The sequence below is a fragment of the Centroberyx affinis genome, unplaced genomic scaffold (assembly GCF_046629955.1).
Source record: "Centroberyx affinis isolate AG114_WGS23_722 - 3 ecotype Tasmania unplaced genomic scaffold, CSIRO-AGI_Caff_v1 ptg000759l_1, whole genome shotgun sequence".
Lineage (NCBI taxonomy): Eukaryota > Metazoa > Chordata > Actinopteri > Beryciformes > Berycidae > Centroberyx > Centroberyx affinis.
The window spans coordinates 98,552-163,194 of NW_027279371.1; the positions used below are offsets into that span (position 1 = coordinate 98,552).

At 38.5% G+C, this 64,643-nt stretch overlaps 5 protein-coding genes across 6 annotated transcripts; 4 read left to right on the forward strand and 1 right to left on the reverse strand.

Annotated features, from left to right (window-relative positions):
• Positions 1-1,017: 1,017 nt before the first annotated feature.
• On the reverse strand, positions 1,018-8,490 carry ubqln4 (ubiquilin 4). The gene is made up of 11 exons (XM_071520034.1): positions 8,344-8,490; positions 7,565-7,716; positions 7,238-7,464; positions 5,899-6,170; positions 4,961-5,119; positions 4,597-4,822; positions 3,904-4,043; positions 3,666-3,749; positions 3,041-3,156; positions 2,219-2,393; positions 1,018-1,187 (listed from the first exon to the last, which is right to left on the reverse strand). Exons 1-11 carry the CDS (start codon positions 8,488-8,490, stop codon positions 1,035-1,037), a joined length of 1,851 nt encoding a protein of 616 aa, XP_071376135.1. The 3' UTR covers positions 1,018-1,034.
• Positions 8,491-11,995: 3,505 nt separating this feature from the next.
• LOC139644598 (1-phosphatidylinositol phosphodiesterase-like) lies at positions 11,996-13,017 on the forward strand. Its single transcript, XM_071520028.1, has 2 exons — positions 11,996-12,048; positions 12,171-13,017. The coding sequence occupies exons 1-2, from the start codon at positions 11,996-11,998 to the stop codon at positions 13,015-13,017; spliced, it is 900 nt and encodes a 299-aa protein (XP_071376129.1).
• A 1,988-nt stretch (positions 13,018-15,005) lies between these two features.
• On the forward strand, positions 15,006-22,172 carry LOC139644606 (transmembrane protein 176A-like). Its single transcript, XM_071520038.1, has 7 exons — positions 15,006-15,103; positions 16,983-17,177; positions 18,270-18,389; positions 19,281-19,337; positions 19,665-19,892; positions 20,300-20,422; positions 20,972-22,172. The coding sequence occupies exons 2-7, from the start codon at positions 17,001-17,003 to the stop codon at positions 21,035-21,037; spliced, it is 771 nt and encodes a 256-aa protein (XP_071376139.1). The 5' UTR covers positions 15,006-15,103; positions 16,983-17,000; the 3' UTR covers positions 21,038-22,172.
• A 6,385-nt stretch (positions 22,173-28,557) lies between these two features.
• On the forward strand, positions 28,558-34,206 carry LOC139644599 (membrane-spanning 4-domains subfamily A member 15-like). Its single transcript, XM_071520029.1, has 7 exons — positions 28,558-28,659; positions 30,004-30,197; positions 30,341-30,451; positions 31,163-31,219; positions 31,382-31,636; positions 31,946-32,065; positions 33,426-34,206. Exons 2-7 carry the CDS (start codon positions 30,027-30,029, stop codon positions 33,492-33,494), a joined length of 783 nt encoding a protein of 260 aa, XP_071376130.1. The 5' UTR covers positions 28,558-28,659; positions 30,004-30,026; the 3' UTR covers positions 33,495-34,206.
• A 5,069-nt stretch (positions 34,207-39,275) lies between these two features.
• LOC139644600 (membrane-spanning 4-domains subfamily A member 18-like) lies at positions 39,276-46,636 on the forward strand. 2 transcript variants are annotated; one of them, XM_071520030.1, is made up of 6 exons: positions 39,276-39,383; positions 40,898-41,097; positions 41,675-41,776; positions 42,756-42,812; positions 45,427-45,621; positions 46,047-46,636. In XM_071520030.1, exons 2-6 carry the CDS (start codon positions 40,918-40,920, stop codon positions 46,128-46,130), a joined length of 618 nt encoding a protein of 205 aa, XP_071376131.1. In that variant the 5' UTR covers positions 39,276-39,383; positions 40,898-40,917; the 3' UTR covers positions 46,131-46,636. The 2 variants fall into 2 exon arrangements, with proteins under 2 accessions (XP_071376131.1, XP_071376132.1); XM_071520031.1 differs by having other exon boundaries at positions 42,756-42,773.
• Positions 46,637-64,643: the final 18,007 nt, after the last annotated feature.

The following is a 64,643-nucleotide window of genomic DNA, read 5'->3' on the forward strand; positions in this document are numbered from 1 at the left end:
TTTAAAAACATTTCACTGATATCTTTTCACATTTTCTATTCAGTAATCAAGAGCCTCAACCGCAGGATCATTAGAACAACAGAGTGTTGATAATATATTTATATATATATATATACTTATTGCAGGGTTGATGGACTACCTTGCTAGTCTTCCAACCTGAAAACCTTCACTTTCTCCTCCCCCCAAAAAACATCTTAGGCAGCTGTGATGACTATACAAACAAGCTTCCAACAGCCTTGTGTATTGTCAAGTTTTTGGAAGAAAAAAAACAAACAAAAACAAAAAAATAAACACTGTCAAAAACTTGTCAAAGAAGAGTGTGAGATGAAGAAATGTAAGGGAAGAGACAGTGGATAATTTCTACAGCTTTTGCAATAAATACTAGTCAATCAGGCAGGATTAAGGACAGAGGAGAGAAAAAAAATGATGTAAAAACAAGCAGGTTCTCCAGACAGAAAGCAGAGTGAGAGAGTCTTCCAACCAACGGCAACAACACTCTGGTTCAAAACGTTACTTCTGAAATCTCTAAATCACCACCTACATACAATCTGTTAAAAATATGGGTTAATTCCTTGGTACCCTCATGCAGAAGTCCAGTGAACGAGCGCTCGTCATTTCAGGAAATCATCTGCGGTTGCGTTGGCAGGAGGGACGCGGCGGCGGCGGTGGCGGTGTTAGTTGTGGCGTCATTTCACAGCGATATTGTCATTCCACGGCGTTAGCACAGGACCATTTCTGTTAGCGGCTGAAATCGGCAGCACCCTCCCCCAACCTCTCCCACTGTGATTTCCCAACCTCCCCGTTCATCTTTCCTATGATTCACAGATCAGCTCAAGAGATTAGAAGTAATTGGAATTCCATCGAGTCCATCTGAGGGTCGCGGGCAGACTCGCATGTGACCGAGGGCCGTGTTCATATATTTTTTTTAATCTCCCATCCCGGCCCTCGACCCTACCGGTCTTCCACCTTCACCCCCCCCCCGCCCCCCTCCCCCCTCCCCCCAGAGTCCCTCTTCCCCCTCTGGGCTGGGTGAGTTAGGAGGGCTGGGAGCCCAGCAGTCTCTCGATGGCAGCGTTGATATCTCCTCCTGTAGCGATGAGTGCCTGCAGGTTGGCCTCGCGGTTGATGAAGCCCATGGCGCTGAGCTGGTCTAGCTGCTGCTGGAAACGAACCTCCGGGGTCTGAGGCTGTGACGGAGGAGATGAGGCACAAAGTCAGATACTGGATATTGAAATAGTGCTGGATATCTTTGGAAGTTTTGGAGATTCTGATCCCGGTTGCAATACCACTTGTTAAACTAGACTTTTCTCCATGCCTTTTTTTTAACATTTCACCAAACAAACATTTGACATACATTTGCTTTTCTAAATATAATCAGACAAGACATCATCAATATTGGTGGCCAACGTTTCAGCAGCACATGTTATGTTATGTCAAAATAAATCTATGCATCACATCTTGAGTGTGTGGTGACTTTTCTGTTTGAAAATTTGTTAGCGTACCAACACTTCGCCCGAGCCACCAATACCTATTATATCATCTCTCTATTGAGACGCAGAATTTGAAACTGTCGGTCATTCTGGAGAGGGATTGACATTTTGAATTTTAGTTTTATTTTTCTTTACCGGGCACTTGTTAAAATGTGGGGAAATGTATTGGTGTAATGTCAGATATTGGCAACTAATACATACACCAATCCAACACATTGTCATATTAGTGCAGTTTCCACAACCAGTATTTGTCACTGTCTGTTTGACTTTCAAAGTTTTGAACAGCTGTCCACGGTCTTGTGTTGGCCAACTACTATCCTAATTGGTTATTTGGGTTAGAGATACCGGCAACCAAGGTTTATGACAAACACTTTCTCTATTATTTTTGCTTCACCAGGCAAGTGCCAAAATGCGTGGAAATGCATTTGGATTTCAACTTACTGTAAAATGGCTTGTTAATGCTGTTAACTTTACGCATTCAAAACAATCGGTGTTGCAAGCCACTATCACCTTTCAGCTAGCGTTACCCATTGGTTTCAAAGAAAAACGCTAGCAATGCTAACAAGTTGTTTAAGGAGGTAGCTGAGAGACAAATGCTTTAATTGCCAGACGGAAATGTGACAAATTGCTAGTTAACAACAAGTCAAACCTTGGTTATTGAGAACCTATTGCTATGGTTCTGAGAAATAGGAAAGAAGACAAAGTTAGTGCAGGTAGATGAAACATACTGATGGCCCTCCGCCTGCAAACATCTGTAACATCTGCTGCATGAGCTGTTGCTGTTGCTGAGAGGGACTGGTAGCTGAGGTGGGACTGGATCCTGGTGCTGAGGCAGGAGGGTTTTCTGGAGGAACACTGCCCCCTGTGGTGGGAGGAACAACTGGAAGACCTCCAGGAATCAAGCTAGGGGGACAGGAGAGAAATTTGTCAAAACAAAACACACTCTAGATACATTTCACAGGGTTTCTACAGATTTTTATGAATCACATTGTGTGATTTTCAAATGACTAGTCCATGATAAAATAGTGCAATTTCCATTAGAGATATTTGTCATTATCAACTATCAATTGGAATAAGAATATTTATTATTTGGGTTATTATTTCCAAAAATAACTAGATCTACTTGCATCCAAGCTGGACATCAAAGCTACACTAGGCAAGGTGGCACGTTGACGGCTCCAAGCGGTACAGAGAGGTAAGTAACTGTTCAAAAAAGTTTAACTTCTCTACACAGAAATCATGTAATGTGACCTCAGTAAATGGCACACCGCACACTCCTATTTACCAACCCGGCTGGTCTGTGATTGCTTTATACCAAAGGATAACAAAGGGACGAGAGAAGAAAATATCTGACGTTGGTCAGTCCAGCTTTCTCTGGATGGAGTGCACTGCTGTTTAGGAGACATTTACTTTTCAGGTCTTCAATGACTGTAGGAACCCCGATTAGAGTAATTTCACTTCCAAGCGGGTCCACCCAGACTGAGACAATAATGCAGGCTAACGTATTTGACTTGGAGCAGAGAGGTGAGCAGTGTGGCTGATGTCCGTACCCTGGCATGAGCCCCGGGGCCTCAGTCTGTAAGGTCTGCAGGCCCTGCTGGATCTGGATGAGGGCCTGCATCGCTCTGGGGTTCGTCATAACAGTCAGAGCTTCAGGATTCTGCATCTGCTCAATGACAGACGACACAGGTCAAATCAAATTAAAACTCCGCTTTCATTCAAGAGAAACATATCGACTTACACATCTTAAACAAATTACTTCTGTATAGAAAACAGTTTAACACAGGCTTTTATGTAATTTGTTTTACCCACTATATTCACATAGTTGCCCATTTTATTCTTCTGTAATCCTGCTTTTTATTCAATTTAACTGTCCTGCATTTTCATTGCTTATCTTTTTAGCTTTTTTTAAATTTATCTTATTGTCTGTAAAGCACTTTGGAACTCTTGTGAAAATTGCTATATAACGTTTCTTATTTCTTATCACATTATTATTATCATTAGTAGTAGGAGTAATATCAGTGTCATTAACTTCATTATCCTTACAATTCATCAGTATCAATTGATATCAATATCAATGTCTGTTATTTATGGACAAGCTCATTTTAAATCACTAATATAATTAATGACATTGCACCACTGGAATGAATCAAAGTTCAGTGTGAGAAACCTAACCTGCTGGAGAAAGAAAGGAAGCTGATTTCTCATCTGCTCCTGTAACTGGGGGTTACCAGCGAAGAGAGGGTTGTTCAACAAAGCCTGAGAAAGATTAAGTAACATGTGACCCAAATTCTCAAAACCACAACATTCAAATGAATGAAACCATTGCCCTCCCTAAACCCCACTACCCCACCCAAGAACATATTGCTCTTTATCAGCCCTTAAAAAAACCCCACACGAACGCTGTGCAGACCTGTGACGCCATGTCTGGATTTTGTGCCATCGACTGCATCATGTTGCGCATGTATGGTGCTGACATCATGTTCTGCATCAGCTGTGGATTCTCTGTGAGTTGCTGCATCATGCTCTGCATACCAGGGCTGCTGAAGACACCTGGGCAGAGGACAGTGAGCAGTATGTGAAAAAACAAATAAAAAAAGAAATACAATTTTGTTTCCTTTTTAGTATTATCTAAAGTATATCTTCCATTGGTTTATTATTTAACAGGTGAGCATTCTTAAGCTGACAAGGCTATTTTGACGGCGTCTTGAAATTTAACGTCTTTCCAGTTGAAACCGGATGTTGGGGTGGGACATTACATGGGGGGGGGGGGGGACTCTTCAAATGTGGGCAGGTTTGAGTGTTTAAAACTCTGTGATGGTATTATTGGTTGGAATTATATACACCTACTGGTACACCATGAAGTAAGCACTAAACATATGTTGTTTTCTAGGCAGGAAAAATAATGGGATTGTGATATAGAAATACAAGAATAATGTAATTTTTGGGGGTATTTATTGTTAAACAGATGTATGTTGTGACATGGAGAATAAGCTAATAAGCTGAACAAGTCGTTTTTTATTTCATTGTGACTTAAGACACCAGGGCCAGTCAGGGCCTTTTAAGCACATGTGGTTACCTCTTCAGAGGATCTGTAACTATTTACCGTTGCCAAGGCCCATGGCATTGATGCCCAGGGGGTTGGAGACGCTGGGGGCAGCGCCCCCTGCGGAGGTGGAAGTTGTGGAACTGGCCGTTCCCCGATTCTCCGACGCCGATGTCGCCGGGGGTCCCCAGGGGTTCGGTAGAGGCTCTCTATTCTCCGTTCTGGACGGCTGCACTCCAGAGTTGTCTGCGTTGCTCCCCAAGGCAGAGAAAGGGTTGTTTCCAAACTATGACAGATTGAAATAATCACGATTTATAAGAATAGCCTTGATCAAAAGGCCTTTCTGCTTCAAATTTTGCCTTACGGACTGATTCACTAGAAAGCATTTAAGCCCAGACAAAAATAACAGGCAGTTACAGCCCACCTGCTCCCTAGCAGCACTGAACATAGGCTCCTGGATGTCTGTGTACATCCTCCGTAGAGCATTATAACCTCCAGGGATGCTCTCAAGGTTGCTAAGCGCCCGGTCCTGGTTACGCATCATCTCTTGCATCATTGCTGGGTTCCTTGCCAACTCCATGGTCTGTTGACGCAAAAGTGGATTCAGATAACAACAACAACAACAGTTCTGTGGTAGCCTAGAGGTTAAAGACGCAGGCTTCTGACTGGATGGCCATCAGTTTGAATCCCCACACTTGTAGGGAAATTCTGGGCAGCTCCCACTCCCAGGTGTGAATCTTTACAACTACAGTATATGAACATAAGTAAATCTTCCCTGAATAAATACATGTTTAAAAAAAAAAGAATCTGTAGTCGGGAACTCTGGGTTATCCTTTGCTTACTCTTAATGGGATAGGTACCATGTTTTGAATACTGTATGTCATTGTATGTCTAACATGACTATTGCTCATTTTCCTTTACTTTCCTAAATATTTCTTCAACTGGTCCTTCAAGTTACACCTCGGATCATTATGTGCATGTCTTGTAGGATATACTCTCTAAGAAAATATGACACTAAACAGCACAAGCAGAACAGAATATGTAACCATCATCAAAAATTTACAAGCAGCCAATAGTCAGGAGAACAAGGGTCCAAATCACAGCAGAACAGATGAAACAAATATTCCTGTATCCCTAGACTGGTCATGTGTAATAGAAAAGTGCTAGGTAAAGAAATAAGACTCAGGCAGAAATGGTAAAAGACAGGGGGACTGGGCAGACAAGTACAGGAGGAAAGTACCAGGAAGGACGGAGGTGATTTAGAGAGACGACAAAACAAGCAAAGCGAGGGGGACCTCTCTCTACATCACAGACTCCCTAATAATAATAATCATCATCTCTAACATGAAGCTCTGCTCTCACCTGTCTCATGAGCTCAGGGTTGTTCAGCATGTGGGAAATCTCGGGGTTGCGCTCCATGAGCTGCTGCATCTGAGGATTGCCCACAAACATCTGCCTCATCAGGTCTGGGTTGGACATCATGTTCTGGACCAGCGGGTTCTCCATGATCTGTGACAGCATTTCCGGGTTGGACATCAGCTGCCTCTGCATCTGCTGCTGCAGCTCCATGAAGTTGGACGAACCCATACCAAGGCCTGAAAGGCCGGACAAGCCGGACAGGTCGCTGAGCCCACCTGAGGGGGAGGGGCAACACGGGAGATTAGTTACTGGCAGGTGTGTGTGTACTGAGGAGGGCCTGGCCTAAGGGTTAGGAAATGGCTTTTTGTGGGATTGTGCTATGCCATCTACCTACAGAATAAAAAAAGACACAGTAGGGGAGACGAGGGAGAAAAGGATCTGATGGGATCCAATCCAAAGCTAAAGGGTGTGCATTTGAATTCAGATTTCAGGTTGGGGTTTTAACTACTAAACCATCACAGGCCACAAGTTTTTGTATGTGGCTCGTATTTATGCTGCGTTCATGTTAGGGCTGGGCGATATTGACAAAATCACAATCACAATATTTTAGACAGAAGACCTCGATATCTTTAATGTGACAATATTTTGGGGATGAGTATTTGTGCTTTCATAAGATATTTACACACGAGGAAATTTACGATAATCAAAATCACGGATGATATCTAGTCTCATATAACAATATTGATATTATACTATGTATTGCCCAGTTCACGGTGTATTGGAAGAAAGGTAAAAACAGAATGACATCTCGTTGCCACAACTTGGAAGCTTTCATGCGCTTAATTCATTGGAACACCCACATCCAAAATAATTTTTACTCCGTAAACCGTAAACTAACTGCACTACCGGTATTTGTGTGAAATTAACATAATTTTGATCTTTATTACCTCGGACTGCTGACACCACCAGATTCACTGCCACATTTACCATCTGTGTTGACACACTTATGCAATTCCTGACGCTAACTGGGAGATATTGGAGCCCACAAAAAATTCCCCATGTTCTGCTTGTAATTACCACTTGGAGGCTGATTTTTCACTGTCTGCAGCTCATTTAATGGTAAATCCAATATGACGTGAACGTGGCATTAGTTGAACTTCTTGGGCCACTCACTCAGTACGGATTTGCCATTAGGGATTTCCATTCATCGTTTCCCAATTATTCATTCAAGAATGATATGTTGGGTAACCGGAAAACATATACTCTTGCATAAATCTATGTAATACTGATTGTAATCATGAAGAAATGCCTCATTACAGTGTGAAAAGCAGTAAATTCTTACTCAGCATGTTAACAGGCTGTGCTGGTGTCGGACCTGTGCCACTTCCTGTGCTGGCTGCTGCAGGGGGGTTGGTGTTGGTGTTGGTGTTGGTGTTGGTGTTGGTGTTGGGGTTGGTGGTGGGGTTGGGGTTGGTGTTGGGGTTGGTGTTGGGGTTGGTGTTACTGCTGCTGGCTTGAGGTGTAGCAGAACTGGAGCTTGACGTCTGAGATGAACTGCCACCTGCGGATCTGAAGAGACAAAGCGAAAGCACATCAAACAAAACCGTAACAGGCATGGGCCTTTTTACTTAACCTAAAGATTTATTTTTGTATCATGGTATAGACTTACTTTGGAGCAGTCTTGATAACAAGGTGAACAGTGAGCCCGTCTTTGATGCCATGCTGGTTTAGAGTATCTCCATCCTTCAGGATCTTCCCAGCAAATATCAACACCAGCTGCTCCTGCTTGGCCTTGAACCTCTTGGATATCTCTTGTTTAAACTGGACGAATGGCATAAGGGGGGTTGGTGAAGCAAGTTGCACAGTAGTTAAAGGCAGCAAAAAGGCAACCATATGGTTTAGTGGGTCTCTATCATATTGTTAGCTAATGTTGGTCAAGAACCAGTGGTAATACCCCGCCCCCTCATCGAGATACGTCTAGCAATGGCTGACCTGTTCCTCAGGTTGAACGTTAGACAGGTAGATAACCCGTCGCTATCATTTTTGAACGAACTGAAGATTACAAACATACACTTCAATGTGGCTTTAAGACAGCATTAACCACCAAACAACTTCATTTCAGTGTTATCTTAACTTAGCTAACAAATTTGGATGTCGCAATGTCCCACAGCTATGACGTTAGCTCTGATGTGCTACCTTATCTTTAGTGTTTGCAATCTAACGTTAACCGATCGTTGATAGTGCACAAACCTGACTACCCATCGATAAATACGTCAAGGTAAACGACCACCCTATGTGACAACAAAGTAGCTTTCTGATTTGAAGTTATTTTCCAGACTGCCCGCAGACGTTAGTAGGTTTAGCACTGGCTAACGCGAGCCGAGCTAACCAGCGTTGACTCATAGCATGACTTGCATTGCCAGATGTAAAAACGGTTAGTTCGCATACCTGGGCGACAGAAGAATCCTCCGAAATCGCAATCTCCTCTTTATCTTTCGGGGTTTTGACAGTGACCACGATCATAGTCCCTCCATCAGCAACATTTTTATCTACGTTGGCATCCACAGTAGGGTCTGTACCGCTGTTCTCCGCCATCTTTACTACTCCTTATGCTGCCTTCAACAACTCCTCGTAAACTCCCACTTCCGAGATAGGAAATTGAAATTACGACTTGTCAAGCGTTCAGTGCCTTTAGCTGGTAACAGTAATATAATCGACCTCGTAACTCCAATAGTTTTTCTCGGCTGCTGTTTTATTTTAGAAATCAACCGGCACAGAACTACTAGCTACAAACGTTTATCACATCTTAGAAACTGATGCACCATACAAAACTCAGCGTTTTCCCCGTCTTTTACCACCTCGATAATTTGGGCTCAGCACGTCTTTATATTTCCGACAGCACGTGAAGGCATCATTAGCATCATCCGAACCGACAAGATTTGCAAAGCTGAGATCAAAGCAGCAACTGTTACCGAGAATCACAACAGTGAAGCCTAGTGGCGTTATTACAGAATTACAGTTACTCGATTATAACTACGTGGTAATGATGTATTTTCTGTTTATATGACTATATCATAGCAAATCCGTTACTTTTAGGATTACAGTTGCATTTTTGTAGTAAGTATTTGGCATGCTGTGTTCCCTGTTTATTGCAGTAGGGTACTAGGCTATTTTATAGGCTACTTTTGGTCTTTCAGATGGGAAGACAATGTAGGCTACGCACAAATGTGAGAATCCACAAACTGGGAAAGAGGTTCAAGCATAGACTAGCTACTTTCTGGACACAGTATTGACCTGGAGGGTTTAATAAATCCTATGAATTTTGGGAAGGGTGTATCGTAATATTCCCATCTTTGTTAATGTGTCTGAAGGTAAAGCTTGTTTCAATAGGCTACAGTCTTGGTTTCACTACCAAACCTCAGGGTCGGATCACACCGTTAGACATCACTATTGCTCAACCCTTTACAGCATGAATTATGATTTTTTTTTTTTTAAATGGCTTTACACTTAAAAAGTTCCTGTTCACAAGATAACAAGAACACAGTGTCATGGATGCGACGCAGCCCACACAGCTCAACAGTTTTGCAGAGAGGAGGCGAGTGAATGATGCTGGTTCAGTGTCTGTATAGTGCCATGCCTCCAAACGGCCACTAGGGGTCAGATAGGCTAACAATAGTGAGGGAGGGAGGGAGGGACTGGGTTACTTTACAGGTCCATGAGTTGCTTCGCATCTAAAAAGAAGTTTATTGTCATTACATAACTGTCTTAGAAGTTAATTTATCCTATAAGGTTTAGTTTTGCACAACAATGGTGCCACCCTTATCTGTGTGACGTTTAACAATGTCCTTATCAGCCATCAACTCTTTAAAAACCTTTTACATGAAGAATGCTATGAATAATCAGACTGAGGAATGCGTCAGAATGAGTCTAGCAGAATTCATAAAAGGTTTTCTAATCATAAAGTACTTTAATTGCGCTTAGTATGTAAACAATTCATCAGAGACCTTTTGGTGGCTTGTGTAACGTGATGTCTTCGACCTTTGTGCAGATAGCAAAGAGAGATTTGACAATGTTAAGTTTGTCATTGAGGAATTTAGAAATATTTGTGATGAGGATCTGTGTCTTAAGGAGGTAAAAGCATTAACAGACTCAAAAATAATAAATCTCCGGGTAATGATGTATTGATTAATGCATTCTATAAAATGTTTCAGGTTGAGCTCAGCCTTACTGGCAGTATAAATGAGCCAATAATTAAATGTGAATTACCTCCCTCCCTATGCAATGTATTACACTGATACCTAAACCAAATAAAGATATATTATCATTAGGTATTTGGAGGCCCAACCTTGTTAAACAATGATGTAAATTTGTTTGCATTAATATTTGCAAATAGATTAAAGTGGCTCTTAATAGCATAATTCATCTGTCACATGCTAGTTTTATGAAGGGCTGACATATTTGTAACAACATTAGATTAATTCTTGACCTTAAAGATTACATTGACTTTGTGGATCAGACTTCAAATGACATTGCAATTAATTGAAATGCTTTTTTGACATGTAAAAACAGAATAAAAGTTAACCCTCATTTTCACTAGTAGCAACGAGATTACTGATATCAGTTGCTGAATTAAAGATATGTGTAAATCAATTTTGACTAGTTGAATTGTAACTGCTACATGTCAACATGTCTTAATAACTAGTAAGAATTGTTTTACAGATATCTTAAATTGTCATTCTAACTAGTTGTAAATACATTTTTACTGGCTACAAAATAATTTTAACTAGTTGAAAGTACGTTTTTACTAGTAAGCCTCAGTGATTAAATGTTAAAACAGAGTGCCATAATGAGGGTGGCTTGATCTTATTTTTTGATGGAGCATATTATTATATTCAAGATTTTGAAATATTTTAAATTTGGGTCATAGAGACTTTATACTCTGGATGAAACAGTTAAATTTGCAAACAGCAACTCATCAAGGTTCTTGTCTTGGGAGAGGTTATCAGACAGGGATGCCTGATATCCCCATTTCTATTTGTGCTTGTAACCCAGGTTTTTCTGTACATGTGTATTTGGAAACAATCCTTGATAAAGTCTTGACCTTGTCTAGATTTTGGAGGCAAAGAAAGAAGCTCTAAACATGAAATACAGCATGCTACTTACTTATTTTAAAAAGTAACAGTAATACTTTCAAAAGTAATGTCTCAAAGTTAGAATCCTGATAATATTTCTTACAGGATTGCTATAGCTCTTTTTTGCATGGGATAAGTGCATTTTCCCCTTTAAACATGTTTCTCAATAGCGTATTTTAACAAAATATTTCAGAAAATGTTTATCGTTTCCAGCCAACTTGGATACATGTAATTCATTACTATTGCCCAATCTTTGCCTGTTATCACTCTATCTATGATAAAGTTTTGGTCAGTCAGAACCTATTGGCAAACTTAAAAATGTCACTAAATCTATGGGGAAGCTGATACACTTTGATCCTTCGGCTCTTATTGTACGGTCTAGTGGATTACTGCCAAATGCTGTATTTATCATTTCTTGTTGCACTGGTGTGGCTACATTCAAGATAATTTCTGTTTTCTATCAGCAAAGCAATAAAGAAATCAAATCCAATCTGGCCTAATTTCTTTTCACAAGGACTTTCTCAAGGGATCCACCTTCTCAAATACTCTGGAAGCAAACAGCACAATCTGAAATACAAACACGCTCTACTGACCTGAATTAACCACAAACAAAAAGTCGATATCATATGATTGATATTATTGGTCCACACCTATAATATTGCAGATAACCAAGCAATATAAGTTATGGATTTTGTTGAGTTCACTACTCAGACAGTTCCCCAATCCTGACCGCTGCAGTGTGTGAGCTGTGAAATCTTCCGAACTGTAAGGTATGGTAGCAAATCTGGAACATTTTCGCTGACACTGTTAATTAAAACCTTACAAGTGTAAGCTTACCTTGGATCATAGGCTGTTTCAGATGAAGATACTCAAGGCTTATCTTTGTACATTGAAATTAATGAACAAGCTGTAAAAACATAACTTTCTTCTTACAAACCCTTTGACAGAGTGCTGATTTGTCTGTGAGAATGAAGACCAGTCACAAAAATCTGCTTTTCCCCTATACGGTGCTGTCTCTCATGTAAGTATAATCATCAAATGTGTTTATTTATTAGATTATGGTATATGGGTGTTACAACTTGGTGGTATATGAGTTAGCATCCCTCACAGGATTTTGATTTATCTTTAAATCTCTATCTCTAGGATTCTGTGCCACGGAAAGGACCTTTTCTTCAACGACAATGGAAACCTTGTACTCCCGGGATCCTACAACATTCCCTGGATGGCGGGCATTGAGGACTTCCGTGACCTCTCTCTCCTCACCATCCCTGGCACCCACGACAGCATGGCCCTCCACGGAGGCCCGGAGGCCGAATGCCAGGTGTTGTCCCTGAAGGATCAGCTGAGGGTCGGCATACGTTACCTGGATCTCAAAGTGTTTGCGCTGGGCAACACCATGTACGTCATGCACGGGGTGATGTACCAGCACAGCAGTTTCAAGGAGGTCCTGGACACCGTGCAAGCCTTCCTGTCAGAGTTTAAGACTGAGGCCGTTATCATCCGAGTCAAACCAGAGTCCTTTGAAAAAGACAGTGTCAATCAAATGGTGCAGAGTCTGATTGGCAATGACAAGCATGTTTGGGTGAACTCTGGAATGCCCACCATGGGTCAGGTCAGGGGGAAAATAGTCTTTGTACAGAAAAGCACCTTCACGCTAGGAATCCCTCTCATAGATACAGAGAGTAAAGATGGCAATAAGGTTAACAACATTAAAGATAAAGACAACGCCATAATTAAACACTTGAACCAAGCCGCTGAAGCTTTTGGAGGCGATAATATTGTTCTCACCTACTCTAGCGGTACTGGCTTCGGTACATTCTGGGGCATGTTTCTAACTCCGAAAAGGGTGGCTGAAAAGGTAAACCCGTGGCTTAATCAGTACTTGAGGCAGTTTTACCCTAATCATCCCAGACCATGCTTTGGTGTCATTGCCATGGACTTCCCTGGTATTGACCTCATTCAAACTGTTATCAATTTAAATTGGTGGTAAAGCTTAAGTGTGTATCAAGTGTTTGTGAGGTTGAGGGTTCGAATCTGATGCACGACTTTGCAATCATTCCTCTGTCTTCTCTATTACTCTCCACTCTATACTGTCTAATAAACGAGAAATGCCTTCACGGTAATCCAAAATGTATATTGTCTTTGTCTTTGTCCACAGTTTACTGTATGATGTCGTAGAAACGCTGTAAAAGTAATTTAAAAGTATAGATATCCTCACTCTCCATTGTATGCTGTCTAATAAAGTAACAATGTCTTAAAAAATAATCATGAAAAAGAGATTAAGATGATAATCTTCACTGACAGTAATAAGTCTGACAAAATTAAACTTTGTTTCAATACTTCTACTGTAATATCAATCCTGTGTTTCTCATTGATGGTGACTTTGTATGACATACAATAACGCTGCCTTCAAGTGCGCAGTGTAATCAAGACTTGTCATGCATTGAAGTGCTTTTGGTTGATAATAATAACAAAATAGACCCTGCAACAAACTTATATATATTTTTTGGAAGCATTTGTTCTATTTCAGAAATCAAGAGTCATTGAGCTACTTTATGTTGCAGCAGAAATGTGTATCAGGCAATTTAATTGATGTTTTAATTGATGTACATTGATGTATATTTGTTGTAGACTTGTAGGTCTTGTTGCACTATAAAGACACTTTAGGCTAAACAGTATTTGCAACTGTTGTGTCTTCAACACCAAAATAACAACTTACAATTCTGCACAAAAATGCATGACATGTTAAATTAAACAGAGAGTGAAAATAGAGTATTAAGTACAGAATTTCAATAAATATCATGTAATATTTAAACACATCTCTTTTACCATCAGCTGTTGACATGACTTCCATCCTCTCTGCAGCCTAAACCTCACATCTCGTCAACACAAGATGTTTTCCACTTTGTTGGATCATTCATGTGCATTCAACTTATAATATCAAAATTTTCGACAGCACTTGAAGCCAGCATAATACGTGAACATTTTCATGTACTGCCTTTCACTGCCAAATTCATCACCATCTTCCTTCACTTGTTCTTTAAATGATATGTTAGCAAGACCATTCGCCTCTATTTTTTATGTTTGTAAGAAAGAACAGAAAAATTCCATGCACACTGCCTTGCAATACACAGCGCTTTATTGCTGAGCTTTCACTTTTCTCTGATGATGGCCTAAGACCGAAAGCTCAGCAATAAAGCGCTGTGTATTGCAAGGCAGTGTGCATGGAATTTTTCTGTTCTATTTAGTACTGTCTTTATCCTTTTGCACCTGCCAAGAAGACTTTGAAGGTGTGCAGATAGCTTGACTACTAGATGTTTGTAAGAAAGGAAATAAAAATCAGATACAGTTTAACTTTGTCTTTGTGATTGTTTTGTTGGAAGTGTATAATGGTGCAACCATCTACTGCAGAGACAATTAAAGTTGGTGTATTTATGGAGGTGAATAACCTGGAATTTGCTGTAAATAATGTAATGCTATCAAGCAAATATTGTATCCATAAATGTAGATTTATTAAGACAAAACTTGGAAGAATGAGCTTATGAAAAATCTTTAAAAAAAATATGGACAAAAAAAAGCCCTAAAACTTTTCTCTTAGTTTATGTTAGTTTAAGATGACCATGTCATTTTCAGTTTGTTTGCTTCTGTATTTACTCATTTGCTTTAAACTTTTTTTTGTGTGTGTGAATAAAATGCCTCTGATGCAAAATTTGCCATTGTTGTTTGTACATGACTAATGTTCAATAAAAAAGAAGAAGAAAAAAAACTGTTGGAAGTGAAAGGAATCTTTACGGAAGAGGATTAGGGCCACATGTGAAAAATTTGTAAATGTTTCACATGTGGCCCTAAAAATTAGCAGATGTTTTCACATCTGGCCCTAATCCTCTTCCGTAAATCTAGGTTGATGGGTCAGGAAAGAGTTAAGTTTCCATGCCTCCAGATGGGGGAGGTACTACCGGTAACAGCCTGGCAGTTTCCCCTCTCTTCCTCATAACATCAGGAACTGCGCAACAAACTCAGAGTCAGACTTGGACCAACGTTTAGGCATTACCGTCCACCCAAACAGTTAAAAACAGGTAAGGCCAGTTTCTATTCTCAGTGTTTGGCTTCTTATAAATTTGTGAATTAATGGAATAATGAAATAATGGAGGTTCAGGTAAGGTGTGGACAGTGTTTAAAGGATTTAGGCTGAGTTCAGAATGTGTTTTGAAAATGCTTTATCCGATTATTTCAGATATTTTAGATCAAGTCTGTTTGTTTCAGCCTTATTCTGAATAGGATCAATTCTGAAAAATGTCCGTGGGATCTAGATTGTTTAGGACATAATTAGTAGAGAGGGAGGGGTTGTAATCTCTTTGTTTACCACGTATTGAAATCTGAGCTGGTGTGAGATCTATGTGAGCCATGGCGTTTTGGGCTACTTCACAGTGAATAGCAGCAGTTTATTTGAAGATGTGCTCAGTTTTCCAGAGGACTTTGTTCATTGTTCATCGTGACATTATCAACTCAAACTCTGCTGCTCTCAATGAGACAAGAGGCAACTGTACAGCTCTGCTTCAGTGTTGAAAGGAGTTTCAAAGTCTCAAAGAGTAGGGATCGGACGATGTGCTTATCCCACAACACGATTCGATACGCGACAAGGGGCGTCACGATAAATAATAAAAGTACAAAAGTTCAGTGACAACAAAGTATGACTGTGCAGAATTATGTTTAGCCTATTCTGACCCACAAATCTATCTAGCAATGGCATTGGCTTGCCAGAATGTAAACAACAATTTAAAAATGTCATTACAAATTGAAAATAATATAAGTTGGATGGAGAACTTGTGAAATCAGTAAGGCCTGGATCATATAGTGGCACCATCAGATGCCGAGGCAGCCAAGTATGTAGCCTATATAGCAGGTCCAAGTGGGTTGCCACGGTCATAGTTTTCCCCAGTGAACTCCAGTGCGAAGCCCCTGGCATGCCTATCCATCATCTATTTATCTATATTGGGACCATTTCATGATAAGAGAACACTAACACTAACAAACACTAACAACAATAACACATATTATTATTATTATTATTATTATTGTTATAGCATTACGAATCAAACGTTAGATTTTATTCAAAATGTTTTCATTATTCTTCCTTTACTTTGTTTTTATGTACAAAAAAAGCGTTAAGACATCTCATAAATGACTCTTTAAAATTAATGCAGGCCTTGAAAAATATGTAATTACTAAATAAATAAAACTATGATTTACAACCGACCTGTCCTGAAGACAAACACTTGCATATGCAAATCTGTGTCGGTTCATGCCACTCTCTTGCCCCGCCCCCCTTTCCAAAGTGCCGCTGGCAGCAAAAAGTGCCACCACTGGAATGGCAGATGCCTCAGCAGCTGCCACTAAATGCACTCGCCCTTACTCTGTGAAAACAGTCTCATTTGTGATTACTACAGCAGAATAAAATGCAGCTAATATCGCGATACATTTTTCTGACCCACTACTCCTATTGTCACATTTTTGTATCGCTATATATTGAATTTCGATATATAGTCCCATCTAGAGGCACTTTGTCCCAGTATCACACATCATAACTTAATCTCTTGGGAAGAGAGAGAGGGAGGTGGAAGTGGTTACTTCCGTCTCCTCAGAAGGGATAAACAGTGGGACCTCCTCTCTCACCTGACCTCAGTTCAATGTACTGTGACCTCGCCAAACTTAGTGCATCGTCGTTAACAAAGGGCCTCTTACAGAGGTGCTGAAGTATATAGACAGAAACTTTAGATTCAGACAGGAAAAAGATATGAAACTAAAAACATCCCTGAAAAAGAAGCCCTGTTCTACAATGACTTCACAACATCTAACGTTCTTCTAACCAAATATTCCGCTCTTAACCATCAGCTACCTGCAACACAATTTCTTCAAAGTGACATCTAATGACACTGCTGTTTATTCTCTTTTCAGTCTCCAGGAGCGGGCAGGATGTCAGTGACCATGACCAAGGGTGAGGGGGTGACAGTGTTCACTATGAAGACTAACCCCAAAAGTTATTGGCCTCCAATTTGCCAAATCCTCGGGGGCCTTTGCTACAGTCCAACATGCTGCTCAGTGACGGAGCGTCTGCGGAGGGTCCAGAGTACTTCTCAGTCCGCACTGGGGGTGAGTGGCACAGCTCATACACACCAGTTGTGAGATTGGAATTATATGTTGTCTATGTTCAAACTAGTTTTTTGAAGTTGAGCACAAGTTTTCACATATAAGAGAGCAAGGCAATTTTTGTTTATTATTGCAAGTAAATAGGGCATTTACATAATTCTGTAACGTGACACCTCATGATTTACATGTGACTGCCCGCACGCAAAACTTGATCACAATTAACGAAATGCAATTGAGGTGTATGTTACAGAATCTGGTAAATTGCCTCAACAGTGACATTGCAGTAAGACTGACACAGCTCCTTATCCATCCCCCTGTGTCCTGTTTTATTATGGGCTTCATTGATTAATCATACAAATCCAAGAATAACGTCTTAGCCTCTTCTTCCTATTTTACACCTTTGCTTCCATTTGTACTCTTGTTTGGATTTTGGCTTCTCACCTTCCTGCAGTCTTGTCAGATAGTTGCATTACATTGTAGGTGTCATGACTGGCTGTCACCGTGTTTCCATTTTTGTTTGAGAAGAACAGTCAGGTTTCCCTGTGAAGATGCCCCTCTTGTTCATCTATGCCCACAGAGCATTTTGATTACTTTAGTTTGAAAAGCTAGCTAACTTTACCTTAACGATGTTGTGATCTGTAAGTCAGATCTTAGTTTATTACAGAGGCCAATCAGAAGAGGAAATATGGCCATTTCCCACATTTACAGTAACATATACATGCTCTGACTGGCAACACATTATGTTACTGCGATTATACTTAATCCAACTAAGAGCCTAATCGCACATGATTGCACTAACACAATCGGAGTATGCCTTACTCGCATTACTGTCTTAATCACATTAAATTTTTTGTGTGGATGTTAACATAGTCATTGCGTGAGGGATTTTCCATTACACTATTCCTGTTCTGTAGCTGTACTTGTACTTGTTTGGGTAGGAAAGCAACATGTAGAAACCAGCATGTACTGTAACCCAAACACCTGAGGGTGGACCAGTAAATATCCACTTAAACAGCGACACCCGATGTCAGCAGTGATACAGACCTTTGTCGTTTATTATATTTTATGTTATATACTGTGTTTTCTCCCTCACAGGCTATGCAGATTATGGTTGGGTTGCTCAACATTGGCCTTGGGGCAATCCTAAACACTAGCGGTGGTGGCTCTTGGTATCAAATGGATGAATACGCCTATCCTTATTGGCTTGGAGCTTTGGTAAGCAAGCTAATGTTTGTTACTTTTGTGTTATTTATTTGTAAGCTTTGTGTTTGTCTTATAGCCGAAATCCACAAGAAATCAAAATTTCTATCCGTGTACTTGAATAAGTCTCTCCTAAAGCTAGAGCCGAGGGATACTCTACGGAAAAAATTAATTGGAGCTGCTTTGTTGATTGAGGGTGAAATATGACAGGGGTTATTCTCAGGTGGATATGTGTACATTTCCTGGTTGACATGAACACCTGCCAAGTGCCAAATGCCAGTAACATTAGTCATTGGCAGATGAATTGCTAATGGTCTCCCACCACACTGGGACACGGACACACTAACATTTTAAAAGCATAATGTTTGAATGCTCCGGTTATATACAGCCTTTAACTTTGTTCCTGCTGGGATTCTCTCTGACCATGATCCAATCAAATCAAAGCAAAACAGTGGCTCTGTATCAATCAGGCTCCTTATTGGCTGCATGTTAGACTGGCTCCACACAAAGAGGAAGGAAACATCTAAACTTCTGCAAACTGTCTGGATTGCCAACAAGCCTAACATTAGCTGAGGATTAATATCAAGTTTTAAATTAACACACAGTGCCTGATTCTACACATAATAGCATTGAAGGGTGACATACTATATATTCAAATGTATATATTTTTTAATTTTGGCCAATAAACATAATTCTTGGAAAGTAATATTGTTTTTCCTAGCCCTTGACAGGTGAGGCAAAAAGTTAGTGTTGGGTCATTGGGTTGTAGCTGTGGGAGAGAGTTGTTGGTACTCACAAATATTGTTCAGTCTATCAAAGATAATAGAAATAACATGCATATCAATTCTGATTTAGGGTTTGTTTTCAAGTGTGGAGTTACATTAATATTTTTTGTCTTTTCTCTAGTTCATTGTGTTTGGCATCATGTGCATTTTGTCTGAGAAGTTCCCCAGTCCATGCCTGGTGAGTATTTTGCAGTAGTGCAGAGCCTCTGGTGCAGGTGCAGTGCCTTGCTCTAGGGCACTTTGGCAGAATTGGTGGGCATTGTAAAAGTAACACCAGCCGCCCACCAGTTTCCACAGCTGGAATACAACCAGGCCTCCAACCAGTGTAACAGGGTGAACCAACAACCTTTAAGATACTTTATTAGTCAGCCTCAGTCCTGCTGCCTCTGTAAAACATATGGGAAAAACTGTAATACTGTGAGTGTACTGTATGTTATTTGAATTTGGTTACATCCTAATACTGTAAGTTGCATAAACATGTTATCTGCCAACTCTTCTACTTTAGGTCATTGTCAATGTGCTTTTCAATCTGGCGGGAGTTGGTTTCGCCATTGCGGCCATCGTACTCTACTCCATTAACTTGGCAATGATTGGAATGTATTGGCTGTGCGAACGTGACTATGACTACGGTGGCTGGTACGAGCGGCGTGAAAGGCCAACTCAAGCTCCAACTCCTTCTGATGAGCAGAGGTCCATGATGGAGAAATGCTTGGAGGGCAAAGCGATTATTCTAGTAAGTGTTGAAAATATCTAGACAGGACGCAAAATACAATGCAGTTGTATAACTGACAAGTGGAACATACAGGGCTTCAAATAATTTAGACATAATCTCTTAAAAGTGGATTCACACCACTCATACTTTCCATTGCCATACTTATGGCAATGACTTATGGCTAACATTATGATAATGTACTTTTCAAATCAAGATAATAGAGTGTTTTACTGAGAACAAAACATTAAATAAAATCCAATGAAATAAATATTAAAAATGGCAGTCTTCCATTAAAAAATGTTAAATAAATAAAACTGCCAAATACAAAGGAAACAGATCAAGTATACAAATTTAATTCAATTAAATAAAACCATGCACCAATGTGTTTTAACATTTAAAAGCTGACACTGATGCTTCTGCCCCACCAGATGCTTTTGAGATCCATCAACATTGTGTTGATCGTCGTGTCAGTCCTTCAGCTCTGCCTCGTCATCAGCTCTGCTGTCCTGGGGATCAAGACTCTGAGGAAGAATGGAAAGGAAGTGAGCAAGGTACAGTGTGCAGAATTGTATTTTTTATTAAACCTTTATTTATCCAGGAAAGGTTGACTGAGCATACATGCTCTTTTCACGGTTCCACACACTCACACCTGGGAGCTGCCCAGTACAACGCAGTCTTCTACTGTTGGACCTTGAACAGCTCCATTGAGGATTTAAGTCAAATAAATTTCACTTAACTGTGGGTTTTCAAGGGATTGTTAGCAGTAGTTGCTGAGAGACAGGCGAGTGTTACTCAGTGGTTACTGGTGACCCTCTGGTCATAAAAACACTTTTCTAACTTCTAGGATACCACTGCCCATGCCACTGTTGACCTTATGTATCAATTCGACTTAAAGGATAAGTTTGGCGATTTTGGACCTATATATAATGTTTCTCTTACATACCTGTAGTACTTTGACCCGCAGAGAATATTGACTTCAGAGTCAGCTGTCGGTTGAAATGGCGAGCTCCGTTACCTCTTGCTGCTCCCTTTCTCTTTTAAAGAAATAAGTGTATCCATACCTTTGTTCTAGTATACTTTACTGTTTTTTTTCTCCTTAGAGCATTGATGACCTGGAGCACTACAAACCACTGCTGGAGGAAGTCACCACTAACCCCATAGCCTAAAAGGAATTCTCTGCTTTCTGGTATCACTTGTGTTGAAGTCCTGTGCGTTTATATGAATAGAGCTGGTACGGGGTTAGGGCTCGTTTCCCACAGGGCCTGCTTATACTAAAAATGTATGCACTTATGGTCTTTCAGGGTTAGGGTTCTTGGTAAATGTGTGCACTAAGTGGCATATGGTATTGAACGTTAATACATCTGAATTGTAATGCTTTTTTGTTGTTATTAGCACTATACTTATATCCCATTGATTCTTATGAATTTTAAGTCTTTTTACTCAAGCTATATCTCGTACAGTTGATTTGTTTGTAGATGAACGGGAAGATTTTTAATTTCCGGTGTGAGATTGATGGACTGATGGACTGTTTTTCTTATATATCCATTATCTTGACAAGATCAACCGCTGTGTTAAGAAATAAAGGCATCCAAACTGTTGACAGCTGCACACATTATTGTTGTTTTGAATTTCCTGTCCATGTGATACAAACTGTAACAAAATAATGAAGGAGGTGCCTCAAAGGGTGACTTGGAAATTTAATAGTATGCCCTAGTTATATGCACCTCCTCTCTTAGGTGTTGAGTGAAAATCCAATGTGAGAACAAGTGTCAGGTGAAGCAAAATAACCAACTTGAGTTCAAAATGTCATGGTATCCCTTTATTTCCAATAAATGGTATTGAACATATATGTATTCTGACCAAATGAAAATGAAAATTAAATGATTAGAGTTGCTCCTTGTTCAGTAGTGTCAATCCAGTTTGTGACCTGTATTTCCTGAATGTACTTCAAATTTGTCGATGGTCATGAACTTTGTCTTAATTTAGTGTGCAAAGAATCTGTATGATTGTTGGGGAAAGAGTTTTAACAGTTTGAATGCTGCCCAGGAAAGAGTTAAACATCCATATCTTGTGGAGGAGGTCCAACCAGGAAATTATACAGAGCCGTCCCTCTCTCCAGCAGGAACTGAAACGGTAAAAAAACAAAACAGACATTGACCTGTAGAAGAGATCGAACCAAAGAGTCAGGTACAGGTCAGGCATTTGTGGATTTCTTCTTTTTCTGGTTGTTGTACCATTTCTTTCTCTGATGAGTTTTGTTGTCCTGTAGTTTCTGTTATCTGATTGAATCTTCAATTTTTACTCTGTTTCTTTGCAAGCAATTTATTTGTTTCACCTGCACCAAATATATTTTTTCTCGCTTTGGTCTGAGTTGTGTCATTTCCATGTGCAAATAAACAAATCTAAACCAACTAAGACCATGTATGTGAAATTAGTCATGTTCATCAACAAGGTTTTGAGTAACTAGTGTTCAAACCTTTCGGGCTATCTGTCATAATTTGGGATTAAATTAATACATGGAAAGTGTCGAGATATCTTCACATCAAAACAGCAACAGAATGGGCTTCAACCAATTTATAATTAGATCAGGGATAGGATTCCAAATTGAACATTTGAAAAAGTTTTGCCGCATAGGCCTACATACCCTTATATTAAACCCATCATGAAATCAATGACAGTTCTCTGACATTAGTGAGCATGTTGCAGTGTTGATTTACTTGTAGAATGACTTCATTTTAAGAAGAACTAACCCTAACTTCCTTCAGCAATTCTTAAATGTGTCTGTGTAAAGATTCCTCAATTGTGGTTTGTTTACAATGTGTGTGAGTGGTAAAAGATGGTTGATTGTGTCTTAGTAAAGGCAGGAAATTCCCACATTCTGAAATCTGAGTTGTTTTGAAATCTCCAAACTTAACCAATGTGTGTGATGTTGATAATCTAGGAATTTAAAGTTATTCTACTGTTGCAGTCAGAAGTATCTCTGGATAAGAGGGCCTGCTGAATGCTTAACGTAAATTATCAAAGTATGAAAGATATAATACTGGACTGCAGAGTGATCTTTATGTTCTATAGTTTGGCAGTCAATTATTGGAAGATTTGATAGATAAAAGATAAAATACTGGAAAAACCACCTAACTGCAGTGCTGGTGTTTTTGTTTCTTGATCTGAAAGTTTCTGTTGTCATTCATTTGACCCCTTGGCCATTGAAATCTGTTAATCTGCTGTGGGTTTGGGTCAATTCTTTACTAGTTCAGTGAATTCAAAATGTAAACAGAAATTGCAATTTATTTGTTAATGATAAAGCATTCAGTCTAAAACAAAGTGTTGCCCACTGGTTTTTAATCTGTGAATCTTCAAAATAAAGAAGTTGTCCATATGTCTCTGCACCAAAGTCAACCTGCCAAATTTCTTTCTTTCTGATTAAAATTATTCTTTTCAGAATAATTTCAAGAGAATTTTAAAAGAATCTGAAAAGCCATTTCATGAAGTGTTTTGAAACACATTTCAGAGATTCAAACTCTTTTTTTCAAGGATTAGAGACACCCCTGATTAGAGATTCAAATGACTTCACAGTGTTTCGAGGTCTGTAAAACATGGAACTATAAAACCTAGTAAAGTGTTTCGAGAGTTTATTTTCCTCAACTCCAAACACCAGTTACGTGTTTTGATGCCTTACTTTCATGGACTGAAAACACCACTATGGTGTTTCAATAGCTGTCAGGGAATCCAAACACCACTATGGTGTTTTGATTGCTTACTTTGTGGCACTCCAGACACCACTATGGTATATTTAATCCCTTTTCTCATGTACTCCAAACACCACTATAGTGTTTATCATTGTTTCATATGGTTTCATATCGATACACCCTCATATGGTATATCAACCGACTATTTTACCTATTTGTCAAATATTGTTCAATTAATTAAAATATCTTTACTACAAATGACAGAAAAAGATTTTTCAGGCATTTTTATTTATGCTTCATTTATGCTTCATGCTGTGACAAACAAATCTTAGTTTTATCAATAAACAATCAGCTGCATACAAGATAAGCAATGACATACATGATATGTCCCTAAGTTTTGTAAAAATATGTAAGTAAAGTCAAAGATATTGTGTGACAATTACATTGTATACTGTATAGACAACTACACAATAATGAATCATTATAAACATTGGTTCAGTGGCATCCAAAATGTTGTGCGTGATGGACGGACAGATGGACGGACAGACGGATGAACAGACAGGGACCGATCCATAGTATCTATATATTATCTGTTAGGGTTAGGATTATTCAGTAGTTGTATGTAAGGGCAGTGAGGGCATCAGAGAAGTTATGCACAGCCAATACAGTTTTATTTGTTGCTACTATGTAAAATCTTTGCGCTGTAAGAATGGACCAGTGGTTGAAATATAGGGAGTTACAGGGCTGAATGAAACATCTTGTGGGGTTTATGTTTCCTCCTGGTGGAGCATCATGCTGCTCTGACCTCCTCATTCAACAGTGTCAAGGTCTGTGGCTGAAGGAGGACACATGATGGACACACACACACACACACACACACACACACACACACACACACACACACACACACACACACCAGAGTTAGTTATGATTACACTTATATTCTACTAGAATCTGCAAAGGCACATAGTGGAAGCTGAAACACTGAAGTTCTGACAGTAGCCTATGTATTTAGCTACTGACACTAGCCACTGTCTGTAGTAGGTTACAGCACAGATTCAGCAGAGGCTACATATTAGCAAAGCAGTAATGTGATAACAAAGCTAAGGTTATATAGAGAACTGTTTTAAAATATCAACAACAGTACACAAGCTTAGCTAGCAAATATCAGCTAGCTAGCTTTAGGCTAGCTATAAATAGCTAACTAGCAAACTAAGGTGGCTATCTTAGATACTAGACACATACAAAATGTAATAAAATGGTCTCCAACAACATACTGTACCATTGCAACATGTTTGTCCAATCCAACGTTAGCTGTGGGTAAACTCAGCCTCTGTAGCAGCACAGCAAGAAGCAGAGAACAGAACAGTGCCAGAAAAACAAACACACCTCAAGCTAACTCCGCCCACCTGCGATCCTCCATTTTCCAATTCACACAGACAAAGAAGACAAATGAGGGGTGTCCTAGTGGCTCAGTGGTCTAAAGTGTGTGCCGTGTAAATGCAATGTCCTGGGTTTGAATCTGGTCCAGTACCTTTGTTGCGTGTCCTCCCAGTCTTTTCTGTCTCGCTCTAATTTGATCTGTCCAGTAAAGGCAAAACGTGCACTTAAAAGAAGACAAATGAGTGTCAGAGCTGCAGTGTCCATTGGTGATACTCTGAAAGACAACAGAAAAGCTACACAACTGCTTTCATTCAACAGTTAAAAAAAAAAAAAAAATGATTGGCCACTAGGCACACAGACCAGAACCATGTTTATATGCTTAGTTGAAAAAGGGGACTATTTACAATGGTTGAACTATCTATAGTTAAACGTAGATACCTCATTACCAACTTAAATACTAAACAAATGGATAGCCCCAGCGCCAAAAATGAAAAAAATAGGAATGGGTGTAGGCTATGCTGCCCTCTTTAATTGACTGACAGCTATTGACACATTGATTTGGCAGGCAAGTGTGTGTTTTTAATTGCATTTGCTATATTGTATGTCTCTAACAGTTTTGTTGACATTAGTAATATTTGAAAACAATACAGTAAAACAGGCCCATGTGATAGGCTATACAATGGGTTAGAAGGCCTTGTTCTCCGTCTACAAATTAAACTCTTCAAGAATGTAAGCGAAAATTTCCTAAATTTACATGGCCAAAAAATCCAGATTGGAAATTTCATTGGTAACTGAAACTGGAATATTTGGATCAGTGGTCAAACCTATCTTATGTAAAATAAAATTGGTGTTATTTGAAGAAGATCTCGTATAACCTGACTTTCAAACATTCAAAACACTCTTTGTGTGTCTGCAGACTCACATGTGTATTGAATCACTTCAAACTGGATATAGCTCTGAAACCCTCACTTTAGTATTGATTTACCATGTTTTGTGTTTCAAAACCAAAATATTGTGTTTAAAGTGCTCCCAAACACTGATATTAGTGTTTCAACTCGAGGAACCCCGAAACACCAATTCCAGTGTTTCAATAGTGCTGCTTATGGTGTTTCAGAACCTGATAACTGCTATCTCCGTACTCCCTCTTCTACCCCAGTCTGTGCTTGGTGAGTTCCTTTCTCCATCTTAGAATCTTGTATTACAATTATTTTGTAGGGATGGGACGATCTGCTTATCTCATGATACGATTCGATACACGATGTGGGGTTCACGATGCGATACAACCACGATGCAGTCATAAATAAAAGTTCAATGACAACAGAGTCTGACTGTGCAGAATTATGTTTATTTCTGAGCCACAAATCTTTCTAGCATTGGCACGGGCTTGCTAGAACGTAAACAACAATTTAAAAATGTCATTACAAAGTTCAAATAATACAACTTCAATGAAGAGCTTGTGAAATTGTGATGGGCAAACCAGTTACTACAGCAGAATAAAATATAGCTAATATCACAATTAATTTTTCTGCCACTCGATACATATTGTCGCTTTTTTGCATTGCGATATATTGAATTTTGATATATCGTCCCAACCCTATTGTAGAAGTTTTTGGCAGTTTGGTGCTGGTTGCATGACAAGGTGCTTGTGGCAAAGGTGTTGACATTGAATGAATATAACACTGATATAATGTTATTGCTCCTATTTGAATTCTAGGTGGGCATCAGTGTTTTGCTGAACCTGGCAGGCTGCTGCTGTGCCGTTGCTGGTATCATACTGTATACTACTGAGCTGAGAAAAAAACAACAACCACCCTCAAATATCCCTATTGTTCTGAAATAAAAATTGTCAGATTTTTTAATGATGGATTACATTGAGTGATGACAATGTACTGTATGAGAGCATTTGATTCTCTTGTAATTCTGTTTCTTTAAAATGAATTTGATCAAAATCAGTCTCTGCAGGATAATTACTGCATGCTGTCATAACATCAACCATGTACTTTCCTGTACAATCAGTGGCTGATGAATGTCTTGGAGATTTTCCTAATAGTCCTGGCAGTCCTCCAGCTGTGTGTTACCTCTGCTGTCCTGAGTGTGAAGGCTTTGAAGAAGAACCGAAAGGAAAGGAACAAGGTATGAACAGCAGGATCATTTTGGATCTCCTCTCCCAGTGGACACAGTCAGGATCAGAAGTGGAATCATTTTTTTCGGCATTGGAAATCTGTCAATATGCAGTTTGATTTGTAGTGGTGATTTTGGTCCAGAGACATATTGACAACTGTAACGCAGTTCATACTGACACACATGGGTCAAGAACAAGTCAGACAGTGTAAAGGTACAAAGTAAGACATACTATAGACAGTGGGCAACACATTACTCCTATCCTTTAAGTGATCTAGAGTAATAAAGTAAGTAAAACGTTATTAATATAGCACTTTTTTGTCTTTTTTAAACAGTTACAAAGTGCTAGAGCTTCAGGGATCAGTTAGTTTGATACAATGCACTGTACCATCAAATTAGAATTCATGTTAGCTTCAGCATCCATTAGTCCTTCTCATATGTTTCCATTTTGTTGGAATCTGAAATATTGATTTTGCAGACGGAGGCCAGCTTTGAACACTGCAAGACGCCATCGAAAGAAGTCTTCCTTCAAAATTCATAGGGATGACACACTGGATTTCTCCTAATGAATGAATTTAATGGAACGAACACCAGTGCTACATAACCTCATTAAAACCACATGCTCTACTAGTAGTGTTTTATCCTGATTTTTAGAGTCCAAGTTATTAAGTGCAACGTTAGTTAATCACAGCGTCGGGGAAATAAGATAAGATGAGACTTTATTGATCTCTCAGAGACTCAGCTGGGGAAAAGATGAATAGAGTATAATCACACAAATAGGATATAAAATAAGTAATAAAAGCACCTAATAATAATAAAATAATAGTAATAATTTGACACTACAAATTAATTTTACTAAACTGCTTGATTTGATTTATTTACTTGTGTGTTGTTTTCATGTTTTGATGTTACGTTCCTTAGTTCCTTTATTCTCTTTCATTTAATAGATTTTTCTTATTATCATGCCTAATACAGTTGTATTTCTTCTGTAAAGTATTTTTTTTATTATTAAAATGTGTTTCTTTAAAATGATGATGATTGCAATTATTATTATTAGTAGTATTAGTATTAGCATTATTACGAGGGAGTCAGAAGTGTAGAATTTCAACAGTTACTCATTGAGGTGGGCACTTCAGACCTGAAGGCACAAATTATATAAAACAAATATTGAGTTCTGTTAAATAGTAACAGAACTGAAGGTACAACATATTAGGGACACTTCCTCTTTTCATGAAGTACACTGATAAGGTGAATCCAGGTAAAAGCCATTATCCCCAATTGATTTATCTTATTAAATTTATACCGATCACAAAGGAGGAGATGCAGATAAAGAGAAGCAGACAAGTTAGAGAATGAGTTTTAAGCTTTGAGACAACTGAGACAATTGGATTGTGCCAAAAGGGCTGCAACTCGATATCAGGAAGACATTCTTAATATTTAGTACATTCAGTGTATGAGGGAGGGACTTAACATCATACTGACTGTCCCCTCCTCTCATCCCACATCCTGTTAAATCAGAAGCTGTGAAGCTAACACACAGCGTAGTCTGTCGCTGTTACAATAAGGAAGCTGTAAGCTTGGTGACAAACCAGAAACAGGTGAGCTCTCTGCACAATCCAACTACTTCTAACAATCTGTTATCAGTGCATCTGTAGCACATGAACTTTGTGGACAGAAACAACCTGTTGAGTGAGTCCTAAGCTGGGTGTTTTGGATAGTTTTTAAGAGCAAAATTAACCTAAACTGTATTTTTTGCACTCTTTATGTACAGTAAAATGTGAGTGACGTGATTTATGGAGAATGAGATGATTTATGAGCGTGTGTTCTTTGTGGAAATGTTTGAATATTTGTGTGTGTGCGTGTGTGTGTGCGCGTGCGTGTGTGTATTGGGGTGGTGGGAGGGCGGGGGGGGGCCTATTGGGCGACATTCAGGATCACACCTGAATGACCCTGATTTCTCCTTTGTGCGCATGCTTTTCTACATCCCTTTTTGTGTTAGCTTTTGGATAAGTGACACAAAGAAGTTGAGACAGCAAACAAAGACATGCAAATAGCAAAGAGGGAAGTGAAACTGGGAACCTGAACCTTTCCAAAAAAATCTGCATGAAGTGAAACTCTGAGTCTTCTGGGAACCAAGCTTTCAAAAAAAAAAAAATGATGACAGTAACCCCCCCTCCTTCCAGAAGACGTAACCTGTTTGTCAGCCTCAAACCTGCATACCCCTATGTTTTCTGGAGGAAGAGCCTCAAGACTGATTATAAGTTTGAACTAAAACTGCTGTGTCTCTCCGTCATACTCAGAGCTGTTCTTAAAATACACCTGATCATACATCAGATACTTCAAATAAGTGTTGGTTGATGCAGCCGTGCATTCTGTTGCAGAAATCCTTACATATCTGCCTTTGAAAAAAAATGACACCTACTCAGGGAAAATGTATGATTGCACAAAACTGACTGTAAGCAACTTCAGTCCCTGGAGCATCTATCTTTTATTGAATTATGAAACATGGATACTGACTTTTTTTGAAGGGGCAATAAGTATAATATAGCTGCCGGAGGTTGAAAGGGTTGTTCATCGATACCAATGTGTTTACTTTGCCAGGTGCTGAGATTTCAAGACATTCAAGAATCCCCCCCCCCCCCCACATACACACACACACACACACACACACATAGACATACACACATAACTATTTACATTTTCAACAGCTCAATGATGAAGGATGGTGCTACGACATTCTGCTAAAATGCCCCCCCCCAAAAAGGGGCATAACTTCTGAATTCAGTGTTTTATAAGTCATGTGATTTTTAAAAATGTATTTATTGACTTATTTCTCTCTCTCTTTTTTGTGAAACACTTTGTAACTCTCCTCTTCTTTTTTTTTTATATGTTACTCCAACAATCTCTGATCTGCAAACATTTGCCTCCATTTCATATTACAGGCGTGTCATCAGCAGTGATTAGGATGTCGGTAACTGTGGACAAAGGCAAGGGGGTGACTGTGGTCACCATAGCAGCTAACAGTAAGAGCGCTTGTCCGGCATTGTGCCAGATCCTCGGGACTCTTTGCTACAGCCCAGTATGCTGCTCCGTGTCCCGGGAGCTGCTGCAAGCCAGTGCACCGGTAGCTCTCGGGGTGAGTGGAATTAAAAGAACAAAGTACAAGTACAAAGAACACATACAAAAACATTATTCACTAAATTCTACAGTGGTGGTCATATAAGTTAAGTTGTTTGAGTGTAAGAAAATTGGAGGTTTTTTGTTTCAAATCTTTTTCAGACTATTCAGATCATGGTGGGTCTGTTCAACATTGGACTCGGGCCAGGACGCACAAGCACACATCCTGGGGATTTGACCCATTTGGGTGCCGCTTATTGGCTTGGCGCTGTGGTAAATCAATATTCTTGTGGTAACACGTTTGCCAAGACAGCATAATATTTGATGTTTAAAAGCAGTAGAAACGATAATGGCCAAAGCAGGACAATGTTTTCCCCATTTTCAAATACTAATAAAAGTTTTGTAATGCTTAACTTTACAATAACTGTATTCCACTGCACTATCCTGGGTATTAACAAATGGAAAAGTGTAAGTAAACAATAATACTGTGTTAGTACTTAAAACATGTGTAACAAAACAACACAAGTACAAATTGGACTACATAATGTACTAAAATAAATCAGTTGCAGCATCTGACATAAGTGAGGCTGACTGATTTACAAACATTTGACAACAAATGACTTTTTTTTTGTTTGTGGAAATTATGTTAAGGTGGATTTTTACTGAGCACTAAGATGCGGTTGTATAACATCCAGTATAAATTAATACATATGACACATAGATATGAGTTGTAGTTACAACACTTTTCCATAGGTTAATACACTGGCATAAGTGTTACTAGACATACCGCACAAACTTTCATTTGTAGGGCAAGAGGTGGATTTCATAAACAGATACAGTAGTTGAGCGACATTAGAAAGTAACATAAGAGACAGTTAGTGGCAATATTACTGGTTTTACATTGCTTTGTTAAAGAAAACATTTATAACATTTTAATAATTACTATATTGGATTTTCATTGATTGTCTTCTGACCTCTCTTCAGTACATCATTGCTGGAATCGTGTGCATTTTGGCTGGAAGGTTCCCTTCTCCTTGCTTGGTAAGTGAGACCCTCTTTACTTATCAACCAGCGACTAAAATCAAAGGAAATTTATAAAGCATATACTGTGGCGGACCGTTCTCAGTAGAATACCAAATACCAAATAGTGTTTGATATTAGAATTGGAATAAAACTTTTAAATTAAGTAATTTTTCCTTTCAGGTGGGCTTCACTGTATTCATGAACATTGTTGGAGCTCTCTTTGCCATCACTGGCATTGCGCTGTATGCCATTGACCTGGGAGATGCCTCTCTGTTTTGGATGTGTAACTGGGGCAACTACTATGATTATGGGTATGGTGGATACTACGACAGTTATGGAGACAACAGGAAAGCTTCAAGTGATGAGAAGATAATGCGAGAGAGACTCAAGCAGCATTACGATGACAAATGCAGAAATGTGGCGTTCTTTGCCCAGGTGAGCATGCTTCTAAAACAAGCCATGATAGTCTGACTGACTTTAACAGCCAGCCATTACTCTTGTTAACGTGACAATCTGATGAGTTTGAAAATTGCAACATCTATTCTTACAAGACAGTTGAAAGTCAAATCATGGTACTTTTTTAAAGAATAGTTGGTAACTTGTCCTTGGTTGACAAAACAATAACATTTTTACAAAATGAATCACCTATATTTTAAACATATTAAATAATGAACTTCAGTTTTTTCCCTCCTAAATTGATATATTGAGTTTGGATAGAACTGTTTTTCATTTCTCCTCCATCAGAGGTTGCTGACATCCATGGACATCACACTGATTGTCCTGGCCATTCTTCAGCTGTGTGTCAACATTAGCGTTGCTGTTCTGGGCATCAGGGCTTTGGTCAATCGAAAGGAGAAGAAAGAGGTATGAACCAACAGAACGCACACAAATTCACTAACCACACAACCAGAGGCAGCAACTGTAATCGCAATGTTGCAGCAACGTTGTTCCAACGTCATAAATGAAAAGTCATACTCACAACGTTGCAGGGACATAGTGTGTTTGTAGGGTAGTAGTAGTGGTAGCAGCAGCAGTAGCAGTATTTGTGGTGTTATTATTTTTAGTGATAGCGATGAGTGGGGGAGAGAGCGGGGTAAGTTGTCATGTAGGTAAGTTGTCTGAGTGGATTTATTTCTGTTGAATATAACAGTATATGTCAAAACGCTCAAATCAAACATTCAATCAAGCACTTTGTATACCTGAAAGTAAATAATGAAAATCTTAGTGTTTTTCTTCTCATTTTTTTTCTTATAAAGGAATCAAAATAATTATACACTGTGACACATAAAAGCAAGGGTCAGCTATAACCTGATCATCAATTTGAATGGTTTAGTGAAGCTCTGTGCTCAGGAAAGGGACCTTTGTCAGGAATGCCTGGTTGGGGCATGTTGTCACATTGATTTTGGAACATGTTGTATATAACTATCCAAATCCATTTTATGATTAGAAATATTTTTACATTCATTCTTTTCTGAATAAATATGATTTTGGTACACCCACAAACCTTTGGCTTGTGTAGCTAGTGATCTCACTGCTGGTCAAGCCTCACATACAGTCACAGAGGGTAGACTGCATAGGCAGATTACTATTATTACTATTTCTTTAAGTGACTCCCATTTTACATAATAAATAATCAAATTAAATATGTATATACTACATGTACATTAATATATCATACTGATAAATTGTATGAGAACGTATGTTTGTCTGAGCATCCCAGGATAGGTGAGGGAGGGGATATTTTACCTGGTGTGTGGTGTTGATTTCTGAGATTAAGTATTTTGTTTTCAATACAAGAGTATGTTATTATAGTATATATACATCAGAGGAAATGGAATTGTGTGCACAAACACAGTACACTTGTCTATGTGACAACATGCCCCGTCATGTGTGACAACATGCCCTGACATGGGGTAAGTTGTCACAACTTGTCAAGTGGATTTTCATCAATAATAATTTTTTCTTCCAGTGAATTATTCAAAATGTAAAAATGCATTTTTTTTTTTAGAGAAACCTTAATCTAGCTAGAAAAATATATATTGTATCTAGTAGTAAGGCACTAAGAAATACACCAATGAGTAAAAAGTGTGACAACATGCCCTGCTCTCCCCTAACACTATCATACAATTTAAACTGTTGAAAATTGATTAAAAAAAGGAGGATTATGACATTAGGAATTATGTTAGATTCTCAACTTTGTCCTGTTTTTTTTCTGTGCCATCAGGATGTTCAGGATATTGAGTATTACAAGCCACTGCTGAAGGAAGTCAACATCACAAGTCCTGGTGCTTAAATCACACTGCTGTGCTGGGTTTTAGTTCAAGGCATGTAGGAAATGTTTTACATTACTGAAATATCAATATCTTCTTTCCACCAATATTCAAAATGAAAAAAACAACAACAAAAACACATTGACACATACAGTCATGAAATGATTAGAGGCATGAAAGTAAAACACATCATGGGTTACTGGTATTCAAATTATGTGTCATCTTAAGAATTAATACAAAGTTTTGAGGGATAAAATCATCTGTATTTTTGGAATATAGATTGACACCTATGGTAGCTTTTATTTTTCTTTCCCAAACTGGATATATTCTAGCATTTTGAAATGAAGGCTTTATTTTCTTCATGGTATATAAAAACTATTTCTTGCTGCATGACATTAGTGAAATACGCATTTCTTGTTTCCAGCTTCTCATATTTTCATATCAGGTCATTTTAATGAATATGAATGGGTGTTCATTATGATGCATGTGATGATCTTATAACACTTGCAATAAGAAATCAAATCTAATTTATATAAGACAAGATTAACATTTTTAAAGGGGAACATTCTGTGCATGGGTTGTATAGCTGCAGCTTTGTGCAGAAAATTCTTACTCTGAATCAATAATTGTGGTGATTTAAAATGTTAAAATGTTGTTAAATGTTGAAATGTTTTCTGTCAGTTGGCAAATGATGTTTTAAAGGAAACGTGCTTCAATAAAGTGAGATATTCCAATGATTGTGGATATTTTCAATTTTCTCTTCAGATGGCTCAGAAGATTTGAATTTTTATTTCAGGGTATCCAGCAAGTGTTAATGCTACTGTTGTGGTTTTGGGACAGTCTCACAAAATTTGTAAAATGACCATGAACTCTGAAAAGCTGTGAAAATTATGTTCCTCCACCACCAATGGATTATGTGACTATAGCACCAATTGGACACAACATTTTCAAATGTTCATCACGTGAAAAGGTTAGTTAACAGTTAGGTTTAGGCTAGTAAAACAACTTTGGTTAAGGTTAGGGTTATTTAAATTTTAAGAGTTTGCGCCAAACTGATTTTAGCTGCAGCATCCTTTTGACAATTTATTCTTATGACAGTGAAATGTTTTTTTGAATTTTCATCTGTCCAGAAAAAATGGGGATATGTGGGAGAAATACATTTTTGTGTGGGCTATCAGTTTTTTTCCCTTTCCTGCCAGCGATGTAATAATTGTATGGCATAATACTAGTTGAACATTGCATTACTGTCTAGCTTAAAACTACTTGCGTACGTCAAAAGGACTTTTTTTTTTTGGGGGGGGGGGGGGGGGGTTGCCATTGCAGTAAGTTTCACTGTGTCATTATCTTTCTGTTCTCTTTTTTTGGCTACACCAGAAATCAGAGTTCTGAACCAAACTTCTGGACTTTTGTTGCCTTCTTCCTCAGCTCCACACTGCCCAGAACCGCTTGCCTAGATCCTCTTGGGGTTTTACACCTTAACCCTACAAGCAGTTCTCAGAGTGCTCATTAATTGTGTAGGTAACACTTTATAATAAGGTTGTATTAACTAACATGATGTTGATTCTATGTTAATGTTAATGTTAATGTTAATGTTAGCCATTAGTTGTGAAAACTGGATGCATCATTTCCAGGGAACCCTTAAAGTAATGTTTCACACAGACTTGTATAAGCCATTGGTAAGGCATGAAGAGCTGTCACTTTACAATAGGTAATGTGAAATGGATTATTTAAAAGTTAACAAACATGAATTGATCTCTACTAATAAGCAGGAGAGCATTAATGAAGGATGAAGATCTTCAAAAGGGGGTTGTGATGAGTATAATGTTGGACATGCTTTGTTAATGTTAGTAATGGTTTAGTAATGGAAAAGGAAGTTCCAAAACTGAGACAGATCGTTCATAAAAAAAGGAACTATGGAACAGAACAGTAAAACATGAAAACATCACATGATAAAAGAATAGAACAGAACAGTTCCTTTATTTTCTATCATTTAATTGATTTTTCTTCTTATCATGCCTAATATGGTTCTATTTCTTCTCCAAAGTACAATTGTTATTAAAATGTATTTCTTTAAAATTATGACAATGATTGTTATTATTAATAGTAGTCTTATTATTAACATTATTATGAGGGGATCAGCAATGGGGAATTTCAACAGAACAGTAGCATAATTACACAATTAAAATATAAAATAAGCAAAAAAAGCAGCTACTAATAATAATAGTAATAATCTGAGACTAAATAAATATATTATATATATATTTGTGTGTGTGTGTGTGTGTGTGTGTGCCTGTGCGCGTGTGTGTGTGCATGTGTGTGTGTGTGTGGCTGGGTGACATTTGATATATCCATGACCCTGATTTGTGTGCATCCCTTTTTGTGTTACCTTTTGGATAACTGATACAAAGAAGTTGAGACAGAAAATTCTACTACTCTGAATAAATGTCCTGTTCTTCTCAGAGCTATTCTTAAAATACACCTGATCATACATCATGCAAATACTTCAGATAAATGCTGGTTATTGTAGCTGTACATGCTAAAGAAGGAAACCATATCTTCTACTTGTTCCTTTGACTCCAGTTTTGAGGTTTTTTCATTTCCATGTTCCACTGAAACAAATGATGGTACTTTTTTGAAAGACTGTAGGCAGGCTTGGTGCTAAACTGCTGGAGGCCCTAGGCAAAATTTTCTGTGGAGGCCCCATTTTGAGACGAATCCTACCCACCATCAAGCAATAAAGACTGAGTAAAAATTACAGGTTAGGGTTAGCCAAACAGCCTTCTTCAAGGCTGTTTGTGCCGCTACGCGTGGGTTGTAGCCCAGTTCTATTTTAACATACACAAGCATTGTCTATGTTTTTAAGAATTTCACCATGAAATAGCCATCTGAATAAAGGCTTTTAAACTTGTTGCCAGAAGAGTGCCTTGGACCTTTCTTCATTTTTGAATGTGAAGATTATGTTCCTCCACAACCAATAGATTATGTGACTACAGCACCAATTTGACGCAACATTTTCAACTCATCACATGAAAAGGTTAGCATTGAAAACATGAAAAGATGCACAGCTGCAGTTTACGTATCTTTTACTCCATGGACCAGATACCACTCCTCGGCACCAGTAATTCAAAGAAATAATAATTAGAACAATGAAACAAACTGAAACAAAGTAACAATATAAACCATATGTCAACTAAAATGTGCACGCTACAAATCATAAAACATGTAGTGTCTATTGGTAATAAAGTTATGAGTATGCTATATGAAACAAAAAGCCATGTGTCGAGTCCTTATTTGTTTGCTTGTGTGTGTATGCATTGTGACTAAACGTGCAAAATGTAATTACTAAATGAAACAAAGTAAATTAACCAAGAGGTGAGTGGAGTGTAGGCGGAGTGTTCACTGACATTCAGTGTGTGGCTGTAGATGTGGCCATCACACTAGTAAAACAACTTTGGTTGAGGTTAAAGTTACAGTTACTTGCATTTTAAATGTGCGCATTTCTTGAACTTTCATGGGACCAAACTGATTTTAGCTGCAGCGTCCTTTTGACAATTTATTTTTATGACAGTTGATAGAAAAAAAGTTTTTAAACTATTGTATTTAAAGCTGTGGCTTGTTTTACTCTGTGTCTGTGCCTGAGTGTGGGCTGGGGGGAATAACACCAACTTGGCGTTCCATTTGCTGTGACCACAGAATGGAAAAGATAAGTGTGGTGGTTCAAAAGTAAGAGGGGATTTACCTGCAGCAGTGGTGAGAGGGTATGTGATTAAGGGATTTCCCATGACTTTGAAGGTAAATGAGTAAAAGAGGTGAGCAATGTGTTAACATTTGCTTTACTTGATCACCCAGATTATAGTACCCACTCTAATGTTATTCACCCAATGCCTGGCAGTGAACTGATCAAGGCCTATCAACCTAGCTTGTGCTCTCGAGCCGATGTAAGGGAGTCATCCCTGATTCCAACTTGGTTCTTGTCCTGTAGTTGATGATGATGATGATAATACTTTAATGTCAGATCAAGTCTGAAATTTTTCTTGCATCACAGCAGCTTCATTTGCAACATCACAGAAAAGACAAAAATTAAGACAGGACACAAAAATACATACATTCAACATATCAATAACAATCACAGAAGTCAATATTCAAGGCCCTTCAACGTACATTTGATCTGGGATTAAGTTCCATATTTAATTTTAGGATTGACTGGTGTACAAAAGAGTGCTTCAGTCTAACCCTATTAAATCATGGAACCGTATATCTCCGATTTGATGGTAACAATTTGTAGTCACTGTTCAGAACGTGGTTGGGGTCAGAGACGATGTTGTTGGCCAGCCTTAATATATTATTATGGTAGGCTGATTCATAGAGTTTCTCAAGTGGTTGGGGCTACAATCTTTGAGCAGATTTTTATTTGGTGGAGCAGTTTTGACTTTAAAGTAGTGGACAAACACGTGTACCATGTATTATTACAATACTGTAGAACACTCATAATCACAGAAGTAAAAAACAGTTAGGCTAGGCCCCTAAGAACGATAGTTACATATTGTAACTAGCTCTATGATCACATGCAGAGCCCTCTAACAGGGCTCTATTGGCTCTATTGACTTAGCCACTCATCTAGTTGCCAATCAGAATGAGCCTATACACCCTCTGTGGGGCCTCGCGCTGTAAATGGCGAGCGGTCCCTCATTCAGCATCTACTAAGTCTTCAGCGAGTCGTGGAGCGGCAGGGCGAGCTGTTAGAGGGCTCCGCCTGTGATCATAGAGCTAGAGTTACAAGACGTAACTATCGTTCTATTTCACATAGGCTTCGACACACACAAGTTACAAGAGGAGTGTGACATTTTTTCTTTTTTCCACGTGCTCACTAAGTTCATGTGTATCACCAGTTCAGTTCAACCGTGTGGTCTTCTGTTCTTGCTTTTCGTCGATTGTGATGAGGGGGAAGCAGAGGTAGAAGCAGCTTGTACAGGCAACACTTTAGGTCACATAGAGGGCTTTGCACAGGGCCTTGCAGCAGTCCCGTAAGATGAAAAGGAGGCAAGGGGAAAGATGGGGAGAGGCCGTTTAGCTGGGAATCTGTTGGATGTGGCTGGAGGCCTACACCTGGTCAGCCCCAGAGGTGTCAGGCGATGCTGGTCAGGAGAAGTCAGAGGGGTAGTAGGGGATGATGGGAGGCGATGACCCCCCAGAAGTTGCCGAGAGATGGGGAGATTCATCCTGGCATGCTCTCTCCGCTCCACCAACTCTCCTCCCTTTCCCTCTCCACATGTGCAATCCTCTCTCTCATTGCTCTGATGGCTAGCTTCTGCCTCCTCACATTGTTTCTTTCCCAGTTTGGTCCCCTCTGAAGTCCCTTGCCGGCTCCTCTCCTTATGGAGGCAGTACGCGGTCCCGACCGGACCCATGCTCCATCTGTCCCACTTTCTCCAACACATTAAACAAAAGAGGAGAAGTGACTTGACTGACTTGCCAAATGTAGTAGGTGCTGATAAGTACACTTTAGGCTATAACATGTAGCCCAAATAACTAAGGCTTTAAAAAATATAACATGTTTTCTTAGGATTATAAACAGTCCATTCCCTGTAGAACCAGAATGGCCCAGCCATTATAGGCACACCTAGTCTTGTTATTCAAGACATTGTTCTGAAAGGAGCGTTTGTTCATGATCAAATGCATAAGGCTCTTAAATTTCTGAATGTGCCTTTTAATTGTCACGTCCGATATATGATCCGTGGCCCTGTTACAACACACACACACCCACACACACATATCATGTAAAACAAACCAGTCCTGTTATGCCTGCCAAGAGGGCAATGTCTGCCTGGAAATGATAAACGTCTGAGGTACTTCCTCATAGGTAAAACAAATATTTGTTGCAGTGGCAAGCTAACTACCCCTTGTAACACCAGGTGAGCTCGGTTTTTTATTGTTTTTATTAAGTATTGTGGCAATACAATTTTAATACAATTTTGTCAAATAAGATTATAAACATTGTATAATTTGTTCTTCTGCAATAACCACAGACAGAAGTTATTCAAACATACGCATATAATTTGTACCAATACCTTTTTTTGTTCTGTAACACTGTTTTTAGTTCATCTGATATTTTTATTGGTCATCATACTGGATTTTACTTGTGATAGCTTTATTTTAGGTAAGGCACTCTGTAACTGATTTAAGTGTGATTGTAATGAAAGAGTTCATCATAATGTAACATTAAGAGTGTATAACAAATTGAACCTGACAAAATGTTTTGTTACAAATGTTTTTCAACTTTTAAAAAATGAATGAAATCTCTCAAGTAGAGTACATTTAACCTACATTTATTTGAAACATGTAAAATAAAACAATCAAGATATCTTTTTGACAGTGCGGATTTCAAGTTTTTTGGTTCTTGAACTGCCTATTTGAAATCGATGCTCCAGAGAAGCCTTATTTTAATGTCTTTTTTCTTACCCAGCATAGTATATTGACTTTCTCAGTAATCAACATCAATATGAGAAACAGTAAAAATCACTCTGTTAATCCACTTTTGCCAGTAGACAGTAAGACTGAAAAATCCTTTTACTTATAAGAAATACAAATACATTTTAATTGATACTGAAACTGAAAATAAAATGACACACATTATTAAATAAAACATTACCCTGCTTGGCTGTCAGGACAAAAGCCAGCTGTAACATAACTGCGCCGTGACTTGTAATTAACTTTACAACTTTTCTTTTCATTGTTAAAAGATAAACATTGCTTTCATATACAGGAACCTGATAGTCAGGTAAACTCCCATAACGACCTAAAAGCAGCCTGGGTTAAGAGTTAAAAGTTATTGGTGCACAATACAGTACTCCTTTCATTAAGTCTGTGACAAAGTGGGTACGGCCGCACCATTTGTCACTCATATATTATCTCGCACATAACTACCCCGGGTCTGTTTGTGTTAGCATTATGTTTTTTTTGAGATTTCCATCTCCCATATTTTCAGGTTAACACAGTAATGACAGACAAACATTGTTGCTATTTCAGTTACCTTTATTGCTGTTTTCATTACACATTTACCTGCCGCAGGAAATGACTGTTTGGGAGCGGGCTGCCCTGCACTTTTGCACTATTTTGTTAACATGTGTATTGTGTTTATGCTAAGGGAGAGTATTTATGTATTTTGTGATGCATTCAGGTACGGTAGGAAAATGGGAGATCCTGTGTAACAGAACTCTGTGGTTAATAATATCTGTGTAAAAGCTGTTAATATTGCTCACCCCTCAATTGGTGAATGCCTGGGAGATTTGTCCTGGTTGCACTGTAAATAAATGTCCACCTGTGGGACCTTCAACCAGGCTTCTGAGTCAGCCTCCTACTTCACTAAAGACCCTCAGGCTACTGCTATCTTACAAAGTCTTTGTTCTCTTCTACTTTTATATGACAGTTTTGCTGAAGGTGGTCAGGATGTCGCTGACTGTGACCACGGAGGAGGGGCTGGTCAAGGTCACGGTGACCTCTGACCCCGGGAGTTGTTGGCCACCGCTATGTCAAATATTTTGGAACATGCTCTACAACCCAGTGAAAAGCGACGTGTCTGAGGATCAGAGCCGCTCTCTCCGAGTCCGATATCACAGAGCTCTAGGAGTAAGTGACACCGCCACTCCTCCATACACAATCAGAAACTCTAGAGAGAAACACTTTGCTGAACCCCAAAATGCACTGAAAATCAAATGGCTTCACATTAAAGAGTTAAAGAAACTGTCAGCACTCTCACATACTGTATTTATTTATCTTGCCACATCTGAACACAACGTTTTCTTCATCAGATAGATCAGTCACAACCACCACCTGTGGTCAATTTATAATTTTGATTCCTGATCACATGATTCCATAGTATTAAAAACAGTTCACCTGGTAGAAAAATACTAAACATTAGATGAATATCATTGAATCAATGAATAAATACATATATACGTATATATATGGCTGATGCAACTATATTGAATCAGTTACGACACAGATATCGGGCATGGGTGCAGTAAAAATCAGCTTATAAGAAACTGAGAGAGAGTTCAGAGATGATCACTAACGTACCAACCAGTTTGACAAGCACTCATTGCATGCTCTGTTTCTGTCACACATGCACACACACACACACACACACACACACACACACACACTGTTTTAGATAACGTCATGATCATCTGTTCTCTCCATATAGGTTGTGCAAATGCTGATTGGCCTAGTAGGAATGTTTCTGGTTGTCTCGCTCAGACATTCTAGTAACGGTGCAGCTTCTAACATGACATGGCTCGGCTTTGTGGTGAGATGTTTTTTTTTTTTTTATCCTTTTATTCAACCAGATATTTCCGGTGGGGTTTTATGGAAATCTCTTGGTCAAGAAACGTGGCCTTGAAACCAGCATTACTGACAAACATAAAAGTTGCAAACAAACAATATGTAGTAAAATACGCACATGGAGGCATAACTAGAATCAAAGTCACATGAAAGGCAGTAGTCCCATAGCGGACAAGCAGGATGAGGGGCCAAATAGGGGCCTAAATAGATCTGGGCTTTTCCCTATGGGGATCATATTATAGTTTACATATTGTTTCCATGTATACAGGGACGCTGGAGGTCAGTCAGAGTTGGGGATGCTGAGAGAAAGTCTATATAATGACGTCATATTAAATGCTGCGCAACATTCATGATTTTTGTATTAATTTGAATGGCCAACGTTTTACACCAGTTTTAGAACATTTTACACTACAACAGACAGCAAACTTGAACACCAAAGCAGCATAGTACCATATTCAGCTATGGACAGTTCACACACAGAATGCAGGTTTATTCCTAATCAGAAGACAGTAGTTAGGTAGTGATACCTAACCCACCATTACCGGTCACTAATATCCACGATTCTTCGCGCCTAGCTACGTCCTCTGTGTTTGTGCATCAGATACACAGAAAATATCATTAAAAAAATAACAAAGGGTGCATTTCAACCATTTAACGAACAACCATGCTTTATAGACTGCTTACACTAAATTCTACTCTCAAAAAATAAAACGTTTTTATTGATTTGTTTAGTAAACTTTTTATCCTTCCAGTTAAAGCCCCCCACCAGTAGAGGGGGTGCTGCAGCCCCCTCAGCACCCCTACTTCCAGCGTCCCTGCATGTATAGTTTTATCGTGATACAACTCATTCACCTATAAATAATTTTCTTGTCTTAAAGAGATCAAGCTTGCTACGCAGCCTAGACTTTGTGATATCTGATTTTTTGAATTTTGTCCCAATGTAGTTCATTACATCTGGCATGGTGAGTATTCTTGCAGAAGAACACCCCTTCATACGCTTGGTGAGCACAAAGAGTTCAGAGCTTGGTCCTTCTTCTCACTGTACCCACAACATTATTTACAACATTTATTAACACTGAAGGTTTGCATCTGGACTAAGTCGCACACCTATTTTCAGACTGAACCAGTAAAGCGAGGTTGGTTGTGCACAGCAGCAATCTCTTGAAGCAGATCACACTGGCATGGTGATCTATCATTAAACAAAGGGATTCATGCGAAAGTAAAAAAAAAAAAAATAAAATATCCATTAAGACCACACAATCAAACTGAATATAATATAAAAATCAAGAGAAGCTTTTATTGGAAAATGAAATGAAGGAAAAATGCATTGGTGAGAGCAGAATCAATGAAATATCAATTAGAAAATTACTATTAATTTGAGAATGTATTAGAATCACTGTTGTCATCATAGGATTCAGGCAAAAATCTTCCCATGTATGGATCCTTGGGAAAAAAAATCTTAAGTGGGGGTTCTGTGACATGAAAATGTTTGAGAACCCCTGGACTGATTTATCATCTACGGAGCCCGGGAGTGGCCATTGGGAGAAAAATTATTTATGTCGTGGCCACGATTTACTGTAATGTGCACAGGATATGCAATTCAAGCTCTCGTTTTCTCTTTTTCATGCGCACGAGATACAATTTGTTCCCTCGAATGAGCCCTCGTTTTGGTTTATTTGTGCGCACAAGATACAATTCGCTCCCTCGATTTCCTATTTACGTGAGCACAAATTGCCAAAACATGCCCTCGAAATAGTGATATCGTGCTCTCGATATATATAAAACATGCACTCTTCACGATTTTATAAAGAGTAAGTGCACATATTGGTGATTATGTTTAAAAATGGTGCTGTCCTGGGTGTGTTCCTGATTGTGTTTACGTGGCCTGAAGGTTAAGTGGCTAAATATGTTGCAATATTTGGGGGATATGCCTATTCAGTGTAAACAGACAATGCATATTAACACACCAAATCCTTACTAGGCCTATTAGCAATCCCTAAAAGGTTCCTTTTAAGTTGCATTTTTTCCTAAACTGCACAGTTTAACGAAATCGAGGGAACAAATTGTATCTCGTGCACACGAATGGACTAAAACGTGCGCACGTTACAGTAAATCGTGGACTCAATATAACTTTTTCTCTCTCTCAATGGCCACTCCCAGGCTCTGTAATCATCCTTAAATTCCTTCACAAAAAAATAATCTTGCTGTAAAATCACCTTCAGCAAATCATAGGTTTATGCACTGTGGAAAATAAAGAGCAAATACAACACTAAGGTCATTGTGAAATGTGTGACACTCGATATCAAATAACACAATTGCTGTTGCTGCTGCTTGCTGCCTTGTTGCTCACTGCTGCTGCTGCTGCCTTTTTCACCACCAACTCAGCCTCCACCTGCTTTGGATTTGCTCAGTATGAGGAATTTATTATGGTGCACTCTGTGTGATTATTTTGTGTGTCTGTTTTGATTTGTTCCTTAGCCAAGTGCATATTAAATCAAACATTAGCTCCAAATCTGACCTGATTACTATTTCATTGAACAAATATTGAGTTTTGTTCCAAATTTACATATGCATCATTTGAAAAAAAAGTGACACCTACAATTACAAAATGAGTGATAGTGCAAAAAAAACGAAACAAAATGGTGGTACTTTTGGATAGTAGGTAGTTTAAAGGAAAAATCCACTTTAAAACACTGTAAGACTGTTGAAAAACTGCTTTTGGCAATGTACCTTGCATTTCTGGGCCATTTTGTTGTTTGGTGTTGTAGTTTTCCTATTCCCACGGATAACTGGCCAAACGTAGACAATGTGACGTCAAGCTGAGATATTTCCAGTGCAGCTGCAATGGAGTTTAATAGCAGATATTTTTTTTCAGATATCTAAAACATCAATGGTAAAAGGCAGGTTCTAGACTCAACATTTTGCACCAACGTCATACAGGGAGAAATCCAATAGTAGAGGAGGCAGAAATACCAGTTTATCTACAGTACTGACAGTGTCCTTACCAGAATGCGATGCAGCCACAGCTTGCATCTTTCTGGATCTGTCATTGGTGGTGTGTGAAATACAAAGCCGTCTTCAGTGTTTTAATTTTTTGTAATTTGAACAACCGGGCATGTCATACCATGGCATTGTTCTCTCTCCACTCTCGCATGTTCTCGACGGGAAAAACTTACTACACTATTGACCTCGCTGTTGTTTTCTCCACCTCCACATATAACCCATAGCTGAATGCAACAAGATTAGACCCTATCTATGGGGGTTGTCAAAAGTCATTCTGGGAAATGTAGGAAATCACTAACTGAAGTGGAAGGAGACGAGGGAGGTTGAGGGAAAGTGGGTGCACCAAAAAAGAAAACTACAACACTTCATCACAAAATAACTCCTGAAATGCTTTGAAAATCACAGACTGATTATACTATCTAACAGTGTAAGAGTATCTGAGGGTGGATTTTTTCCTTAAAGATCTTGGTTGACAGAATGATAACAATTTTCGAGACAATCATTTGATTCACAAATGTTTGGAACACAATAGCAAACGTTTTGTAGCACAGCTGTTCAAATGGTTAGAGTTTGCCATGAATGCCTCCTGACTGAACTGTGCCTGTCGTTCAGGTTATCCTCAGTATGGTGATCAACCTGGTCGCAGCTGCGCTCGCCCTTACAGGCATCGGGCTCTATGTCGCCGACCTGCGAGGCATCTTGGAGGTCGTGTTGATCATCCTCGCTGTACTCCAGCTTGTGGTCAACACCAGCACTTCTGTGTTTGCTATGGAGGCGATGAGCCACAACAGAAACATGGAAAATGAGGTGTGATTAAACATCTGGCAATAATACTAATAGTAATACTTATACCAATACTAATACTAGTTAGCCTCGTGATAGTATTACTCTAACTTCTATTACTAGACCTACTATTATTATTACTACTAGATGTTCTTCAACTACTAGTACTGCTGCTGCTACTACTACTATTACTAACTATTACTTACGATAATAACTCCACTACTACCACTACAACTACTACGACTACTATTAATAATAATACTAATAATAATACAGTTTATTTATAGCATTTAAAAACAAGATTCAATGCTTTACATAGATATGCATAAAGTATAAAGTACTAAAAAACGCAATAAATGGGAAATATTTAGCTTTTTTTAATATTTTGTTTTTTATTGTTATTTTATTGGGTAATTTGTGATGTTTTTATCTTTTTTCTGACTATTCAGGAGGATGAGCCTCTGGTGAAAGAAGTCCTCATTGGCTCAGCAGAGAAGGGACTGTGTAAAATTCCCCTTCTGACAAGCCCATAGACAGATTATATCGCCTTGCCTAAACACAATGGAAAGGAAGATATTCTAAACATTATATTGATCCCCGAGGGGAAATTGTGTCATTGCTTCATCACAGAATAGATGTGTAGATTGTGATTGTATTTATGATGCTTATGAAAAGGTTTCTTCGGGAAAAAAACATCTCATTGACAGTTTAACAGTTTTACAGATGTCTGCAGTTTACAGATTATTGAATTTACAGTTCAGTGCAAAGATCATATATTATGCAGGGTGTTCAAATGTGCGTTGCTGCCTGTTCACATGATCAGATTTACAAATGGTTACTGGTCTTAGTATGTACAAGTGCCTGATCAATTTTGTGGAAGTAGCATATGTGTAGGAATATACACGTACAAGTCATGTGCATAAATACAACTACCCTAATTTAATGACATTATTTCATCATTGCTGACTCTGAACATTAAAACATGTCACCACAAATTTTAATCTGGTTCGATTACAAAATAAAAGTTTTGGTATTTGGATACTTGTTGCTCTGATTTAATTTAAACGTATTCACTCTCATTACAGTGCAGCAGTGCACTTCTTTTAAAATTGATTTTATGCATTCTATGTACTCTATTTTTTTTAAAAAACTTTTTATTATTATTCAGTGAGTTTTATTTTCCATCTTATGTTATGCATTCCTCATTTTATCTTATTTTTACTATTATTATCAAGTGGGTTTTATTCTCCATCTTATTTGACATTAATTATGGCATTCTATCCCTGTTTTTATGCTCATTCTTTGTCTTTTTTCATGTGAAGATGCATTCTATGTATTCTATTCTCATCTTTATCTTATTTTCACTACTATTATCAAGTTTTATGTGAAGCACTTGGTGCATGTAATTTCTTTGTTGTAAAGCACTTTGAGTTGCATTTCTTGTATGAAAGATACTATACAAGTTTATTATTATTCCCAATTTGTGTGTCCTGTGAGCTTAATCTCTGTTTCTAAAGCATTCCTCCTGAAGTGCTGAGCACATTTTTCTATTTCCCTTTTTCTTTTTGTTCTTTAGTTTATACTCAGTTTCTATGATCCAATTCAGTTATATATTTGTCATGTCATATTTTGTTGTTTGTTATCTTGCCTTATTTATTATTATTATTATTATTATTATTATTTTATCTTGCATAGTTTTTCTCTCTGCTGCTATCATTTATATGTGAATAAAGGTGAACTTGAACTTGACAGCAAACATCACCACACAACCAATACAAACTAAGGCGGAGGGGGCATGACACTTAATAATGATAGTGATTAGTAGTGATTAAACTACTGATAACAATAAAGGGATGAGTGAGTAATGTAGATGAGGGGTTCAGATGCTCTCATCAGAATAGGCCTTCCCCAGTCTGAGGTGTTGTATGTCACCTGCCAGCCAGATGCAGTACTTCCTTCAGAATTGAATTACCAGCACACTGCAATAAAAAATATCTTTTGTGTTTTCCTTCCTGATGTCCAAGTGAGCTTACTTCTCTTTTAACTGCTGATATAGCTGTTTTATGGAATAAATTATTTGTTTAAACTGATAATATTTAAATCTGCCAGATGCTAATTTTTTATTTTTTATTTTGATGACACCTGGTGGTGGAGACAGCAGAGCTTGCTTGTCAGTCAAACAGTGCATCCAGTAGTGTTTCCTTGGATTTTCTGTGGATGAAGTTTGAGTTTCTGTAGGTGGCGCTCTTTTCTTTGTCTGTTCAGCCAGGGTGGCTGTCGCTGCTCATGCTAACTACCCAGTTCTTGTTCTGTTTATTCCAAATTTTTCCATACATTTTTTCCATTAAAGACCTACCAGACACCGGGTGTTTCGAACAGCAAATGTAAAAGCTCTACTGATACAGAGCAGTAAAACAGACATTTATTTATATGTACAAAAATGTTGCAGATTCTTACTTTAATTGATGTATCCACGATTTCATTCATGATTGTTATGAAGAAAAATTAATAATGAGATGCATTTAGATAGTGAGATTCCACTGTAGCATAGGATATACAAATGTTATTCGTATAATCTTGGAAATAGGTGATAATCTGAATGTTTAAGAGTGTTCACTATCTCTCGCTCGCTCTCTCTCCCTGTGTGGGTGTGTGTGTTTAGCTCAGGGTTTTACTTTTTAGGTTAGTACATTGGAGACCTGTTATGTGTAGATGGGTTAGTTTGGGTACACAGGCAGAAGTCCAAGCTTTGTAAAGTGAGTAAGAAAAAAAAAATCCTCCTCATCCCTCATGCTGTCTAGATCAAGTAATACAAGCTGACACACTACATTGTTTGTGATGAAGAGAAAAGGAGTGCGCTTCCTTGTAACAGTAAACCCGATTACTGTAAATGACACGAATAGACTCCAATGTCGCATCACACACTTTAAATGAAACCAACCAGGACAGCAACGGGTATTCATCCAAACAGGTAAGTAAATTGAAAACCTAAAGTAACCAAGCTAAGTTCATGCAGTATCCTTATGTGTGAATTGTGACATATTGAAATGAAAGAAAACATACAGTACAATGCATTTTCAAGGTTTTGGAGCCTTTTTTCAAACCAAAGCAGACTGTTAACACTCTGGCTCAACAAGTTATGGCTGAATGTTAACCTGCTGTACACACAAGCTTTTTTTTTTTAATTAAACTTTTCCAAAGTCTGGATCAGTTGTTTTTTTTAAGTACATTGCAACGGTAAGAATAGTGATTTAATGGTGTGTGTGAGTGTGTGTGTGCGTGTGTCTGTGTGTGCGTGTGTCTGTGTGTGTGCGTGCGTTAAGCTCACTGTGAAAGCATTTTAACCTTTGTGACAGAATCCCTGCCAGTGGTTTTAGTCTAAAGTAGAAGCCATAGTGGTGAGTACACTTAACTGTAAAATATGGATGTTATAATTTAAATGTGGTACGCTGTTGATGATCAAGCACTGGTGACTAAAAGTACTGTAATGGACAAAATGGTGAACCATTAAAGGAGAAATCCACCCTCGGATACTCTTACACGGTTTTATATCAACAGTTTGTGATATTCAGTGCATATTTTATGATGTTTTAATTTGACTTTTTGCTGTACCCACTTTCCGTGCCTCATCTACTTTTACTTCAGGTAGTGGTTTCCTACATTTCCCACGTGTCTGAACTTTCTGCATTCAGCTCTGGGTTATATGTGCAGGTGGAGAGAGGAAAAGTAAGAGCAAGAGAACAGGAGTTTTTCCAGTCGAGAAAACGTGACCGTCGCGCCCTTTACTTAAAATACATGTCTTGTAGCTGCATTGCACTCTGGTCTATTGATGCTGCTGTAGGCGGAGAAATTGTTAAACCTGCGTCTTTTATGATGGATTTGTCCCTGTGTAATTGTTGGAACGCTGATGCAAAATGGAGAGTCTAGAAAGAAGCCCTTGCTCTTTGACACCAAAACCGTGATGTTTACTGTTGAGGTTTTAACTAAAATGTTCTGCTATTAAACTACATTGTTGCTGCACTGGTAATATCAGCATGTTAAAAAAATAAGTAAAAGATCATAATAATAATAAATAAATAATAATAAAAAAAAAACCCACCATCAAACAAAAAACATGGGCCCAGAATTGTAAAGTACACCACAAACAGTTGTTTTTTGAAAGATTGTTAAAGTGTTGTAGGCTGGATTTTTCTGGTTGTGTTATGTTGAGGTACAGTATAAATTTATAATATTTTTATTATAAGTTTGTCTTTTTTGTCCTCTTTAGCCTGACAGCTGTGTCTCTGTCAAACTATTTTATAAAATGGTTTGTTCTAGCCTGCCAGGGGGCCAGATGGGTGGGATTTGCAACATACGATAATACATGTCAGAAAGTTTAGACAGTCACAGGAAACTATTTAATACTATTTAATACTTTTAGTATTTAATACTTTTCTATGACTGAACATGTACATACACACACTAACACACTCTCTGGTTCCACTGTCGATCAAGTTACTGAACAACAGGTATGCTAACAGGAGTTGACTCTCGGTCACAATGGTAGGCTAAATTGTATTGTTTAACTGAATAATATGTACCACTGTGACTTTCTTTCTGGTATTGGGAATTGTATAATATGTGGCAGGTCCTGCTTGTTATGAGGGTTAGGATGCACTTTAATGTGGTGTATGTGTTACATGTGTCTATGTGTAAGTAATATGTCAGTTAATGTAGTGTGCAATGAAAACAGCAGCTTTCTTTACGGTCCAAGATAAATTTCTCTACGGAGACCAATAAATTGAGAATATTGAATCTTGAAAACACACACACACATACACAGAGTAATGGTTGGTGGCAAGATGAGGCGTAACATTCTTTCTTTCTCTCTTCTCTGACAGACCATACAGATTATGGTCGGACTGCTCAATATTGGTCTTGGAAAAATCGTCATCAGCAATAATTCATGGTTCTTACGCTGGCTGAGGGCTCCATACTGGCTTGGCGCTGTGGTAATTCAACATCTTTTTTGTCATATGCAAACATATTGTGCTATCTGTGGTATATAGTCAGAACAAGATGTACCATACATGGTATACACAGAGTTTAGATTCATACATTTATTGTTAAACCTGCACTAGGCAATTTCACCCACTGATAGCCCCAAAAGGGAGAAAGATGTAGCCTAACTGTTACAATTTTGAAGACCAGTACCCAGTCATGTAATGTGATGTCAGATGTAATCAAATTGAAAAACTGAACTTTCGCTTCAGCACTTTATTTCCTCTGAGCACACTCCTCAGGAAAGTTCAGAAAAATCTACTACAGAATGTTAAATCCAAATTTCAATGGCTTGATCCTTGAAATTTGTTTACATTGACTGTTTATATCTGTCCCTTTTCCCAGTTTATTGCAGTTGGCATTGTATGTATCTTGGCTGAGAAATTTCCCAGTCTATGCTTGGTAAGTTTCTGATTGATTCTCTCAGTATTGACTGCAACATTGACTTTCAAATACTCTCCTGTGATTGACTAACGTTCTTGATAGTTAGCTATAGTATTGTCCTGTATGACAAACCCCACCCAGCTGACCCACCTAGACAGGCTAAAACAATTTACAATTAATATCTGACACATGTCTTTACATAAAATTGGTAGGAATTAGCTGAATTACTATATCACTGTGTTTAAGATAGAAAACTACTCAGGTTCGAATAATCTCAGTAGAATCAACCAATGACCAGCAGAAACTCGATGCATCCTCCTATGTATTGGTGTGTTTTAGGTACGCATCAGTGCATCGATGAACCTGCTGAGCGCTGCCCTGTCCATCACTGGCATCGTGCTGTATGCCATCGACCTGGGAGATGACAAACTCGGCTTCTGGTATAACCATGACATGCTGAGAGGGACATTGAAGGAAGAAAGAACATATCATGAAATCAAGTATATTATAATGGTGAGGGTTTTTTTTGTTTCATAACACAAAAATATTAACTCGAGCACAGCAACAGACAGAGCCATTGACACTCCAATCCAGGATGCATGAGCTCAGCATCACATAGATACCTGATTGGTTGAACTTGCAGATGAAATAAAATGAGATTTTTGCAACTTTTTCTATCATATATGACTCATCCTATCATACTTCAAAATGCTATTTCATGATATATTTCACTCAACACTTATAAACAACACAAACATATACAAACCATAAATATCTTCAAGTATTTTTGAAACTCATGCTTAACATCAGAATTTGAGAATGATAAACATATCTCATCTGTGGGACTATGCTTTTGTTAATATTTGAATATTATAACCCTGTTTTTAATTCAGGGATTTAATGTTTATCGTATTTAATTTATTGCAATATTTTTTGCAGAGTACTTTGTAACTCTGTTTTGAAACAATAAAAGTCAAGTTTACTTTTATTATTGTTGTTTGTATAATGTTTGTTCTTTCTTTTAATCTGTTTTCAGGTGCTGCTTGGAGGCCTGGATGCTTTGTTAATCATCTTAGCCGTCCTCCAGCTATGTGTTTCCATCAGCTCTGCTGTGCTGAGCATCGAGGCTTTGTCCAAATACCAGCAGGAACAGAATGAGGTATGAATCAATCTTTACTGAGTAAAACACATAAGTATAAAAAGATGTATGCTATGTAAAAAATGGATCATCCAAATGAACAACAGGATTCAAATATGATTTTAGACATATTTACATCTCTGCCCTAAAACAAGGGAAAAGTCTTGATAATCTCAACAAAAGACAAACTCTGTAGATGCTTTACTGACAGTGAATGGAAGACTGAATTTGAGAAGACAGAGACAGTATTCAGGGTGATTATATGAGCCAGGGTTTTATTTGGACACGTCTTTGGTTCATATCATTTTGGAGCTCATTTGGATATAAAGGCTCAAACAAATATTCTGTGACTCCACAGATTAAGGGAGTAACTTGAGTTTTACCTCTTGGCAACACTGCACATTAGGGCCTTGGTTTTCTGACTTCAGGCTTTTGGAGTGCTGTTCTCATATTCCAAAATCTTGAATGAACTGTCCAGGATCACAGGAATAACATACAGTATGTGCATTGAATTCATGGTGGATTTTCCCTGTAAATGAGGAATGACAGTCTGTCCACTTGATCCATGACCAAGTATTTCAGAGGAATATGTTATATTAAGCCAGATGTATGGCAATTGGATAACCTTATGCACTGACAAGCCCCCATTATTGTGTCTCCTATATGAACCATTTAAAAATCCTGTTCTTCTGCATATCACTAATGTTGTTCTTCATTGCCAGATCACAGAGGAAGTAAAATATTACAAGCCACTTCTGGACATCACCACCACCACTAGCCCTGTGGTTTAAAGGAAGCACTCTGCTAGTCTGAGCTTGGTGTAGTGATTAGAGACATCACTATCACAATCATTTTTTTCACTTAATAGAGTAGATGTACTATACAGGAATTTGTCTTTGTCTAACAGTGGCAATTTATAGAGTTTCACAGCACACTGACACACACAAGACATCAAATACAGTGCAATGTGACAGACATACAACAGACTAAGTATTAAGCCACTTCAACTTAAAAACATAAATTTCCTTGCTGCCTTAAAATTGTGAGTAGACTGAAAGGTACTGAAAAGTTAGGTCAAAGATCATTAGTTGTAGAAAATCTGAGTCAACTTAAGACAATAAGTTCAATCAACAAATGTCTAGTCATGCTGATAAGTGTTTACAAGTTGAATGCATTAATTGATGAACTGCATTCCAGTATTACTTATTCTTTCACTAGTGGGGAGGTTTTAGTGTGAGTTGCTCATGTATCACATGATTATTACATTGTTTGGCATAAAGTATGCAGCTGCAATACATGTGCTTTAAGTGGATAGTGCTTGCCATGTGTAACAGAGAATGTCTGCTTCACCTTACAGAATTTCCAAAATCTAAATTGGAACTAAATCTAAATCCTGTTTTTCTTTTAAATCAGAAATTGACCTATGATTCATATAAGATACATACATAACAAGTCTCCATCCTGTAACTTAATTCAAACCAGAAGAAGGAAGTGTGTCTGGAGTGTTAAACCAAATGCAATGCATACTGGGAAGTCTGCTAATAGCTACCAGTGTTTCTTAATAAACTATATAATGATCAGTATAGTGAATGCGTAGGAAGAAGGTGTTCTTTCAACTCATAATTTTAAGTCACAAGACAGGAACACATGATTATACGTCATGAAGCTCATAACTGGCACTTACAAGTTGAAATTGACAAACACATCTATATACATTGTGTTAATGGATGAAGATGAGTTGATTTTACTAAATTGCACTTTGAGTTTTTACTTTTCTTTTTACTGTTTATGTCCACTTCCCCATTTATCTAGTTACGTATATAAAAAGTATGTATAGCACAAGACTATTACAATGTATGTAATGTCTGACTTTTATATCAGGCAACCAATGTGTAACAATATATTTGTGGCGTTCTTTCATGGTAGGAGGTACTCCACTTGTAATACTTAGTAATACAGTTCTCTATACAGTAACAACTGATACTGTGCAAGTTCACAAACTGAATCACCTGTCTATAAATGTTTGCCTAATAATATTTTCTATCACTGTGTAGAATAAACATTAAGGTCATATTTTGGATAATTCTTTAACTTTTATGAACGTAATTTTTTTTGTTTTACCTGGGCTGAAATAATCTCATGCAGACCATTTATAGAACCGTGAAATTTGTCTCAAAAAGGTAATCCCTAATGACATATTTAAAGTCATATTTCACTTTCATGGAACATTTGAATCTTTTTTAAATAGGAATTCATGAAGAGTGATTTGTATTGATTACTCTGCAGATAAAATAGTTTTTATAACTTGTTGTGACTGTGGCATCATTACACATATCAGGTGTCTCTGCCAGTAGGTGGCAGTCACACACAAAAACACACACCTGTAACTGCATCCTCTTTCCAACATTACAAAGCCACAGAGCAAGTTTCTACCCTGATGGTGTCTAGAAAAAGCCCTCTGTGAAAACTTAACAGCAGATACTCTTAGACAGTCTGTTGCTGCAAAACCAGGGTACATTCATTCAAAATGAGAGACTATCAATTATTTTACTAATGTTCAATTTATGTCAGAACTATTTTAACAAACACCAAAGAAAATGATCATGTCTGGTTCATATAAAATCCAATCTGTTAGTATGATTACAATATTCCCCCTATAGATTTCCTCCCAGCTAGGACTACTTTAGATTACGGCACATACATGTACATTAAGTAACACATACATTTGGTCAATAGTTTAGATATCATACTCTCATACTAATAAGATGGTAACCTGTCTTTTCCAGGGGAATTCTCCCACAGGATTCCCAATGGTCATGGAAGTTCATGGAGTTTCGAGAAGTGTATTGCAAGCAGGGAAAGTCAGGAATTTGATCAATTATCTGGGGGAGTCAGAGAATATCAGGGAATTTTACAAATGTATCACTTTACAGGAATATAGTTTATAGTATAGTTTCTTTTACAACTTGTTGGTGACTTTCAGCTGTTTCCATACAGCAAACACAAGTTACACAACTGTAGTGGAGAGCAGAGTTTGTTGCAGCAATCATCTTATTTATTTTGTAATTAAATGGGGATTCAGTAATCTGTAAACTTTATTACCTGTATCAACCTCTACCAGTAGGAACTGACACCAACTCTGACAGAATTTATCTCCTCTTACACAAATCCCTGAAGGACTAGGGTTAGGCCTAAACATTGCCACTAGATGGCAGTCATTCCCTTCAACCTTCAAATAGCCAATACCAACTTTCTACCTGCTGAACAAATCCTGATAAGTGAATTGATCAGGGCAAGAGAAGGCCTTTTTGGAAAGAAACTAAACGATATGAGAACATTTTCAGAATATGGCAACTCACAGTGTGTCTATGGTAGTAGAGCTTAAAGTGACTGTATCATACTGTGTTTATTTATTTATTTTTTTTACCTTCTATGGTATCACTATAATGTACTAGAATAATATTCTTGTAGGCCTACCGTTTCAATGTGATATTTATCCCTCTAAAATGTGTTATTGGATTGCTACAGTTGCTTTTTTGTAAGGGTAAATATCCTATAATTAAAAAATGAATAATTTAAAAAATAGTATGCATCTATCACCTTAAAGGGTGAGGTCATTAAGAAGACTGATTTATCATGAAGCTTGAGTCCTTTCAGTCCATTGTAACATTTCAGGTTTGGTTTTTGAGATATCAGAAGCAGAGGTTAAAGGAATAGGGGGTTCTGCTTCTAAAAGGGCAATAAATGTCCATAAAATGACTCCATAAAGCTTGTGTAGTATAATCAAAGTCTTCTGAAGCCTGACGATCACTCTGAGTCGAAAAAAACAAAATTTGATTCATTATTTCATGCAAATCCGAGTCGATCGCCATTGCATGTACTTCCGTATTACCAAACCTCACGAGATGGAGGTCGCGCACTGTCGCACACACAAACCCTGCGTGGCCACGGTGGCCTTGCATGCCAGTACAACTCCCATGCCGAGTTTGTACTGGCATGAGAATGAGTAGATAGTGACCGAATTTTAATTTTTGGGTGAACTATTCCTTTAATCGTATTTGTCAGTGCAAGTCAACACAGCTGTCGAACCATAAGGGCCTACAGGGATGTGCAGCATATCGGATTTTACAAAGAAATGTTTTGACTTACACCGACGTTAACAACAAACACTGTAACAGGATGCTGAGTCGAGGATAAATAATACTGATGCCTTTCAGCACATTATTCCATACATGTTCAGGACTTGTCTAAAACGGGTGAACTAAGAGTTGCTGTTAAAACTAAAATAACAGGTAATAAATCACTGTCTATTATTCAATTGGCTCTGAAACTCCAGCTTTTCCCCCCTTGAGGGTCTACTGAGTTCAGCAAGTGGCTGTTCATTAATAAAGACCACACCACTATGAGATGTATTTAGACAGTTTATTGAGAGAAAGAGGGGTTGAGAATGGAGGGATGAAACAAGGGTTGAGGATGGAGGGATGAATCAGGGGTCGAGACGAGGTGATGTCGGATGAGTTGGGCTCAAAGGTCAGCTCGAGGAAACACAAGGTTATACAGTTATCTGAGACAGACCGAGACCAAAACAAGTTAGCCCAAGTACAAAATGTGACTTGAGATGGTGGGCTTTCCCCAATTTTACCCTTTGGATTATTTGATTATTTGTAGTAGTTACTATGTATTTTGAACGTATATATGCATACTCATTAGACAATGGTGGTGAACTAGAGTTGACTTGCTCAGTACTCTACCCAAACCTGAATGGATCTGAGAACTATGGCAACCACTAATGGTCAAACTCAAAAACAAATTAGCTATACATGCAATCACCACTAGTTGGCCACACTGTACACTAACAATGGGCAGCACATAACAGCTATCGCTCCTTGAGCATGACAGACTTCCATTCAGCACTTTCTATGTGTTTCTATGAAGGGAACTCATAGCTCCCGAGCAGCAGCGATAGTAGCACTAGTGGGCTAAATGTGAAAGGCATGTTGAGACCAGTGTTGGGGGTAACGAGGTATAACGCGTTATGTAATGGAGCTTTAGCGAAGGTTCAGTCAGGAAGACTATATTTTGCATGCTTATGCTGTAGTTTCACTTCTCATTCCATACTGCCATTCACTTCTCTCACGCATGCTCACTCATTATTTCCTTGCTGTCTTTCCCGGGCTGTCAATTGAGATATCAGCTGGTCACATCTATCCAATAGCACAGCGACACACCTCTATTGTTAGCCTATCATTTTGCTGCTGTCTTTTTAAATATGTCTCTCTCTCCGCTGTAGTCCATCCATGCTGCTGTTATGTCCTAATTCTCACCAAATCATCTGTTATAATAAACTATTATCTTTACTTCATTCACTTGTCTCTCCTGATTCAAATATCATTAGGCTGCTTATCTGCGTAACGGAGTGGTGTAACGAGTTACTGTTTTAAATTAAGTAATATTATTACAGTTACTTTTGTAAGTAACTAATAATATTACTGGTCACGATGATTCAAAGAGCAACTAAAATAAAATATGTATATCCTCGTCTTTTTTCTCAGCTACTGTAGGTCTGATGTAACTTCTTGTTTACTGTCCCCACGGACGCTCCGTCGCCTGTCACTCATGCGTCGCAGCAGTACAGTACAACAATGGCGGATTCAGAGGCGGCTTGGTTAACATTTTCGGGGTGGAAATATTCACATTATTTCAGCTTAATCAAAGAGGCAGGTAAAAACATTAAAGTCAGATGCAAGTTGTGCCCTTATAAGGTACTATCTACCACCAGAACCAGCACTCCAAACCTGAAAAAACCCCTTGAGTTTTTTCAAAGCAGCAATGAAAATAATTTTGCCTACACACAATGTTGTTTTATTTTTCAAGAACTCACTGAGCTTGTAGGCATTATGCTACTTAATCCCCATTTAGGCACTTTATTTTATTTGAAGAGGTTGTTTTATCTCTAAGACATAATTTTGTGCCTGTGTCTGATTTTCAGTACCCTACCACCGGTTGGACTTATCTGCATAATTGCCTTGAATGAAAGTACTGAAGTAATATAACTAGTAATATAACTAGTTACCATATACAGAAAGTAATAAAGTAACTTAATCACACTACTTTTAATAAGGAGTAATAAGTAATAAATAATATATTACATTTTGAAAGTAACTTCCCCAACACTGGTTGAGACAGAAGAGAAGTTAAATTCATGAGAGATGCTAGCAGCAACTACTGGGCGGGACACAAACTTTTCTCTGTAGCTCAGTGGTGAAAGAAACATGGGTGACAGTTGAACGAGCTGGAACGTTGCTTACTAAATAACAGAAAGTAGCCTACTATCAAGGAAGTTTCAAGGTAATGTAGAGGAGGGATTTAGATGCTAAATTTAAAAGTGTATGAGCTTACCGACTGCTATTGCTCCCTGCACATTTCCTTGTAAAGGTACTTGGCAAGTACATCACAGGCAATCAAAGTCAAAGAATGTGTTAGGTCAACAAAACAAAATTTTAAAAGAGGGAATTGAGATGGAGGAGATTAAAGCCATTTTTAAATGGGAAGAGGAACTGAAAATCACTTATGAGGCATGGAAAGATAAGATAAAATAAGATAAGACTGCACTTTATTGATCTCCTGGGGGAAATTCAGGATGTAAAGAAAACAGTAATTTGTGGTACTGGAAAAATATGCCTGGAAAGTCCACATGAGATTGTTTAAAATGCTTTTGATACAAGCTATATAAAATGGTGAAAATGTAGAGAGAGTTATGCACACCACTATCACATTTTGTATGTCCTGTTTTAAAGTGTATTTAGGATGAAGTAGTTAAAACAATGGAATCAATTAATGAGCTTCACTTGTCAATATAGCCAGAGAAGTTGAAGTCCTTCTTACTTTATCTAGTGAAACAGATCAATATCTTTTCAGAAAACTTGAATGAGTGCTCCAGTGTCTCAGGTAGTAAAAGAGCTTTGTTTACACATGGTGAATTGGTTCACATTGCCACCCTTAGTGTTCTTCGCACTCCTTGACAATTCACTTTCATCATGGTTAAGAAGGATGTGATAAATTGAAGACAATAACATATCGCCTCCTATCTTTGGCTTTGAACCTTCGGCAGGGGGTGGACTTAAAATCCGCTCTATTTAGCATTTTATGGCAGTTTCACGGAATAATCTAACCTGATTAGCATTTTATGGTAGTTTTGTGAAATCAGCTTGGAGGTAGATTGAGACATCAAATGTGGACCAATGATGGATATTGATGTGCAAATGCTGTTCAAGAAATATTTACCCAATCAGTCTGATGGGGGCACTAGGACCAAAAAGTTGTTAAAATATTTTTAAGATCTACTTTCATTTTGCTCATATTAACTGCTAAATTTGGGGAGGCATGGCTTGTAAACTAAATTGTTATAACTTTGTGACCACTTGTCCAATCATCATGAAACTTGGTGAACAGAAAACTGTATCTCCTAGTTGGTGAAATTGAATGACATTTGGTACATATGCTCTAGGACCACATCTGAAGTTTTGTCATCATTGGTGAAAGTGGGCTTAGTCTATGGCATAATAACCATGTAATAGCTTGTAGATCTAAGTACATTTGTAAAATCAGTATCAAACTTGGCAGCCTGTGTGTGTTGGGACAAACTCACTTTGGGTCAATGTTTGACATGCATCAGGTGGGAGAGAAACAGTGTTGATGTCCTCTTATTGAGAACACTGATGTGTTTTTGGTAGCTATCTCTCTCTCTCTGTCTGACTTAACCCCAAAAGCAGATTGAGCATTGGCTAGCAGCGTCTTCAATCTCTGAGACACAGAGCAGCATAAAGGGCTGTAGCAAAGGGCCTGGAGGATTTGACACAGTGGAGGCCAAGTACGTTGACCCCAACGTACTTACTTGGACTACGCTGTTTCAAATCCTCTGGGCTCCATGCTACAGACTAGAAGAGGCTTCTAGTCAATGCTCAATCTGCTTTTGGGGTTAAGTGAAACACTAATCTTGCATAGCCACACAAGCTCAAACAGCACAAACAATGGAGGTCTGGACAAATTTAAAGTCATAATGAAATTAAAAATGACTTTTTCACCTTGTTAGCTAATTTTCCATGCCATAATATTCACCTATTTAAAAAAAAAAAAAAGATGCATTTATTTTTTTTTATATCAAAATCACATTTCTTTTACTGGAAAACCATTTACCTTTAGCAGCTACCTCATCATGTACTAGTAGGTGTAAATAAAAATTCCAACCAATAAAACAATAACCAAAATACATAAGCTCTTTCTCACTCTCAGTGCATTGCATAAATAAGTTAAAAGTTAAAGTGTCTCTGAGTCTGAGGATGGAGGGGTTAGATGTTCAGAAAGCAGATGGAGGCAGGCACAAAGCCGCACAAGGAATTTTTTTTTTTTTAAAAGCCAGGCATAGACTGTTATCTTATCCTAAATGGCAGGAGGGTATAATGGTTGTGGAGGATGTGTGGGGACTGAGGCAATGTGTGTGCCTTTCTTTTTTTCCTTTCTTAAATAAAAGTATGTTGTTTTGTTTAAAATTTAAAGTAACTTGTGATTTTACTCACATAAATTCAGCCTGTGGTACTTTGTAGTAAAGATTATGCTTTCTAAACATTGCCACTAGGTGGCAGTCATTACCTTAAGTACACACAATACCAACTTTATATCTGCTGAACACCTAATTAGTTGGGCTTGCTTCAGCAAGCTCAACTATTGTTCTCCTGCTTACTTATTATTTTTCTTCCGGACGCTTTTTTAAACTTTAATGCGGCTCGAACCGTTTGAGCTATCGACGCGGTTCAAACTCTCATACGTTCAGCATGTTCGGGAATAGCGTGCTATTACTTTTCTAAGTGTTGGGATTTATAGTTTTTTCACAATTTATGTTTAAACATGATATTTTTCCCCATAGAAATGAATGGAGAATCTTCAGCATGCTAGAGTGGTGATGTCATCACACACTCTAGGAACTCTAGAGGCTGTGATTTTTACAACATTTTCCAAGTTTTGAAACTGTGGTAGCTCCCACATTTTTCACCCTACATACACATTTTACACATCAAGCTGTTCTGCTACTTCTTGTGCCACTCACAATGTCAATATCTAAGTCATAGCATTTATACTTTTTGAGTTATGAACGTGTGTTTAACACTAGGTTAAAACTGCTTTTTACAGCCCTCATCTCTCATTCAGCAGGTCTGTTCTGAAGATACTTTGTAAACTGCCACTATTCCCACAATTTTCACAGCACATACATATATTTTATTTACATCAGACTGTTCATAACTTCTCTCTCACAATGTTTCTGCCGATTTTTCATTCTACAAATACAATATTTGATCTGTAATAGTTCCCCCAATTTTCAGACTACATGGACATATTAAACATCAAAATGTTGACATACCTTTTCTCTCTCCCAATATATAAATATCTAAGTGATGGGATATGTATTTTGTGAGCTATGATGGTTTGTTCAACACTAGGGAATAGTATTTGTGTCGATTTTCAACAGATTGTTTCCTTTTAACTGTAGTCATTTCCACAATTTTAACAGCAGACATACATGTTACATATCAAATTGTTCTGCTACTCCTCTCTCTGACAATGTAAATATCTAAGTGATAGCATGTGTAGTTTTTGAGTTATGGATGTTTGTTTCAGAGTTTCCCCTTTTTTTTCCTTCAGTAGAAAGTGTGTGATTAAAGGATTCAAAACACCTGGTGACATGTGGGGGGGGGGGGGGGGGAGAGAGAGAAAGAGACAGCGAGAGCGAGAGCGAGAGACTACCTAGTGGACTCAGTAGCCTAGTGATCAGTGTAAAAGTTTACAATGCAGAAGCTTGTGGGTTCAAATTCAAGTCAAGTCAATTTATTTGTAAAGCACATTTAAAAACAACCAGAGTTGACCAGCACCAAAGTGCTGTACAGCATGTGAGTAAAAACAGCATAAAAATATATAACAGACAGACAATAATATAGAGAACAGAAGATAAAGACGTGCATGATACGCAGAACATTATAAAAGAATTCAAAGCATGTGCGGTAACAGCATATGAGTTAAAACAGCCAAAAAAATAAAAAATAAAAATAAATGAAAATGACAGACAGAAGATAGAAAAGGTGCGCATGATACACAAAGTGATTTTAATAAGATTCAAAGGCCAGGGAGAAAAGGTAAGTCTTTAGTCTCGCCTTAAAAGTGTCCAAGGAAGGGGCGGACCTAACAATGAAGGGCAGGCTATTCCATAGTTTTGGGGCAGCAGCCGAAAAAGCACGGTCACCCTTTTGCTTCAACCGGGTTCGCGGGACAGTGAGAAGCATCTGGTCAGAGGATCTAAGTGATCTAGAAGTGGAATGGGGGCACAGGAGGTCAGAGATGTAGGGTGGTGCCAGTCCATTCAGGGCTTTAAAAACAAATAATGAAACTTTAAAATCAATTCTGAATTTGACTGGAAGCCAATGAAGGGAGGCCAGTATAGGTGTGATGTGGTCCCGCTTACAGGTACCAGTCAGGAATCGAGCGGCGGCATTCTGGACTAGCTGCAGCCGGGAGAGGGAGGAGCTAGCAGCTCCTGTATACAGTGAGTTGCAGTAGTCCAGCCGTGAAGAAATGAGAGCATGAATGACTTTCTCCAGATCATGGGCAGAGAGAAAGGACTTGATTTTTGCTAGCTGTCTGAGTTGGAAGAAGCTTCCCTTTACAACAGAGTTGATCTGCCTGTCAAATTTGAGGGCAGAGTCGAACACACCAAGGTTTTTTACGTGTGGTTTAGTGAAGGAAGATAGTGGTCCAAGGGATGTACAGATGTCATTGCTGTTTTCGGGGGGGCAGAATAGAACTCAGTTTTATTGTCATTTAACCAGAATGCCAGAAAATACCCGGATGCCCTACTACATCGGTCGAATTTTGCAGTATGCAGGCCAGCATGCTTTTTTGGCTATTCTGACCCACAATCCTCTGCGCAGCGGAAGACACGTCACTTCGACTGAGCCGCATGCTGAGCCGCCAGAGAGAAAAAAACAAAACAAACTGCAACCGTATTACTGTGACGGATATATAAGCAAGAGGGTCAAAGTTCAAGACTCAATATGAGGACGAAATAGTATGTCCCAATTGTCTGCCTACTACATGCACAGTACATACTTTCTAAGGGCAGATGTAGTACGTAGTGTAGTAAAAAGAAAAACTATGCGATTTGGAATGCAGGGATTGTAATTTCCCCACGGCAGACCCACGTCATTAACATCCGCCGTCGCATAATTACGTAGTCTAGTGTCAGTGCAGTCGGATTCTCTTAGCACCGCGGTTGTCTTTCCCTAAGTCCTTATGAATTCTCCTTCCCATCTCTCCTTGACCTCATGACGTTTTCCAATGAGGTCAAGGAAAAGTGGTTAGGAATAGGACGTATTTTTTTGACTATTCGACCGCAGCCCAGATCTCTGTATACTAAACTCTACAATATGATAGAGGCACCTGTCATATATTGTGCAATCTAAAAACATTCTATACACGGCAGCAGGTGCCTGAATTGGACTTGATGATGCATGCTGAATTCCTGTTGCACAATACAATAACAAAGACAGTGAGAGAGCAGCTTAAGGTAGAGCCACAAGTATGTCTGTGTTTCTCATGTACTATCAATCCTGAAAGGTGAGACATAGGATTTTAACATTTATTTACCCAGGGAAGTGTTACTGAGCACACATGCTGTTTTTCAGCAATGTCCTGCTTCACAGTCACAACTGGGAGCTGCCCAGTACAACCGCAGTCTTCCGCTGTTCACTGCAGATGTGCTGCTTCAGAATAGCTGGGGCTAAGAACCTTGCTCAAGGGCACATCGCCAGCAGTTGAGGGAGAGGAAAACATTACTCCATTACTTTTCCTGCACTGCTTTTCCCAGCTGCTTCAAAAATCTGGACCCACCACCTTCAAGTCACTTCAAGTCCATTTTGCTAACCTTTGGGTTGCTGCTATCAACCTCTGGCTCTATGTTTAGTTGTTCACAGGCTGTACTTTGTCAGAGCGTGTTCAGGGTGTTCACCATGCCTTAAAGTTTAGACAATTGTTCCCTTGGGAGAGAAACCCATCAGCAGTTATTTGTAAGTGTCGAATGAATGGAGACTTAAAAACTTTACTTTGTGCTGGTATTATTGTTTGTAGGAGGTACAGCTCTGGAGGACGGGCAGGAGGTCAACCAGAGTGGCTATGTGGAACAGACCGCTCAGGAGGCCGGCAATGTAGGCTGGGCCACTCAGGAGGCCGGCGACGAAGGTGGGGCCGCTCGGGAGGCCGGCGACGAAGGCGGGACCGCTCGGGAGGCCGGCGACGAAGCTGGAGGTCAGGGAATGCAGCCGACACCAGAAGATTAGGCTGCGGGTCGGGGCAGGCTGCGAGATCAGAGTACAGGCTGGAGTGCAAGACCGGAGTCCGGCAACGGCTGTCTGAGACGGCCGACGGGGAATGGCAGGGCGTC

Coding starts and splice junctions, on each gene's coding strand:
- LOC139644606 (XM_071520038.1), top strand. CDS start 17,001: ATGTCAGTGACCATGACCAAGGGTGAGGGGGTGACAGTGTTCACTATG. Junction 19,338..19,664: donor AGTTCCCCAGTCCATGCCTG/GTGAGTATTTTG, acceptor CTTCTACTTTAG/GTCATTGTCAATGTGCTTTT. Junction 19,893..20,299: donor AGGGCAAAGCGATTATTCTA/GTAAGTGTTGAA, acceptor CTGCCCCACCAG/ATGCTTTTGAGATCCATCAA.
- ubqln4 (XM_071520034.1), bottom strand. CDS start 8,490: ATGGCGGAGAACAGCGGTACAGACCCTACTGTGGATGCCAACGTAGAT. Junction 7,717..8,343: donor AGGATTCTTCTGTCGCCCAG/GTATGCGAACTA, acceptor CCATTCGTCCAG/TTTAAACAAGAGATATCCAA. Junction 4,823..4,960: donor TCAGTGCTGCTAGGGAGCAG/GTGGGCTGTAAC, acceptor AATCTGTCATAG/TTTGGAAACAACCCTTTCTC.
- LOC139644598 (XM_071520028.1), top strand. CDS start 11,996: ATGAAGACCAGTCACAAAAATCTGCTTTTCCCCTATACGGTGCTGTCT. Junction 12,049..12,170: donor TATACGGTGCTGTCTCTCAT/GTAAGTATAATC, acceptor CTCTATCTCTAG/GATTCTGTGCCACGGAAAGG.
- LOC139644600 (XM_071520030.1), top strand. CDS start 40,918: ATGTCGCTGACTGTGACCACGGAGGAGGGGCTGGTCAAGGTCACGGTG. Junction 42,813..45,426: donor AACACCCCTTCATACGCTTG/GTGAGCACAAAG, acceptor CCTGTCGTTCAG/GTTATCCTCAGTATGGTGAT. Junction 45,622..46,046: donor ACAGAAACATGGAAAATGAG/GTGTGATTAAAC, acceptor CTGACTATTCAG/GAGGATGAGCCTCTGGTGAA.
- LOC139644599 (XM_071520029.1), top strand. CDS start 30,027: ATGTCGGTAACTGTGGACAAAGGCAAGGGGGTGACTGTGGTCACCATA. Junction 31,220..31,381: donor GGTTCCCTTCTCCTTGCTTG/GTAAGTGAGACC, acceptor TTTTCCTTTCAG/GTGGGCTTCACTGTATTCAT. Junction 32,066..33,425: donor ATCGAAAGGAGAAGAAAGAG/GTATGAACCAAC, acceptor CTGTGCCATCAG/GATGTTCAGGATATTGAGTA.